Genomic DNA, 71896 nt, shown 5'->3' on the forward strand with positions numbered 1-71896 from the left:
GAGATGGGGGAGATTATCCTGGATTAGTCAGTGGGCCCTAAATGGGACCACACATTTCCTTCTAAGAGGGAGGCAGAGGGAAATTTGACTACACAACAGGAAGTAGAAGGTGGGATGATGGAAGCAAGAGATTGGAGTGATGTGAGGAAGAGGCCACAAGCCAAGGAACTGGGGTGGCCTCCAAAAGCTGGAGGAGGCAGAGAAACAGGTTTTCACCTGGAGCCTGCAGAAGAAACCAGTCCTGTCCACACCTTGGCTTTAGCCCAGGGAGACCAACTTCAGACTTCTGGCCTCCAGAACTTGAAGACAATGAATCTGTACTGTTTTAAGCCAACAACCAAATTTGTGGTAATTTGGAACAGCAGCAACAAGAAGCTAATACACAAGTTAATTAAATACATTACACAGCATTACATATTATCTTGGTCACATTCGTTTCTCATGGTTCTGTTCTGTCATTTATTTATTTATTTATTTATTTATTTATTTATTTATTTTGACAGAGTCTTATTCTCTCGCCAGGCTGGAATACAGTGGCATGATCTTGGCTCACTGCAATCTCTGCCTCCTGGGTTTAAGCAATTCTCCTGCTTCAACCTCTCATGTAGCTGGGACTACAGGGGCACACCACCATGCCCAGCTAATTTTTGTATTTTTAGTAGAGATGGGGTTTCATCATGTTGGCCAGGATGGTCTCAATCTCTTGACTTCGTGATCCACCCGCCTCGGTCTCCCAAAGTGCTGGTGTGAGCCACTGCACCCAGCCAACTTTTTTACTGCTTAAAAATTTTCATGGGCCAGGCTTGGTGGCTCATGCCTGTAATCCCAGCTCTTTGAGAGGTCAAGGCGGGCAGATCACTTGAGGTCAGGAATTCAAGACCAGCCTGGCTAACATGGTGAAACCCCGCCTCTATTAAAAATACAAAAGTTAGCTGGGTATGGTGGTGAGCACCCATAATCCTAGCTACTCAGGAGGCTGAGGCATGAGAATCATTTGAACCCAGGAGGTGGAGGCTGCAGTGAGCAAAGATTGCACCACTGCACTCCAGCCTGGGCCAGTGAGACTCTGTCTCAAAAAAAAAAAAATTCAAAATAGAAAGTTAGAGATTAAAAAAAGAAAGATTGGGAGGCAGGTCGAGTGTGAGTTTAGGTCACCCTTTCAAAGGAAGGAGCTGAACAAGATAGAGGGGAACCATAGCTCGAGTGAAGAGAAAAATTCTGACAGTTTTTTAATTGTGGTAAAATACTCATAGCTTAAAATTTACCATCCTCATCATTTTTAAGTGCACAGTTCAGTGGCATTAAGTACATTCACAATATTGTGCAACCATCACCACCATCCATCTCCAGAACTTTCTCATCTTCCCAAACTGAAAGTCTGTCCCCATTAAACACCAACTACCCATCCCCTCCCCGAGTCCTGGGCACCCACCATTCAACTTTCTGTCTCTATGAATTTGACTACTCTGGGTACATCATATAAGTGGAATCATACAGTTTTTTTAACTGACTTTCAGGTTTCTCTCAAATGAGATAAATAATGTATATTTTAAAAAGAGGCTGGGGGTACAGTGGCTTATGCTTGTAATCCCAGCACTTTGGGAGGCTGAGGTGGGAAAATCACTTGAGTCCAGGAAGCCGAGGCTGCAGTGAGCCATGATCATGCCACTGCTCTTCAGCCTGGGTGACAGAGCAAGACCCTGTCTCAAAACAAAACAAAACAAAATAAAATAAAATCCAATTAAGATGGACAAATAGAGGATTCTAGAGAGAGGGGAGCACTAGTGGATTTGTGATCCTGGGTAGGAGGCAGGCTAGTATTTGACATCAAGTGCAGAGACCAGAGCCTGACGTCTGTGCAGAGTAACCAAGAAAGGGATGCATGTGGGGACAGGTGTAGGAGCTTGGGGATCAGAGTGGTGGTGGTGGCTTGTGATCGTTCTTTCTGATGGCACCTGCAATTCTCAGTGAAGCAGAGGACAAGGTGATCAGCTGAGGATGAGGACAGCAGAGGACGCAGCAGAGATTCATGCAGAGGAGAGAACCCAGTTATCCATTAGAAGACTGAGGAAAGAACAGAATCCAAGAATTAGGGTGAACCTGGTAGTGGCTAAGCATAGCCTCTCCTGTTTTCCAAGCATTGTTAATCTTTTGTCTCCTGTTTTCCAAGCTCCCTGGGAGCTGTATCCTCCAAAGTCCTCATAAGAATAGAAATTCAAAGGAGAGCCATCCTCAGGGCATATGGTGGTCTTCAGATCAACTTTTGCTGAATCTTCAGCACAGTTGGGGCACTGTACCTTTGCGGCTGAGTGTAAGCAGCACACGTCATTTGAGGCTGACTTGCAGCAGGTTCTCCAACTCTTGGCAGGTTCCTCACCAGCCTGCTCTCCCTCCTGAAAGCCTTAGTCTCCAAGGGGGTCTAAGCAGACAACAACCACCTTGGTCAGAAAAGAGACGGTCCTAATGCTAGTGGATGGTTCTAGAAACTAGAAATCCCCTCCTTGGCAGGTCACAGGAGTGCCTGAAGGGAGCCAGAGGCTGGAGAGACTCCAAACTGCTTCCTGCTCTCCACCCTCCATGCCCCATGGAGTCCTCCAGACGTCCAGCCAGGTGGACATCTGGGGTTTGTGGTTCTACAACAGCTCTAATCCTTGCTACTTTGTGCACCTCTAAGAGACATGGCATCAAAGCCTGCACTGGTCATGCTGCCTGTTAAAAGGGGAACCTCCCTTTTGCACACTAACTAAAGTCAAAACTTACCTTTTTGTCTTCTGTTGGAGTCAAAGAGGCAATGAGGCTGAGGCTGTATTCCATTTCCTGCCTCCAGGCTTTTGGGCATCCGGCCCCTCCACCTGGGACCCCCGCCTTCCTTTCTGCCTGGAGGACTCCTTCTCAACCTTCAGGATCTGGCTCCCTTGCCTCTGTGAAGGGTCAGGGGGTCCCCAAGATCACCCTCAGTTTCAATAATTCACTAGAAGGGCTCACAGAACTAAAACAAAAGGTGTTACATTTGTGGCTTATTACTGTGAAGGGCTACACACTGAAATCAACAAAAGTAAGAGGGACATGGGGCAGCATCCTGGAAGGAGCAGGCATCAGCTCCTGGTTGGTCTCTTGCTGTGAAGTCACATGAACAGTATTTAATCCTGCTGGCAACAATGTGTGGCAACACAGATGGAGAACTGCCAACCAGGAAGTTCTCCAGAGCCACAGAGTGCAGGGCTTCATGGGGGTCCATCTCACAGACATGCAGAGTCCACATGACTGATCTTAGCCATTCATCCTCCAGCCTCTCCAGAGCTCAAACAGATCCAAGAGGCTGAAGGTCTCAGGTAAACAAAGACGTTGTCACCAGGCAGTATATTTCAAGAACTCAGAGTTCCTTCTAGCCCAGGACCAGCCCTTTCTTTGGAACATGCAGGGTTTTGGCAATCCCAAACATTTCCATTTTATGTGCCTTTCCTTGCTTCATTGCAATGGCTTATATCTTCAATGTGATTTGAACAGAACCAGTGAGGGCAGGCATCCATGCCTTGTGCCTAATCTTAAAAGAAGTGCTCAGTTTTTCACTATTAAGTATGCTGTTATCTGTGGGGTTTTTGTAGAAGCCCTTTATTATATATGAATACTGAATTTTGTTAAATTTTTCTACTGCATCTAATGAGATGATCACATGATTTTTCTCATTTATTTTTATTAATATAGTAAGTTACTTTAATTGGTTTTCAAATATTAAGCCAACCTTGCATTCCTAGAATAAATTCCATTAGGTCATGATGTATCATCATTTTGTCTATATTGCTAGGCTTGATGTGTTATTATTTTCTTCAGGATTATTGCATTTATGTTCATAAGGGACAGTGTTTTGTACTATCCTTTTCCTGTAATGCACTTCCAGAGTTATGCTTGCCACATAAAATGAATTGAGAATTGTTTCTCCTCCTTTATTTTCTGAGAGTGTTTACGTAGGATTAATATTAATTCTTCCTTCAATTTTTGATAGACTGCACCAGTACAAATATATTGTGGAGGAGACTTTAATAACAAATGCATTTCTTTAATAGATACAAGGCTATTTTGTATTTTCTATTTCTCTTCTTGAGTCTATTTTAGTAATTTATGTCCTTCAAAGAATGTGTATGTTTATGTTGTCACGTTTATTGGCCTAAAGTTGTCTACAATGTGCCCTTATTATTCTTTTAATATTTGTAGGATCTATATGATGCCCCTTCTTTCATTCTTTGTAATCTGTATTATTTCTCTTTCTTGATAAATCTAGATAGGAGATTGTAATTTTAAAAAACTCTTTACAGAACCTATTTTTCTTCTGTCGTTATCCTCTATTTTTTAAATTTTATTCCAATCTTCATGATTTCTTTTTTTTAAACTTATTTTAAGCTTAATTATTCATCTTTTTCTAGTTTCTTATGGTAGAAGTATAAATAATTAAATTTATATATTTGCTTTTTTCTAATGTAAGTATTTAAAACTATAGCTCCTTCCAGAAGTTTTTGTGTTTTCATTATCATTCAACTAAAAATATTTTATAATTTCCTTTGCAATTTCTTCTTTGATCTACGTATTAGTTAAAAGTTTTTTTGCTTAATTTAGCAATCAAAAAAGCCACCAAACAACCCAATTCAAAAATGGGTGAAACACTTGAATAGGCATTTTTCCAAAGAAGATACACAAATTGTCAGAAAGTGCATGGGAATCTGTTCAACATCTTTCATCAATAGGGAGATGAAAATCAAAGCCACCGTGAGATACTCCTTCATGCCCTCAGGATGGCTGTTATTTTTAGAAAAGAAACAGAAAAGGCGTGTTGACAAGGATGTGGAGAAGTTGGAACCCTGGTACATTCCTGGTAGAAACTGGAACCCTTGTATGTTGCTGGTAGAAATGTAAAATGATGCAGCCACTGAAGAAAACAATTTGATGGTTCCTTAGAAAGTTAAACACAGAATAGCCATATGATCCAGAAATTTTATTCCTAGGTATATGCCCAAAAGAATTGAGGCCAGGTGTGGTGGCTCACCCCTGTAATCCCAGCAGTCTGGGAGGCTGAAGGGGGAGGATCACTTGAGCCCAGGAGTTTGAGACCAGCCTGGCAACATAGTGAGACCCCATCTCTTTAAAAAGTAAAAAAAAAAAAAAAAAATTGCCACAGCTCACTGCAGCCTTAACCTTCTGGGCTCTGGTGATCCTCCCACCTCAGCCTCCCAGGTAGCCGGGACTACAGGCATGCACCATCATGCCTGGCTAATTTTTGTATTTTTTGTAGAGATGAGTTTTCACCATGTTGCCTAGGCTGGTCTTGAGCTCCTGGGCTCATGAAATCTGCCTGCCTCAGCCTCTCAAAGTGTTGGGATTACAGCACTCAGGTGGCTGAGGTGGGAGGATCACTTGAGCCTGGAAGTCAAGTCTACAGTGAGCTATGGCTGTGCCACTGCACTCCAAGCTGGGCAACAGAGCAAGACCCTGTCTCAAAAAAAAAAAAAATTAGAAGCAGGGACTCAAACAGATATTTGCATGCCAGTGTTCATAACAAAATTATTCACAGTAGCCAAAAGGTGGAAACAACTCAAGTATCCATCAGCAGCTGAACAGATAAACAAAATGTACTACAGTAGTCCTCCCTTATCCATGGTTTTGCTTTCCATGGTTTCAGCTCCCTGTGTTCAACTCAGGTACAAAAATATTAAATGGAGAACTCCAGAAACAAACCTTTCATAAGTTTTAAATTGCACGCCATTCTGAGTAGTCTGATAAAATCTCACACCATTCTGCTCCATCCCACCCAGGACATGAGTCATCTCTTTGTCCATCATATCCTCATTGCCTGCCCCTTAGTCACTTAGTATCTGACTCTGTTATGAGATGGAAAAATGTAATATATATAGGGTATGATAGTATCTGTGGTTTCAGGCATCCCACTGGGGATCTTGAAATGTATCCCCCATAGATAAAATGGGACTACTGTATCTACCTACAATGGAATATTATTCAGCCTTAAAAAGGAATGAAACTCTGATACATGCTACCATATGGATGAAACTTAAAAATATGATGCTGGCCGGGTGCAGTGGCTCACACCTGTAATCCCAGCACTTTGGGAGGCCGAGGTGGGCGGATCACGAGGTCAAGAGATCGAGACCATCCTGCCCAACATGGTGAAACTCCGTCTCTACTAAAACTATAAAAATTAGCTGGACGTGTTGGCACATGCCTGTGGTCCCAGCTACTCCGGAGGCTGAGGCAGGAGAATCGCTTGAACCCAGGAGATGGAGGCTGCAGTGAGCCGAGATTGCGCCACTGCACTCCAGCCTGGTGAGAGAGTGAGACTCCGTCTAAAAAAAAATTTTTTTTAAACCCATATATTTGTATATATATATATGATGCTAAGTCCAATACGCCAAACACAAAAGGACAAATTGTATGATTTCATTTATGTGAGGTACCTAGAATATGCAAATTTATTCAGACAGAAAGTGAAATACACACTATTAGGTTACTAAGGGCTTGAGGGAGGAGGAGGGAATGGAAATCATTGACTAGTGGTTTACAGAGTTACTCTTTGGGATGATGAAAAAGTTCTGGAAATGGGCAGTGGTGATGGTTGTACAACACTGCGAATGTACTGAAAGCCACTAAGTTGTACACTTAAAAATAATTAGTTGACTAATAACTAGTTAACTAATATTTAGTTAATTAAAAATAATTAAATAATTAATAAAATAAATAGTTGATAATTTTTTGATATCTTTTTATTACCAATTTTAAATTTCATTCCACTGTGGGGAGAAAACATACTCTATATGATTTCAGTCCTTTGATATACATTAAGACTTGTTTTATTGCCCAGAATATGAGCTATGAGCTATGTTAGTGAATGTCCCCTGTGCCCCTGAAAGAAATGTGTGTTCTCGTCAATTTCAATAGCGTGTCCTATAAATGCCACTTAGGTGAAGTTGGTTGATAGCATTGTTTAAATCTTGTACACTATTTTTTTCCTAGTTTTTATTGATTTTTGTTAATGATTTAGTGAAGTTTCAGTTTCTCAACTACAGTGTAAATTTATATGTTTCTCTCTTTGGTTTTCTCAGATCTTGCTTTATGTATTTTGAAGCTGTGTTGTTCGATGTATACAATTTTAGGATTGTTATGGTTTCCTCATGACAATCCTTATAACAATTTCTGAAGAAATAACCCCCTATGCCTCTGATAATACTCCTTGCCTTGATGTCTACTATATCAATATAGTAATACTAGTTTTCCTGTGTTTATCATTTGCTTATGTCTTTTTCCATTATTTCATTTTTGACCTGTCTTTATATTTAAAGTACATCTCTTATAAAGAACACATAATTGATTCTCATTCTTATATCCAGGCTGACAACCTTTCCCCATTAATATGAGTAGTTAGACCAACTGAATTTAATGTAGTTATTAATATGGTTGATTTTAAGTCTACCATCTTTCTAGTTGTTTCCATTTACCCTATCTGTTCTTTTTACTTTTTTCTCCTTTCCTTTATTTTAAATTAATTGAATTTTATTAGTATTCTATTTTGTCTTTGTGCATTTTTTTTAGCTATAAAACTTTGTTTTAGTTTCTCTGGTTGCTGTAGGTATTATAGTGTGTATTGTTAACTTTTCACGATACACCTTGAATTAATATTATACCACTTCACATGTATTGTAAGACCTTTACAACAATCATGCTTTTTTTTTTTTTTTTTTTTTTCTGACAGAGTCTCACTCTGTTACCCAGGCTGGAGTACAGTGGCACGATCTCAGCTCACTTGCAACCTCTGCTTCCCAGGTTCAAGCAATTCTGGTGCCTCAGCCTCCCAAGTGGTTGGGATTACAGGAGTGTGCCACCACGCCTGGCTATTAACAATATACTTCTATTTATTCCTTCACCTTGCCCTTTGTGCCATTATATAATACATTTTATTTCTGTGTATGTTATAAACCCATAATATACTGTGATTATTTTTGCTTCATATCAGAGATACCATCAATTATCTCTGTTCTTGTTTGGGTAATTTCCGTTGAGCTGATTTCAAGTTCATGACATTTTCTTCTACGCTGTTAAATCTGTTTTTAGGACCATCCAGTGAATTTTTGATCTTGTCATTTCAGACATTGTACTTTTCAGATCTGGGAATTTCCATTTACTTCTTTTTTAGTTTTCATATATCTGCTGTGATTCTTCATCTCTCTATTCATTACGTGCATTTTCTTCTTTAAGGCCTGGAGCATATTTATAATATAGTTGACCCTTGAACAACTCAGGTTTTACCTGTGCAGGTCCATTTATAAGTGGATTTTTAAAAATAAAAGTTACAGCAAGTGCACCTGCCTCTCCTGCTCCCCCTTCTACCTCATCCACTACTTCTACTTCTGTCACCCTTGAAAGAGCAAGACCAACTCTTCCTCTTCCTCCTTCTCCTCAGCTTACTCAACATAAAGACAATGACGATGAAGACCTCTATGATGATCAACTTCCACTTAATGAATAATCAACATATTTTTTCTTCCTCATGCTTGCCTGCCTGCTTTCCTCCCTCCCTCCCTCCCTCCCTCCTTCTCTCTCTCTCTTTCTCTCTCTTTCTTTCTTTTGAGATGGAGTCTCACTCTGTCCCCCAGGCTGGAGTGCAGTGGCACTATCATAGTTCACTGCAGCCTCAAACTCCTGCATTCAAGCTATCCTCCCATCTCAGCTTCCTGACTACATGTGTGTGCCACCACACCCGACTAATTTCTAAATTTTTTATAGAGATAGGGTCTTGTTATGTTGACCAGGCTGCCTTATGGTTTTCTTAATAACATTTTCTTTTCTCTAGCTTACTTTATTGTAAGAATACACTGTATAACACATAAAACTTACAAAATATGTGTTAATCAACTATTTGTTATTGGTAAGCTTCTGGTCAACAACAGGCAGTTAAGTTTTGAGGGATTCAAAAGTTAAGCATGGATTTTTGACTGTATGGGGTGTTGGCACCTCTAACACTCACGTTGTTTTAAAGTCTTTGCTAAATCATCTGTGTCATCTCTGCATTTGTTTCTATTAATTACTTTTTCTCTTCTGAGTATGGGTCACATTTTTTCTGCCTCTTTGAATGTCTAGTAATTTTTCTACTGTACGCTAGACATTGCAAATGCTATGTTGTTTTAGTCTGGATTTTATTGTCTTCCTTTAAAGAATCTTGAGAATTTTTCTCCCCTTAACAGGCTGTTAATTTATTGGTGAAACAGTTTGATTGAAGATTATTTTCATTCCTTGTTATTGTGGGCCTAGAAGAGCCCTTGCTCTAGGGCTGCAATGGCAAGAATGCTGCTTTAGGTTGGGTTTTGCTGCCTTGTGCCTCAGTTTAGAAATTTCCCTCAAGTATAAAGCCAGGATGAAGGCGGGGCTTATTCCCATATGTCTTTCCCCATGAAGGAAAATAGCCCTGTATTTTCTGTTGTCTGATGCCTTCAAAAGTTATTTTAAATATTGCACCCAGTTGAATAGTTGTTTATGATGAAAGGGTGATCTTAATACTCAGTACAACATGGTTGGAACCAAAATTACTTTGCTTCACATAGTTTTTTAGCTTTTTATTTTGAAATAATTTTCAACTGAAAGAAAAGTTGCAATAAATAGTCCCAAGACTTCCTTACCCAGCTTCCTTTAATGTTAGTATCTCAAGCAGCCAAATATAATTGTCGAAACTAAGAAATTAACATGGGTTCAACACTATCAACTAAACTACAGACCTGATTCAGATTTCATAAATTTCATCGCTATGCCCTTTTCCGGTTCCAGGATCCAGTCCAGGACATCATATTGTATTTACTTGTCATATCCTCCTAGCCTCCTCAGTCTGAGACACTTCCTCAGCCTTGTCTTATCTTTCGTGACTTTGACGCTTTTGAAGAGTGATGGTAAGTTATTTAGCAGAATTTTCCTCAATTTGGGTTTATCTGATGTTATCTCATGATAAGGTGGAGGTTATGCATTTTTGCAAGAATACCCTAGAAGCAATGCCCATGTCACTGTATCTTATTAGTGGCAAAGTTAACCTAGATCACTTGGTTAAGGTGGTGTCTTCCTTACTATTTTCCTGTTGTAATTAATAACTTTAGGAGCAATACTTTCAGACTATGCAAATATCCTCTTTCTCCTCAAACTTGTACCCACTAATTTTAGCCTCAACCAGCAGATATTACCTGTAACAATTATTGAGAAGTGAGGCCAGCTGGACTTTCTGGGTCGAGTGGGGACTTAGGGAACTTTCCTGTCTTACAAGAGGATTGTAAAATGCACCAATTAGCCCTCTGTAAAACGCACCAGTCAGCGCTCTGTAAAACACACCAATCAGTGCTCTGCAAAATGCACCAATCAGCAGGATTCTAAAAGTAGCCAATCACAGGGAGGACTGAAAAAAGGGCATTCTGATAGGACAGAAACAGAACATGGGCGGGGCCAGTAGGGGAATAAAAGCTGGCCACCTCAGCCAGCAGGGGCAACTCACTCGGGTCCCCTTGGGCGTGGTGGAAGCTTTGTCCTTTTGCTCTTCACAATAAACCTTGCTGCTATTTACTCTTTGGGTCCAGGACATCTTTAAGAGCTATAACACCCACCCCGAAGGTCTGCTGCTTCATTCTTGAAGTCAGCGAGACCACGAACCCACCAGCGGGAACCAACTCTGGACACATTATGACTGTGATGACTTTGTTGTTCTAATGGTGATTTTCTATTTTCCAAATTCTTTCTACATTTATTAATTGGATTCTTTGGTAAGGAAGAGCTGTCGCTTCTTCTCATTTATCCCTTTACTCCCCAGTTCTAAGGTACCAGATCCATTTCTTCCCATGCAGCAGGGGAGGCTTTTGTATTATACGAACTTGCAGTTCTTGTCTTTTCTACAGACTGGCCCATGTGTCACCCACAGCAACACACCTTCAGGCTTCCTACACAAATGCTCCGATGTTCTCACGGTATAAAAGCTGAGACTGTGATCACAAGTACAATTTTGTTTAATCTGAGAGAATATTTTCTTCTTTAAAAAATATACACACAAGGGGATGGGGTAATTCCAGGAAGAAAAAATAGCCACGTGTAGTTTTGGAGGAAAATGTGAGCTCCACCTCTGAGCTGGACTCCATGTTGCCCTCTGGAGAGGATCCTGTTTACAGTGCGTCTCTCCTGCTTCTGGCCCCACCCCGCTTCAAGTCTTGTTTGTTGGTCCTCGTGGTTAAATGACTGCAGAAATGCCCCTAATTATTTTCCTCCCCAACTCAACACTCCTGGTTGCAGCAATTCCTAGCAAAAGGCAAAGTCTGTTTCCCTGTCCCTTGAATCTGGGTTGGTTTTGTAACTTGCTTTGGCCAAAAAAATGTGACTGCAGTGGCTGGGTGCAGTGGCTTATGCCTGTAATCACAGCACTTTGAGAGGCGGAGGAGGGAAGATTGCTTGAGTCCAAGAGTTCGAGACCAGCCTGGACAACACAGTGAAACCCTGTCTCTACAAAAAAATACAAAAAAATTAGTTTGTGTTGCCATGGTAGCATGCACCTTCAGTCCCACCTACTCAGAAGGCTAAGGTGAGAGGATTGCTTGAGCTGGGAAGGCGAAGGTTGCAGTGAGCCATGATTACACCACTGCACTCCAGCCTGAGCAACAGAGAGAGACTCTGTCTCAAAAAAGAAAAAAAAAAAGAATTGCAGCAGCAGAGACCAGCCACCAATTCTGAGCCTAGGCCCTAAGAGGACCCAGGACTCTTACCAGGGGCTGGCCTGCTGGAGGAAGAGAGACAGTGGCCCAGTGGTCCACCGTGACTCCAGCTGAGAGCTGCCCAATCTTCAGGCATGGAAGTGAGGGCATCCTAAACCAGCCAGCCCACCTGCTGTCTGCAGACATATGATGATCCCCCGAGCTTCATCCAGATAAGCAGGACTGCCCGGCTGACCCCTGGGCTTGTGAATAGAAGAAGCACTCCTCATGTGAAGTCACCGAGTTTGGAGTGGTTTGCTGTGCAGTGATAACTACCTGGTACTGTCCTTCCTGAGCCACTCTCACTCTAAACCCAGATCCCACAACACCTCCAGCAGATCCCCAGGACTCTTGGGATGCAGTGCACGGAGCATTCGCTTGGTCCAGCCCATTACAGGAGGGATGACACCAAGAGGGATCAGGTGACCTGCCCAAAGGGAGGCAGCAAGGTACAGGCATATTGTGGGGCTAGAACCCTGGACTCCAGCTTCCTAGTCGAGTGCTTTTTCCAGGACACTTTCTGCTTTTACTTTGACAACTTCTTCCCCAGAGCTCAGCTCTCACTCCTCAGACCAAGTAGCTCCAAATCCTTGGGCTCACCTGCACAGACCCAAGGCTGACCTTGGCAATCCAGAACTCCTGCCCACCTGGGACAGGTGTCAAAAACGAGGGCTCCTCTTGCTTCACCTGGATAGTGGCCACCTCTACCTCTCTCTCATCTTTCTCCTGCAGGAAACGGCTGTGGTCCTGCCAGCCCCCACTTTTGGAGGGGCCTCTGACACTCTGGGCAAACCTAGTTTCTGAGGACTCATTGCCCCAGAAGCATTGGCTAAGTGAAAGATTAACGAACAGAGGTTTATAGGATCTGGAAAGGCTTCTAACTGGAATGATCTGAAACTAAAAATTAATGACAATGGCAGCCGCAATGTAATAGCTGTGTGGTTTATTGAGGTCTTACTGCATCCCTGATGGAGCTGAGCGTGTCTCATGCTGTGTCTCATTTCATGCATGCAACAACTGTATGATACAACTACTATTATCCCTGTTTTACAGGGGAAGAAACTCAGAGAAATGCAGAAATTGTCCATCATCACACTGGATCACCCCCTTGGAGAAGCTTCCCTGACCACCCTAGCAAGGACACAAGCCCCGCCACTGCCTGCCCCTGAGCACTGGTCACATTGGACATCTCACCCACGCATTGGTTTACCGTCCGGCTTTCCCCTGTGGGACACACAGCCACATGAGCCCAGTCTGTCCCGCTCACGGCGGTATCCAAGGCCTGGAGCGTGGCAACAGGCAAACAGAGACCCGTGGAGGGAATGGTCGGGGAATATTGGGGCTGTAAGAACGGCCTTCGTGGAGGGGAGCAAGGTGTCAATCAGCTGATGACATAGTGCATATTTGATGACCCCTTGGTGGGTGCAGGTTGCTGGGGACCTGGTGCTATCGAAGATTACAGATGGGCTGGCAGGGGCCCTTTCTCTCTTGTGGAATCAAGCACGGCCCACAAAGGTTGCTACTGAGCTGGCCTGCAGTGGACCCGACCAAGCAGTGGCCCCGGCTGCAGCCAGGGCCTTTGGAAACCTCATCAAAATAAAGAGTGGCCTCGTGCGTGCTGACCGGGGGGCTGGTGGCCCACGGAGACGGCATTCCCAGAGACTACAAGGAGCCGGTGGCCCTTTCTTCAACCGCCAAACAACAGCCAATCTCAGCCCCACAAAGACGGGCGCATGAATCACTTCTGCAGAGACTGCATTTCCTTTGAGGGGCTGTCACTGGCACCGGGCGGTAAGAAAACATTTTGTCATGCACATCAGCTGCCTTTCTCTGGGCCTCGGGTGGCCCAGGGCCACTCCCCCACCCAAGGGGATGGCTGTCCCGGTCGGTGCTCATCCATCAAGCTCATAATGAGGTGGCAAATTGCTGTCTTGGAGAGACACTCAAAAGCCAACTACTTCAGCCTGTCCATGGAGGTGTCAACGGCCGGGCCCCAGGAGACAGCTCCCTCCAGGAGGCCTTCTATAGGGGCAGAGGTCGGAGGTTTTACTGATCACTAAAGAAGTTGTAGCACCCACCAGCAACTCCCTGGTCCCCTGGGGGTCAGGCTGCCCTGGCCCCACTTACTGCCCATTGCAGCCAGAGGCTGACATCTGTCCCCACCCCTGGGATCCCCATAACCCTGAATCCTTGTTGGCTTCAGAGTCAGCTGAGAAGACCTCCTCTTCCTCCTCCCCCAAGTTCCAGGCCTCAGGGACAGCCAAGGAGAGCAGCAGCAGCGCCTTCCCTGGCCTTTGACCTGAAGACATCTATGATGATGATGGTGGTGGTGGTGGTGGTGGTGGTGGTGGCTACAGGGTGGGCAGCAGCTTCCTTCACTCATAACTGAGGCTTCCACACTCTATTAGCCCTCATGACCACCCAGGAGGGATGTAGTCCTGTCCCCCCATTTCACAGATAAGAAAGGGAGAGGTCATGTGAGCTCCCCACATCACCACACCAGTGGGAGAGCCAGCCCACTCCAGAGCCCAGGCAGCCGCACACTCGCTCTCAGACAACACCCACCCAGGCCACGAAGAGACCAGTGTCCCGCCAGACCACTCGCTCCCCAGCCCTGACCCTCGGGGACTCACTTCCCTGCTCGTCTGTGTGGTGTGACCGCCCACCTGTGTCCCCCAGCAGGTTCATTTGGGCTCTTTGCAGCTCTCTGTACGTGGGATCCCGCTGGATGTGCTCCTCTGTGGCCGCTCTGTGGCTTCTCTCCATCCAGGCCATTTGGGAAGGTCTATCTGAGCTGCCGCGTGGTTTCACACTTTACTAGGCCCACTGCTGTGTCATATGTCCCAGCATGGATGCTTCCAAGTCCACGGCCCTGCCATTTCTCAAGGCCGGGAAGGGCTCCCAGCTCTGAGGCCCAGGCACTGGTGCGCACCTGCTGCAGTTGGGCCTTCTGAGCCCCCAAGAGCCCCCTGAGGCTTCCTCCTTCCCCAGTGAGGTTTGGTGGGGTGGGGTGGGGCACAGAGAGGTGCAGCCACGGCAGGACAGCCTCTGGGACCCACCCAATGCAGCGCCCTGCCTTTGCACACGCGGAAACCCTTTGGCCCTCAAAGAAGCAGCCTCCATCCTGGCTCCCTCTGGCTTCCAGGCCCTCACTGCGGCTTTGGACCTGGGTTCACAGGGCAGGTGGGTGCAGAGGGCCTCCTGCCACCTGCAGAGCCACAAGTAGCCGCACACGGCCGGGGCCTCAAGTGTCCACCTTGATTTAGGTCAATGCTACCTTCTTTCCCCCACCCCTCCTTTCATCCCACCGCCCCCTTAAATGGCGGGCCAGGCTATGGTGCCCTGGAGGCCACTGTTCCTTTTGCTCCAAGTTTTCAGCTCTGTGGGCTGTGGGGCAGGTGACTCAGGCCAAGCAGATGCGTTGCATCCTGCTGGGAAAACTCGATTTTGTAGACATTTGCCAGGATTGCCACTGAGCATTCGGGGGGTGGGGTGGGTGCGGTGGGGGACAGAAATGGCAGGAGTAGGGGCCGTGCAGTGGCCAGGCTGTGGGGGAGGAAAGGCAGGGAGCACGGTGGCCTCTGCCACCTCTAGGAATGGGCAGAGAGCCCCAGGGAGGCCCCTTTGACCTGCAGTGTGACCTCGGGAAGGCCCCTCCGCATCTCTGGGCTTGGGTGAAATCATTGAAAATACAAGGAAATAGAGAGAAGGCCATGCTAGGTGCGTTCTGAGGGCTGGAGGTGCCGTGGGACCCATCCACGTGGTCTCTCCTTCCCTGAGCTCACACCGCAGGGAGGGAGGGAACCAGTGCCCAGGCTGGTTTCTGGGGAGGGGAGAAGCGAGAGGAAGAAAGTAAAGCAGAGGTGAGCAGGAGGCAGCTGGAGCAGCATGGGAGGGGGACGTGGAAGCAGCGTTAGGGCGGGAGGGTGACCTCTGAGCAGAGGGTGGAGAAGAGCCCAGCCATGCCCGGGAGTGGGGACACAGGAGAGACTGTAGGCAGAGGCAGCTGCTGGAGGTGAAGCCCAGGGCTGGCTGGGCACCTTCCCATGGTGGGGACCGAGCTCATGCCCAGCACAGAATGGTGGATGGGGTGATGGGGGGAGGCTCAGCCAGGAGGGTCCCTGGGACTATAGAGGCAGCCGCTGGGGCATGGATGAGTGGGTGGCAGGTGCACAGGGACTGAAAAGAGCCTGGCCTTTGGGGGTCAGAGCCCCGGGTTGGCATCCGTTTCCTCTCTCACTAGGGTGGAGATACTGGCAAGGACAGGGTGATGGCCTGAGCTCTGGACATCAGGAGCAAGGTGCTGTCAGCCCAGAGAGGGGCGGCTTCCTACTCATGGTCACACAGCCGGTGAGTCACAAAGCTGGGTTCTCAGCCCCTCTCTTTGGCTTGGGCCCAGTCATAAGACAGCTGTGGGAGCCCCGCATACAACAGGCTCCCTTGGAGGGAGAACCCAAGGCACCCGACAAGGTGGGCGTATTGAAGAGAAGAAACCAGGGGCCAGAACCGACTCAAGCCTCCGTCCTGAGAGCGGCACCCTGGAGTGGAATCCCACGGGCCTGCAAGAGACAAGCCGGGCCGTGCTTCCTGCCAGCACCTGTCCTGCTGCAGCCCACCTTTCTGTCCACCTACGGAGCTCAACTCCACCACAGCCACCTCCTCCAGGAAGTCTGCCCAGATCCCCCCTCCCCTGCTGGTGTCCCAGTAAGCTCCTGCTGTTTACCTGCCCATCTCCCCTGCTGGCCCACAACTCCCGGTGTTTTATCTCCATTTCCCTTTGGCTGCACCCAGGAGATGTGACTTCGAACTAAGTAAGTGGATGTGTGGAAGGCGGGGGTGTCACAAAAGGGCTCACCCCAGGATCCCTGAGGTCAACCCTGACCCCCTGATTCTTATGTTTACCATGAGAACTGACCCCTGAAAACTCTATTTCCTAGACATTTGCCAGGACTGCCACTGAGCATGCAGTGGCGGGTGGGGGCGGAGGTGCAGCAGGAGAAATGGCAGGAGTAGGGGCTTGCAGTGGCCAGGCTGTCGGGGAGGAAAAGCATGGAGCACGGTGGCCTCTGGCACCTCTGGGAACAGGCAATGCCCCAGGGAGGCCCCTCACCCCATGCTCACAATTCCCTCTGTCATCTGCAGCTCAAAGGCTCAACACATCATGTGATCACAAGCTTGACCTCCTCCTCTTTGTGCCTCAGTTTCTCCATCTGGAAAAACGGGTAGCTTTTGCCAGTCTTTCCCAGCTTCAGAATTCCAAGGGCAGAATTTCAGAAAGATGGCCACCAGAGGCTCCTTGGGGCCTACATATGTCCTTGTGCTTCTTTAGCTTAACATTCTGACAGTTCTCAAACTCCTCTGCTCACTTAAAGGGACTTTCTGGAGTGTGTCATGGTCTATCAGCCTTTTTCCACCCTTAGTGGAGTATAAAATAATGTTGTATCTTACAACAATTGGTGATACCTTATATTCTATGAAATATGGTGATGCCAACAGTTTCCCATTTCTAATAGTGCCTTATCTTCATTTAATCCTAGCAACAACCCCAGGAGGTAGTTACTATTATTATCCCATTTTACAGAGAAGGATAAGAGAAGTTAACACCTCACCTAAGGCCACACAGCAATTTACCCACGGAGACTGGACAGTGTCAGACAGCCTGGGCAAGGTGCTGGGGCAGCCTCCTGGGATGTCGAGGTTTTCACAGGGCCTTAATGAATGGTGCAGTTTCTGGTGGAAAGACATTTGCTCCCTGTGACATTCTGGACAGAAGCGTGGCTTAGCAACAGTGCAGAGGCAGGACAAGGGAGACATTTAGGAGCCAGGGAGGCTCTTGGTGGGCTGAAGCTTAAACGGAATGTCTGGAGTTTTGATCATCACGGGTGTTAGGCCCAGATTGTACAGGGCCTTGAATCCCTGTGCAAGAAAGAGGTCCTTTGGGAGGCAATAGGGAGCCATTGAAGGCTTTAGAGTAGGAGCATTGCAAGGCTGGAGCAATGTCTGCATAGCCTCTATGCATTCAGCCTAAAACCAAGCTCCTTTGGCCAGCATGCAAGGCCTGCTACAACCAGGCCTTTGTCAGTCACCCCGCCAGTGCCCTCCACCCCATGCCTTCCCCCACACACTGCTTTAGCCACACTGACACTTTCTCTGTTCCTGAGCTGACAAATGTGTTCTTCCCACAGGTCTCCCCAGGCTCAACGTCCCTCGCCTTTGCCTCCCACCATCGCCCAGCTTCACTGTCTTTAACACACCGACCACAATCCGAAACCATCCTGTTGTCTGTGTCATCATTGCCCGCCTCTCACCAAGCACAGATTCACTCAGGATGGGGCTGTCCTGTTCACCAGTCTATGCACAGCGCATGCCACACAGAGGGCTTTGAAATGAGTCAATCAATCAATGGATGGGCTTATTCCTCCCACAGGGCATGTGTGTGTCTATTTTATGATCACGTGGGTAGCAGCTGGCTGCGAAGGGGATGAGCTTGGACATCCCACCACCGTTTTCTTCCCTCTGCTTGTTCCTGCTGCCACAGCCCATGGGGTCAGATGATCAAGTGTGGTCCTAGCCAGGTCCCGAGCGTGTCTGAGTAACAGGGAGCGAGGAATAGATCAACACAGGCTTAGCCACAGGCGGCTGTACCAGGCATTCACATTCGGCCCCCTTCCCCATTCTGATGCTCCATCAGCATTTCCACGGCAGGGAAGCGGAGGCTGAGAGGAGATGTTTCCTGAGCTTTTCTAAGCACCGAGCACGGGCTGAGGCCTTGCCCTGTGTAACACTTTGGCCTTTTCCGTTGTTCCTCGCAACAGCCTTGTGCTGCAGCAGTGGCTGGTGGTTTCATGAGTTCCATTTATCGGATGAGACTCAGCGAGACCTCAAGGCTTGTCCTCAGCCGCCAGGCCAGGGACTCAGCTGGATGGCATCCGGGCCAGTGACTCCCACTGGCTTCTTTCCCCGGGCCCCACTGCTCCAGCTGCCCCATGCGTGACCTGGTCCCGAAACCTTGTCCAGCCTGGTCTGTAAACAGGCTTCCCTCACGGCTGAGGCCAGTTTGATGTGCCTGGCACAGGGCCTGACACCAGCATGCGCTCCGCCAGCAGCAGCGTGGTGACATCATCATCATCATCGTCACCATCCTCAACTGGGGAGTTTGCATCTGACTCAAAGTCGAACTCGCCCTCTGGAAGCGGGAGCTGTTTACGGGTAACAGGAGAGCAAAGCCCAGGTCCTGAGCTGCCACCCCTTGTATGGGGACAGGGACCCAGGCCCTTGTGGGCATCCAGGGAGTCTCTGGCCCACCCCACTCATGGGGGCCGTGCACCTTTGGAATCCCTTGTGCCTTGCCCCTTCTTCCGTCCACCGGCAGAGCTAGGTCCCACATAAAAAAGGGCTCGAGGTGGGCGAGCGCCTGCCTTTGTCATCCAGTGCCATTAAGGCCGGAATTTCTCATGGGAAAAGGAGCATTTTGGCTGCATGAAAGGTTGGGGGGTGCAGCACGGCCTGGGTTCCAGGGACGCCCGACCTGGAGCCGTTTGAAGTCCACCCGTTATCTGCCGCTGGGGCTGTTTGGCTTCTGTGGGGGCATAAACAGGGTGATTGAAGTAGGCGGTTGTGTCTTTCCGGACGACAAAAGTCCCCTTGCTAATTGCCACATCAAATGATCGGGAACCCCCCAGTGGAAGCCCTCAAATTACCGTGAATACTCACTGCTGCCTCAAGGCCGCCGCAGAGCCCCCACCCCGGGCAGCCGCCCCGCGCACCAGCTCGGGTTGCACGCGGGGGAGGCACAGGAAGGCCTCCCAGGATTTGTTCTGCTTGGCTGCCGGCTCGCTATGCCAGCCCCCTGCCCGGCCGCAGCCCCCTTTGTCTCTGGCTGCCAGAGCCAGCACACAGGCCAGCCGCACGAAGTCCCCCGCGGTAGAGGGAGGTCTTCTTTCTGTGGCCACACTTCGGGACAGGGTCCCCGCTCAGCCCCAGCCTCCGCACCTTCAAGGAAACTATCACAGAGCTGAGGTCACCTTGTGCCCATACGCACCAAAAGCATCCAAGCACACAGTTTCTTTGGTCTCTTTGTTGTCCCTGCCTGGTGGGAAGACGTGGACACCCACTGGTCAGCACCCCTCACTGTCCCACGCCTGTAACAGGCACCCAGTGGGCCCGGCCCCTTTATCAATCCGGGGATGCACTTCTCTGCGCGCTCCCCGTGCTGGCCGAACCTTTCACACCTGTTGCCTTGTTCAACTCCATCAGTCATTACCCCATTTAATAGAGGAAAAACTGAGCCTTGGGGAGGTCAAGTGTCTCACCCCAGGACCCCAGGACATGCTCCCCACCTGTGCTCTCTGGTTGCTCTTGGGCAGGCAGGGGAGAGACCCTGGTCACTCAGTGGTGAAAACTAATCCTGCCCTACCACCACCTGGGTGATTTCAGGGTTGTGCAGCCACTGCTCCTGAGAAGCACACGGCCCCCAGTGGCCCTGTCCCAGGCTGGCCACCTCCTGAGGCCTAGCATAGATTACCCACTGGGGTGGCCCTGACTACCCCCAGGCCAGCTTCATACCCGCCTGGCATCCAATGACAGGCAACATCTGCCTCAGTCCTCACTCACCAACTCTCAGCATGATGGGAGATGATAAAACGACAGAAATGGGTGCGATGGGATCCCTGGAGCACAGGACACGAAACAGAGCCACCCGGCCCCTCCGAAGGAGAGAAGGTGTTAGCCAGGTCAGGGGTGGAGGGAGGAAGGCCAGGAAGCCAGGGTGTGCCAAGGTGCCATGGCAGCAGAGTGGGGCCTGCAGCCACAGAGGATGGGGATGAGGCTGTGAATGGGCTACAGCAGCGGTGGCATTTTCTGCCTCCAGCAGACGTTTTCTGAGTAGCGGCTCATGCAGGTGGCCTCTGCCGTGCCCTGGCTGGCCTGGGCTGCCTGGGGAGGAACACGTGGGGGGCCCTCATGCTGCCTGTCAGCAGTGGGAGCAAGGCAGGGACAATCTCTGGGTGCCTCAGTTTTCTCATATGTAGAAATACACATAATAATAGGAGTCACCTCGCAGAATTGTTTTAGAGAATCAGTGACTTCATTGACACACACGGCGCAGCAGGGCCTATCACACAGCAAGTGCTCAATAAATGTTAAATATTATTACTCTATACAATACAAAAACAATCAATGCGCTAGAATCAAAGGAATGCCCACTACAACCACATTTTTTTCCCAAAGGGTACAAAGTTTTAGTTACATAGAATAAATTCTGGAGGTCTTTGTACAGCATGGTGACTGTACAAAGTTAGTTAATAATAACATGTCATATAACTGAAAATCACCACACTCACAAGTGATAACATGTGAGATGATGGGGATGTTAATCAGCTAGATTGTGGCAATCTTTCCATGATGTATACATGTATCAAAACATCACACTGTGCATCATAAATATGGACAATTTGTACTCATCAATTATGTGTCAGTAAAAAAATGCAGAAAAAAAAAGAGCTTTAAACTACTACATTTTGGCTGGGCATGGTGGCTCATGCCTGTAATCCCAGCACTTTGGGAGGCCAAAGCGGGTGGATCATCTGAGGTCAGGAGTTTGAGATCAGCTTGGCCAATGTGGGGAAACCCCGTCTCTACTAAAAATGCAAAAATTATCTGGGTGTGGTGGCTACCGCCTGTAATCCCAGCTACTTAGGAGGCTGAGGCAGGAGAATCACTTGAACCCAGGAGGTGGAGGTTGCAGTGGGCCGAGATTGTGCCATTGCACTCCAGCCTGGGCGACAAGAGCAAAACTCCATCTCAAAAGAAAAAAAAAAAAGAGAGAAAAAGAAAAAAAAAGCCACTACATTTTTTTGCCTCCCTAAATGACAGATATTTTTTGAAAAATCATAATGTCCAGAATTAGCAAAAAATCAGGGAAACAGGCTCTCTCATGTGCTGCTTCTTAGAGGCAGTGAAATAAATGAAACAACATTTTCCTTTTATTTGCAAAGCCTCCTTAATATATAATTGGCTGTTTAAAGCCAAGGTCAGAGTAGAGTGTTCTGGAGTTTGTAAAATCTGTGGAAGGAAATAGATGACAACTATTGCACAAAAGCTGAGAGAGTAAATATGTTACATAATTCTCCCGCCATGTGTGAAACTGCACGGCATTCTGGAATGGTAGATGGTAACACAGAAACCTCAAAGCAAATGCTAAATGAGGGGTGTCTAATCTTTTGACTTCCCTCAGCCACATTGGAAGAAGAATTGTCTTGGGCCACACATAGAATACACTAACACTAACAATAGCTGATAAGCTTAAAAAATGCAAACAAATCTAATAATCTTTTAAGAAAGTTTATGAATTTGTGTTAGGCCACATTCAAAGCTCTCCTGGGCCACATGCAGCCCAAGGGCCATGAATTGGACAACATTGTACTCAACAAATAACCAAAGAAAGAAAGCCAGGAGGTAAAGCCAATCAGCAAATGGAGGAGATGAAATGGAGTCATACTCAACTGATCCAAAAGAATGCAGAGAAAGAGGAAAGACAGGGACCAAGAATGCAAGACAGAGAGAAATGGAGAGCACCATGGGAGATGCTGGCTCAGCCACGGCAGGAACCACATCTAATGGAATGGCCCAGGTACAAGGCAGAAACAGACAGGGGGTGAAAAGGTGAGGCCCAATCACACGTAGCCTGTAGCTAATCCACCTTAAATATGGAGACAGAGAGGTGAAAAGCACAGAGAGGGAAAATTGTATGCCATGCCCCACCTATCTGGGCCCACCACATCCACCTGGACCCGTCTCACCTACCTGAACCAATGCATCACGTCCACCTGAACCAATCATTTCTACCTAGGCCCATCACATCTACCTAAGTCCATCACATTCACCTGAACCCATCACATCCACCTGGCCCATTATGCCTACCTGGTCCCGTCTTATTCACTGAACCCATTATATCCTCCTGGGCCAGTCATATCTACCTAAACCTATCTCACCCACCTAGACCCATCACACCCACCTGGATCCATCACGCCCACCTGGACACATCATGCCCACCTGGACCCATCACACCCACCTGGACCCATCACACCCACCTGGATCCATCATGCCCACCTGGATCCATCACACCCACCTGGATCCATCACGCCCACCTGGACCCATCACACTCACTTGGATCCATCACACTCACCTGGACCCATCACGCCCACCTGGATCCATCACGCCCACCTGGACCCATCACGCCCACCTGGATCCATCACGCCCACCTGGACCCATCACGCCCACCTGGACCCATCACGCCCACCTGGACCCATCACGCCCACCTGGATCCATCACGCCCACCTGGACCCATCACGCCCACCTGGACCCATCACGCCCACCTGGATCCATCACGCCCACCTGGACCCATCACGCCCACCTGGACCCATCACGCCCACCTGGACCCATCACACCCACCTGGATCCATCACGCCCACCTGGATCCATCACACCCACCTGGACCCATCACACTCACTTGGATCCATCACACTCACCTGGACCCATCATGCCCACCTGGATCCATCACACCCACCTGGACCCATCACGCCCACCTGGATCCATCACGCCCACCTGGACCCATCACACCCACCTGGACCCATCACACCCACCTGGACCCATCACACCCACCTGGACCCACCCTACCCCCCTGGACTCACCATACCCTCCTAGACCCATCATTTCCAACTAGGCCCATCACGCCCACCCGGACCAACACACTCACCTGGACCCATGATGCCCACCTGGATCCATCACGCCCATCTGGACCCATCATGCCCACCTGGACCCATCATGCCCACCTGAACCCATCACACCCACCTGGACCCATCATGCCCACCTGAACCCATCACGCCCACCTGGACCCATCATGCCCACCTGGATCAATTACACTCACCTGGACCCATCACACCCACCTGAACCCATCACGCCCACCTGAACCCATCACGCCCACCTGGACCCATCACGCCCACCTGGACCCATCACACCCACCTGGACCCATCACACCCACCTGGATCCATCACGCCCACCTGGATCCATCACGCCCACCTGGACCCATCACACCCACCTGAACCCATCACGCCCACCTGGATCCATCATGCCCACCTGGACCCATCACATCCACCTGGATCAATCACACCCACCTGGACCCATCACACCCACCTGAACCCATCATGCCCACCTGAACCCATCACGCCCACCTGGACCCATCACACCCACCTGGACCCATCACACCCACCTGAACCCATCACGCCCACCTGGACCCATCACGCCCACCTGGACCCATCACGCCCACCTGGATCCATCAAACCCACCTGGACCCATCACACCCACCTGGATCCATCAAACCCACCTGGACCCATCACGCCCACCTGGACCCATCACGCCCACCTGGACCCATCACATCCACCTGGACCTATCACATTCATCTGGGCCCATCATACTCACCTGGACCTATCACACCCACCTGGACTCACCACATCCACCTGGACGCATCACACCCGCGTGGACCCATCATATCCACCTGGACCCATCACACTTACCTGGGGCCATCCTGCCCACCTGTACCCATCACACTCACCTGAACCCCAGTCTTTGTGTATCAGGTTTGTTTGGAACGCGTGTTGAAGTACGCCTACCTGGCTCACGTGTCAACCAGAGCCAGGCTTTTTGCCCATTTTTTAAATGGTGCAGTGCAGGGGATTTCTAGGGTGATGAAACTGTTCTATATGATGCTGGATTTGAAATTACACATTTGGCAAAACGCATGGAACTGTGCAACACCAAGAGTAAACCCTAATGTCAACCGTGGACTTTAGAGAATAACAGTGTGTTGATATTGGATCACCAATTGTAGCAAATGTGCCACACCAAGGCAAGATGTTAACGACAGGAGAAACTGTGGGTGGAACCCTATGTAATAGCTCATCAGTTATTCTGTAAATCAAAAATTGTACTAAAAATAGCCTATTAATTATTAAAAAACCAACTGACCAACCAAAAGGAAGTGGTGCAAGGCGTCCAAGAAGCGGAAGAGGCTGTAGCTTGACCTGGAAGACGAGAGCAGAGGCAGTGTTCTGGTAGGTGACAGGCGCGCGTTCCACCTGCTGGAGCTGCCGGTTTTCTGATTCTTCGCCAAGTTCTCCTTTGGCTGCCCCACGTACTTCAACACTTATCACTTAATAGCATTAATTATCACAACTCCTCCCTATTTACACGTAGCTTATCAACAAACAACTTGGGAGTCCGATAAAGCTTCATGGCTGGAGTGAGCTTCCAGAACCTTCCAGTCCCACAATAGACAGCAGCTCCAGGCCCCATTTCACCAGGCCCTGGGCTACAGTCCCCCAAAGACAGGAGCCAAGAGGTTAAACGCAGGGCTCGGATGCTGTGTGAGGTTGGGCCAGCTACTCAGCTTGCCTGTGCTCATGTTGATTTTGAAAGTTACACTTAAAAACAGCCCCCAGATCACAGGAGAAAGTGTGGCCAGCACACTGGGAAAACTTCATGATGGGTTTCCTTTTTCTTGGCAGCTCCTGTGCCCTGGCTGAGGGAGGGAAGGTAGAGGGTGGAGAACCTTCTCAGAGAGATCAGAAGGGGCCAGCATATTCCCAGCTGTATTCATCAGCTTGGGCCACTGGAACAGAGTGCAGCTTCCACAACACAAATGGATTCCCCAACAGTCCTGGAGGCTGCAGGCCCAGCTCAAGGTGTGGCAGGACTGGCTCCTCCTGAGACCTCTCTCTCTTTGGCTTACAGGCCCCCTGTGTGTGTCTGTGTCCTCATCTCCTCCTCTTACAAGGACATCAGTCCTACAGCATTAGGACCCACCCCAAAGGCCTCATTTTAGCTTAATTACCTCTTTATAAACCCATCTCCAAATACAATCACATTCAGAGGCACTGTGGGTCAGAACCCCGACAAACTTTTGGGGGGACACGATTCAGCTCATAACTTCAGCAAATTTCTAAAACACCCACAGACCTGGTCCCACCATGAGGATGGCCAGGCGCAGCTGAGACGTGAACTCGGGAGCTGGTAAAGGCGGGTGGAGGAGGGTCTCCTGTGAGGCTTCGTCCTGGGGTGGAGTGGGGGCTGCTGCAGAGAAGAAAGGATGATGCAGCTGTATCCTAGGTCCAGCCCTGGGCTGCCCCAGCTTCCACACAGCCCTGATGGCTTTCTGGACCTGCGTCTGCATCTGTAGAATGGGTGAACGCTCCTCCAGACCCCATTGGTTTCTTAAGGGTACATGAGGCCGAGGACATAGGCAGCTCCTGGAACCCTGAGAGGAGGTGGGATCCTTTATATAACTGGCATCTGAGAAACCCCACAACAGAGAGGCAGGAGACCTGAGTTCCCGTCGCAGACAAGCCTACCTGCTTCCAAACCTCCCTCCTGCCGAGGCAGTTCTGAGAACCAAGGCTGGTATCAGGACAGCAGCCACGGGATGCTTCCCACACTCCCGCCTTTGAACCCCACAACCCTGTGGGAGAGACCCCCCCAAGCACCCACTTTTATGGAGGAGAAGTGAGGCTCGGAGGTTAAATGTCCCTCCCGGGCTCACCCTGCGCTGGGATCAGAACCCAGATGTCGGGCTCCACTGTTATTTGCCAGGAAGATCTTGGATGGGAGGGAGGACTCCCCGGAGTGGCCCATGGGGACCGCTCATGAGTCTCCCTGGCTCCCTGGGGATAGTTTCAGGTCCACAGCCCGGCAGGCTGAGGTGCAAATGGCTTCTTTGCGGTGCCTGAGGAGTTCCCGGCATTTGGAGTCTCCGTGCGTGTGTCTGGTTTTGTTTGCCTTGGAACTACAAAGGACTCACCAGTTATTTTGAGTTAACTCGGTTATTTTGCTTCAACTGCAGGGAACTTTTACATCCACCACAACCGTGTCCCAGCAGCCAGGAGGGCCCTTCGTCCTGCAGAGGGCTCCGGCAGCTTCACCACCAGGCAATGGAAAGAACTTATTTTTAGGAAAACGAGAAGCTACCTACCACTTAGCGAGGAATCCGGGTTAATTGTGAAGCTGTTCTCAGTTTCTTTATTTAGCTATTTATTAAACTGGCTGAAACTAGAATTAATGGCTGTGCCAGCCTCGCGGCTCCTCATGTGCCTGTTCAGGGCAGCCACAGCAATTTTGGCCTGATTAAAGGCTCCGCCAACCCCCCTCCCTACTCACACACACAGCTCGAAGCCCCCGGCTCAGGAATGCGCGGCCCACAGCTCGCAGGCCCGGCTGCAGGGAAGAGTTGTTTTTGCCTCAAATCCACACCCTGGGCTTCCACCCGCACAAGCATGTTGCTGAGCCTGTCCAGGGGCACCAGCCTTGGCCATCCACCCCAGAGGCGGCCCCAGCCCCTTGCACCCCGCCCTGGGTCCCCTGGCCCCAGATCCCTCCTGACGTCACCCCACTGGTGCCTTTAGGCAGTTTCTGCAATTTGAATAATCTCATGTATCTATTTGCCTGCTCCACCAGAATATAAGGTCCAGGAGGCTAGGTCCCTCACCCCTCCATTCACCCCGAAGCTCCAGCTTCTAGAACATGGCCAGATGCACGGCAGGTCCTCACCCCTCCATTCACCCCGAAGCTCCAGCTTCTAGAACATGGCCAGATGCACGGCAGGTCCTCACCCCTCCATTCACCCTGAAGCTCCAGCTTCTAGAACATGGCCAGATGCACGGCAGGTCCTCACCCCTCCATTCACCCTGAAGCTCCAGCTTCTAGAACATGGCCAGATGCACGGCAGGTCCTCACCCCTCCATTCACCCTGAAGCTCCAGCTTCTAGAACATGGCCAGATATACGGCAGGTGCTCCATCAGGAGATGCTGAGTTTCTCATTCCTGTTTGAAAACAGAAGGCTTCAGAGGCCAGCCCCGGGGGAGCCTCAGCCCTGAAGAGCAACGCACAGTGGAAATTAGCACACTGCCTGGTGGTTCCCCTGCTTGATGGCTCCGGATCCAGCCTGGGGGCTGCAGGGGTCACTACTGAGGCTTGACATTAGGGATGACCCCAGATCCCAGAGCCTCCCAAGCTGAAGAGAAACGGGAAGAGGCATGGGCACTCCTGTCCCCCAAGGAAGCCTGTTGGGCAGTGTTGTCACCTGCACATCCAGGCAAGAATGACAGCCTCGCCACTGCACGGCCCCGGGATGGTGATGGCCAGAAAGTCAGATAATGTCAAGTGTTCGTGCCAATGTGGAGAAATCGGAGCCCTCCTATCTGGCCGGTGGGAAGGCTGCATGGTGTGGCTGCTTTAGAAAACGGTCTCTCTGTTCCTCAAAAGGTTAAACCTGGACCTACCATAGGACCCAGCAATTCTGCTCCCAACCGTATACCCAAGAGAAACAAAAACACGTGTCCACACAAAAATGTGTAAAGGAATGCTCATGGCAGCATTATTCGTAATAGCCAAGAAGCAGAAATGAGCCAAATGTTCATCAACTGACAGAGGGATAAATAAAATGTCCAGAATAGGCAAATATATAGAGACAGAAGGTAGATTAATGGTTACTTAGAGCCAGGAGAGATGGAAGAAAGGGGGGAGGTTCATAGCTAAAGGGCTTCTTTTTGAAGTGACAAAAATGTTCTCTGGGTGCGGTGGCTCAAACCTGCAATCCCAGCACTCTGAGAGGCCGAGGCAGGTGGATCACCTGAGGTTGGGAGTTTGAGACCAGCCTGACCATGACCAACATGGAGAAACCCCATCTCTACTAAAAATACAAAAATTTAGCCGGGTGTGGTGGCGCCTGCCTGTAATCCCAGCTACTCAGGAGGCTGAGGTAGGAGAATGGCTTGAACTTGGGAGGCAGAGGTTGCGGTGAGCCAAGATTGCGCTATTGCACTCCAGCCTGGGCAACAAGAGCAAAACTCTATCTCAAAAATAAATAAATACATAAAAAACATAAAAAAAGAAACCTTCTCAAATTGGCTGTGATGATGGTTGCACAACTCTTTTAAATGGACCAAAACCAGTACGTTGTGTACTTTAAATGGGCGAACTGTATGGTGTGTGGATTATATCTCAATAAAACTGTTACCAGAAGAGAATGAGCCTCTCCCAGCCCTTCTGCTCCCAATAGGTATCCAGCAGAGGTGTTTAGCCTCCCACATCAAAGGGCTGTGCTGAGATGGTCACTGTAGCTTCAATCAGGGCTCTGAGCTGGACTCTACACAAATGCCCTTGGATGGTTTGAACAAGTGAGGAGACTGTGGGGTCTTCACATAGTGGAGTGTCGAACAGCAACGAGAGCATGCAGCCCACACCCACCCCGGAGAACAGGGCTGCATCCGACACACCTGGGTGAACAAGCCACACATGACACACAGGCAAGCAATTCCTGTCTACGAAGCGCAGAACCAGGCAAGATCCAGAGGGTGTTAGAAGCAGGATCGTGGCTAGCCCCGGAAGAAGGTGCTGGGTGGTGATGACATCTCTTGGGTGTTGATGGCGTTTGTGTCTTTTTTTTTTTTTGAGACAGAGTTTCACCCTTGTCACCCAGGCTGGAGTGCAGTGGTGTGATCTCGGCTTACTGCAACCTCCGCCTCCTGGGTTTAAGTGATTCTCTTGCCTCAGCCTTCCAAGTAGCTGGGATTACAGGTGACTGGATCACACCCAACTAATTTTTGTATTTTCAGTAGAGACAGGGTTTCACCATGTTGGCCAGGCTGGTCTCAAACTCCTGACCTCAGGTGATCCAACCACCTCGGCTTCCCAAAGTGCTAGAATTACAGGCATGAGCCACCGTGCTCAGCCTGTGTTTGTGTCTTGATCCCTAACAATGACCTATGAGTAGCTTGGTGAGTCCTATTGATCAGAATGCTGGCTATGTGGGTGGGCTTATTCGAGAAAAAGCTGCACACTTTCCTGTATGTACATCATATGCCAATAATTTTTTTTTAGTTAAGGCTAAAAAAAAAAAGGCACAGAGGGCTGCAGGGTTGGGGCACAGTGGTATGTGGGTTGTGGGGTCAAATGTTCCCCACTCCCTCGGCCAGATTGAAGCCCTGGCTCTCCTGGCTGACTTTGGTTTGGTTACAATTCTCACCTGTGCAACAGGGATGATATTGACACCTGCCTGAGAGGGCTATTCTGGGGACCGAGGGAAGTCCTGCCGGTAAGAGGGAAGCCAGGGCCCGACACAGCAGGAAGAGGACCCAGTCCTGCCGACACGCTGATTTTAGCCCCGTGAGCCCATTTCAAACTTCTGATCTCCACATCATGAGAAGGCACTTGTGCTGTCTTCGGCCAGTCCATTTGGGGTCATTTATTATAGCAGCCACAGTAAACACATACGATGGGTCTCTCATCCTGCCAGTGCAGGCCTCAGACATAGCCTAGAGCTGTGTCCTCTACCTCTGGCCCCCTCTCCCAAGCCCCAATCTCCTCGTGGACCTTTGAGGTGCTGGGCAAAGTGCAAAGCCCCCACTTTTGTCTCTGGCTGGGCAGGTGCCCACCAGTGGAGGGAGGGCTGGAGGAGGTTTCAAGCTGGAAGCCCCGGGGCTCTGCCCAAGGAGTCACCTGAGGCCTCAGCTGCCCCAGCCCTGGGCACATCCCTCCCACAGAGGGAGGAAAGGCTGGGTCCTGTCTGGAAAGGTCCCCATTGGGCCCCCTCAGCCTGTCTGAACACAGAAGGGCACAGCCTCAGCCCTATAGGCAGAGTTGACCAGGACACTTGCAAACACCCTACCCCATCCTCACTCCAGCCAACACACCTGCCATGCCCAGCCTGTGCTATGGGGTTGGGGGAACAGAGGTGAGCAAACTTTAACAGGGTCTCTCCCCCAGAGAGCCCAGAGCTCAGCGGGAAAGACAGATGTTCATCCAATCATCACATCTGTAAAGCAATGTCAGTTTGAGGAGAGGCACCTGGGGGCCAAAGGGGGTCAGGAAGATCTGGAAAGACCTACCCGAGGAGATGCTAATTGCACTGATATTGGCAGTGGGGATGTGCAGGCATGATGTTGGAGGAGGTTGAGCAGGGCCTTGAGACCCGTGGGAGGGGGCCTGGGGGAAGAGGCCACAGTGGCAGGGCAGCCAGGACTCTGAACCCAGTGGAAGGCTCTGGAAGGCTGTAAGCAGAGGGACTGGGGATCCCATCCACTTTTGTAAAGACCACTCTGGCTGCCCTGTGGAGACTGGCTGGGCCAGTGGCAGTGGCGGCCCCAGGGCGGGTGGCTGCCATGCATCCCCAGCGGCTGCCGCTTCTTGCAGGAAGCAGGACCTGGCACACCCACCTGTGGTCACATCCCAGGCCTGTGACCCTAGCTGCATTCTGGGAGCTGGCTCTGAGGGACCACCCTCCTGCTGGCCCGGGAGGAGGTGGGGGTGGGACGTGCAGGGGGAGAAAGAGCCCACCAGCAGCTCCAAAAGGTGCCAGCTCTGTAGGCTCCAGCTTCCCGGGGCCAGGACCCCAGGCTGTGCCGCCACCCCTGCCCCCATCATAAACGCATCTCAGCTCCTCTTGGCCTGTTCACTGACCTGCAACCAGGTGTGAATTGGGCCTGGCCAGGGACAAAATGGCTTTGATGAGCCAAATGGTGGGACCCTTTTTGGTGGGGGGAGGGGCTTTGGAATCTCCACAGTTCACCCAGGCATGGTGTCCTGCAGAGACCCAGGCCCAGGAAGGGGCCAGGAAGGCACGGTGTCCTGCAGAGACCCAAGAAGGGGCCGGGAAGGTTTCTTTTACAAGCCTCCCTCCTCCCAGGGCCTGCTGCACCGAGCCCTTCCCCGGGCATCTGCCCCCACTGCTGGCCAGGCCTCTTTGGAGAGCAAGGAGGCTGGGCTGCCCCAGGCCTGGCCCCTTCCTGGGCACAGAGATGAGCATCTGCCATGCCAGCCCATGTCACTTTCCTGGAGGGCAGGCCTTTGAGAAAAAAGGGACAGACGCTTTCAAAGGGACTAAAATGGTTGTTTTTTTAAAAAATAACAAAGGAACCCTATGCATCTCAAGGCCTTTTTGGAAGCCTTAAGAGAAGCGGGGAGTGGAGAATGCTGGGCCCCTTGCCAGGGGCAGGGATGGCCCTGCCCAGGGTCAGCTGCCCATGCTCAGGGGGGCAGTGGCTGCCCGTCAGCCCCCAGTCCCTTGTTCACGCACACAGACTCATGGGCAGCTAGTGGGGAGGGTCAGGTCCCAGTACCTGGTTCCCGCTCCCAACAGACACTTTATTCAGTGGCAGCCGGGATGGCCAAGTCCTTTCCCAGGCATCCCCCAACCACGGATTCTGTGAGTGGGGGGCAGGACCAGCTCTTCCTCACTTCACAGCTGGGGAAGCTGAGTCTCCAGCCACTGGGGACAGAAGCTGGGAAACCCTGGGTCTTTCCCTGCCCCCTTATCAGACTTGCTCCTTCCCTTTCTTGAGGAATTCCCATCTACCTCATGGCTCCTACAGAGAGCAGGGTGGGCTACACTGGGTGGTTCCACCTGAAATGACAGCCCCACCAGCCTCCAGGCTGCCTGTCTGGCTGGGCTCCTGCCTCCTCCCCAGTTGTCCTCAGGGACTGACAAGCTCCTGCTCTGTGCAGGCGCTGCCCTGGGCCTGTAGACCTGACAGAGCTCAGCAGGGCTCAGGCCGGAGAGCCCCCAGGCCTTCTCTGAACCCCCAGTCCAAAAGACCCCCAGTCACTGTCTAGGTGCCCCCGCTTTGCGACCCTCCCTGCCTTGGTCACCCTCTCTTGCTCGGGCGTGCACGTATTTACTTATGATTCTATTAATGGCGAGCTCTGTGAGGCACATAGTAGGTGCTCAGTAAATATCCCTCTAAGGATTGGATGAGGGAACCCTGGGCAGAGCCCAGCAGCAAGGTAAAGTGAGAGACAGGATGTACTGAGCTTCAGTTCCCAGCTGCACTGCACGTCAGGAGAACCTGCCAGGAGGCTCTGCCCGGGAGGTGGCCTGGCTGGCCCCACCACCTGCCCCTGTGGGGTCTCGCACCCAGCACTGCCCTTCCCTGCTCTGTCCAGTGGGGTGATGCCATATACCTGCTCACCTCACCAGATTGAGATGGACTCTGGATTTGAAAGTGCTCAGACGCTCTCATGGGCTGTAGGACAACGCCGGGGTCCCAGGGTGATGACAGAGGACTGCCATTTAGGGTTTTCAAGGAAGGCTACCCTAACACCAGCTCCTTGCAGGCTGCCCTTGGCCTGGTGGCCTGACCACACTCTGTTCCCACCAGGCCCCCTGCCTGAGTACCATCAGGAGCCAATGCCCCACCCCATCTGGGTGCCGCTGGCCATGGCCCTCTTGGCTGTGGGGTGCACCAGTGCAGTTCCTGAGCCCCACAGCCCACTCAAACCCACACCAACACCCAGAAGCTGAGCGGCTCAGACAAGTGATACGGCCATCCTGGGACCAGTGCTGGTTCCTAGGCCAGGAGGGATTGACAGGGAAGATCACCATGGGTGACCACCGGTCACGTGTGTGGGAAACGCTGGGCTCTGTCCACCCTGATGAGATGGGAAGACACTGACACGTGAAGGTGTTCTTTATTCCAATTAGAATTTCCCTGGACCCAGCCGTCTGGGACAGAGCCCTGGGTGCCCCAGGAGAAGAGGCCCCAGGCCCCACACCACCTCTAGGCCAGAGCTGCCCCCGCTTGGCTGAGTAGGTTAGCAGCACAGGGCTCTGGAAAGTGCTCTGGTCTCACTCTGCCACTGGATCCAGGCAATGTGGCCTGGGACACAGGACCAAGCCTGCTCAGCGCTCAGCCTCTGTGTGGCCAGGCGAGGCCTCCCAGCTCCTCTCCAAGGCCGTTTCCTGGGCTCAGCCCTGCTCACCAGCATTCACCCCACAGCCCCACTGGGGGACTGGCGGCGGGAAGTTCTTCTCAGGTGCTTGTGGTCATGGCTGTCAGTGCCAGCCGGGCCCGTGCTTGGCGCCCACCCTTCCAAGCCCATCAGAGCCGCCCCTGGCCAGGCTGCTGCTGGGGACGGGACAGGAGAAGACGGCCAAGCTGGCTTTCTCTAGTGCCTGCCAGCTGCCTGTCCACCTTCCCACACGAAGACCTCTGTACCTCACAGGCCTCTGCTCAGGAATCCCCTAAACCATCACCCACCTACAGCCCCCTCTGCTGGACACCTTGGACCCTCACGTTAACCTCAGGCCCCCGTGTGGGACGGGCTTCCAGGGTCTCACTTCCCCTCCCTGACTTGTGTGTGTCTTCAAAGACATTCCACCCCTGCCGCAAGCATGACGGGGCTAGAGACCCCCATCCCTGCTTCCATCCACTGAACCAAGGCACTGAGCACCGACTATGTGCCAGCCCCAGTCAGAAGTGCCAGAGATGCAGGCGGTCACTGGACAAAGCTCCTGTGCTCCTGGATCAGGCAGTTCCTGAACTCCATGCAGAGCTGTTTAGCTTAACCAGTGTCACCTTTAGTGACAACACTACAGGTCCTTCAGGGGGCCATCCGTATGTGCCCATTTTCAGGGTGCCACAAAGACCTCATGAGCATGGGCCTTGCCTGCTGACAGACCTGGGTTGAAAGATGAGCTCCCCACTACAAGCTGAGCTCCCCACTACAAGCTGAGGGACTGGGCAAGTTATAAAGTTGCACGACAGTGTCAGTGAAAATGGATGCCACATCAACCAGGTGTACGTGCTGCTCCAGCCCCCTGAGTGATAAGACTGTTTAGTCATCCCCAAACCCTACAGGGTAGGTCCTGTTGCCTCCTGAGTGGTAGGGAAAAGGAAATGGAGGCGTGGGGAGAAGTGTGTTGGTCACGGCCATGCCTCCACTCTCTGAGCCCCAGCTCCAGCCCCGACAGCCTGCGGGCAAGGTGCCCTCAGTGCCCCGCAGCTGCTGCACTGAAATCCCACAGACCAGGCAGTATGAACAACAGGCATTTATCTCTCGCAGTTCTGCCAGCCTCAAGTCCAAGATCGAGGGGTTGGCAGTGCCACATGCCCTCTGAAGTCGCTAGGGGAGGACCCACTCTACCTCTTCCAGCTTCTGGGGCTCCAGCTGCTCCTTCGCTGTGGCCGCCTCCCACTAGCCCCTGCCTCCGTGGTCACACGGTCACCTCCCCTCTATGTCTTCTCTTTTTTTTTTTTTTTGCCTCTTATAAGGATCCCATCATTGGATTTAGGGCCCACCTGGGTAACCCAGGATGATCTCGTCTCAAGATCCTTACCTTAATTACATCTGCACAGACCCTTATTTCCAATAAAGCCATCTTCTGAGGTAGCTGTGGCTTAGGGGCCGCCAATCAACCCTCTACCAGGCCACTGAGGCATGGGGCCAGGGCAGGGGCGTCTCTAGCTCAGGTCTGGGGGTTGTCTATGGGTGATCCTGGCAGACACAGATTTTCATCATGCCGAGAGGTGTCCACACAGCCCTGTGAGCTGCACTCCCCTGGCTGGCACCCCAGGCTGACTGTCTCAGGGAAGACTTGCCTATGGACCCAGTGTGGAATTCCAGCCACCACGGGATGCTGGGTGTGGTCTCTGCGGGATGCTTGGTGGCCCAAAGAAATCATCTGTTCCCATGAGCTGTGGCCGCCAGGGCTGTCCCGCCACCACGGAGCCAGCTCAGAGGCACACGGCCCCAAGACAGATTGGCATTCTGGCTACATCTTGGGGAGCAGCCTTGGCATCGGAGGGGCTCTGAGGCAGGAACCTGGTGCACCCACGGTGGGGGACAATAGCTGCCTCTGGCCAGGGGAGCCCAAGGAAGGAAGCTCAGGCAGCCCAGCTCCTTTCCAGTGATGCTGCGTGCCTAGCTCAGGCCAGACACAGGAGCAGGGAGCTGGTGGGGATGCTGCCACCCACAGGGCCCTGGGAGTTGGTCAAGGGACTGGGTGGCAAAGGCCAGAACGTCGTGGCCCCTCTGGAGGAGAAGGAGCCTGGAGACAGAGAAGCACATCACCACCCCCATTCCAGGTGCAGAGACAAAGGGAACAGAATGAACGAGACCAGGGTCCGTCCGTCAGAGAGCCAGGGGCCAGGGCCTGAGCCCTGCTTGGCCAGCACTTGCTAAGTGGCCGGAGGCCAGTGGCTTCCTCTCTCTCTGACTCTGCGTCCAGTCATATCTGAAGCTGGAGCTGGTGGTCTGATAGAATGCAGGGCACTGCACGTAGGCTGCACACGCCACACGGGCTGTCACCAGCACTGCCTGCACCAGCGTGGGGCCGTGACTGGAACAGCGCTGGGCAGAGTCTGTGTTCAGTAACCATCCTTGGCTGCTGTTATCAAGGAGGCACTAAAAGAATTCCTGGGCTCCCCAGAGAAGGAGTAAATGCCTGCATTTGTTGGGGAGGGAATAAGGAGGGTGGAGAAGAAATCAGGGACAGCTGAAGGGTGAGTGACATGCCAGGGTATCGGGCGGTGCCAGTGAACAGAGAGAGCAGAGGCCCAACTGCAAATTCCTTAGGAGACCAGCTTGCCTGGGGGCGGCTCCACTGGGGCTTTGACGTTCACAGAGGAGTTCGGACCTTCATACTGCAGGAAGAAATGTTTAGGGTGGGAAGCAAGATTCGACTGGCACTTGGAAATGCTACAGGCGATTCTGTGAAAGAGCGAGTCTGATTAAGATAAAATAGGAGAATTACAGGGACCCCTGAGTCTGGGTGTAAGGTCGCCTCCAAATTCTCCCTCAAGGTCCCTGCACGGACCCAGGCAGCATCCCTGGTCTTTTCATGTTGGTCTTCTCACCAGCCTTTGCTGCTTCTGCTCCAAATCCTCCTGGCTTGACAGTCCCCACCTTGGTCTCCTGGACCCCTCTAACCAGGGCCCCTGCTCGTTGGTATTGCAGTTACTCTCACCTCCAGGCTTGGCTGTGCAGGAGCGCAGAGGTGAGAGGTCCTTGCAGTGCATTGGCTTGGGCAGAGTCGGAACTTTTCGTTCAGGGCTGCAGGGACCAGCTGCCCCCTCCCCGGGCACCTACAGCCCCACAATTGGGGACCTCGCCAGCCACCGAGGTCTTTCTTCTCGGCACTGCCCCCACCCCCACCCTGGCTGTCCAGTCTTCAAGCAAATGTTTTTGATTTTACAGGAAGTAGAGCAAGGACCTAATCTGAGTTTAATTTTTGAAGCAAGGCCTTTGATTTAATACTTATTCATTTAAGTAATTAATGCCTCCGAGTCCAGAGTCAGAAGCCATCTCAGTTTAGCCCGTCTCTTTCCTTACATGCAAAAGCAGACCTCACAGCACTTGGTACCTCCAAACCATTAATTTATACCAACGGGGACATTCCAAGGCCCGGAGCAGTTACTGAACACGACTGTGCAGCCTTCTCTGCCATATTAATGTACTCCTGTCCCCAAAGACCTGGGACAGGAGTGGCTGCCTACTTAGCAAGGACTCTGCTCACAAGCCCGGTCCTCTTGTGGGTATAGAATATTCTGGGTTATGAGACATGTTTTCGAACCCAGACTTGATGCATTCAGTCAATAAACATATATGAAGTGCTGTCTCCCATGCACTAGGTGCACCCTAGAGAAGCAACTCTTATCCCCAAAGAGAAAACACACAGGCAGCAAAACTGTAGGAATGAGGGCAGAGTGGGGAGGGCAGAGTGGGGAAGGCAGAATGGGGAGGGCAGAGTGGGGAGGGGTGAGGGGGGATGGCAGAGGGGGGAGGGCAGAATGGGGAGGGCAGAGTGGGGAGGCCACTCCGGGACAGGGATGGTCACTGCCACATAGTGGGAAGATGTTCTGTGGGGACCTTGAAGAGTGGGGAGATGGAGAGTGATCGGGAGGGAAGGGTGATACAGACGTGTGGGCAGAAGGCAACAGCCAGGAAGAAAGAGGGGTGTTGAGGTGGACGGTGGGATTCCAGAGAGCTTTTCTTATTGAGTTCCTGGGGGAAGTTTGCTTTTCTTTTTTTCTTTTTCTTTTTCAAAACACAGGATGGATGTGCCTGTCTCCTCTGGCAAGCTCTCCTCTCCTTCATCGTGTTATACTCGTGTTCACTCTACTCTCATCCTGTGTAGGGCAGGCAAACAGGGCCATGACTCTGGCCCCTCAGAGCCCCTGGTTTTATAGTCTGTGTACAGCATGGGGTATGTGATAGCAATTGCACCTCTTATTTTATAAATGGGTAAACTTAGTCCTGGAGACGGGGCTATCCCTAGATGGATGTGGGTTCCCTGAGTTTAGCCCGTCTCTTTCCTTACACGCAAAAGCAGACCTCACATCACTTGGTATCTCCAAACCATTAATTTATACCAACGGGGACATTCCAAGGCCTGGAGCAGTTACTGAACACGACTGTGCAGCCTGCTCTGCCATATTAATATACTCAGAAATTAATTAATTAATATACTTAATTAATATATTAATTAATTAATATAATTAATGTACTCAAAAATTAAACTCAGATTAGGTCCTTGCTCTACTTCCTGTAAAATCAAAAACATTTGCTTGAAGACTGGACAGCCGGGGTGGGGGTGGGGGCAGTGCCGAGAAGAAAGACCTCAGTGGCTGGCGACGTCCCCAATTGTGGGGCTGTAGGTGCCCGGGAAGGGGGCAGCTGGTCCCTGCGGCCCTGAACGAAAAGTCCTGACTCTTCCCAAGCCAGTGCGCTGCCCCCCCACTTGCAGGAGGCTCCACTGTCGGCCCTTTGCCTGGGGATTTGGGGATACTATTCAGAGTCTGAATTCAAAATTCAATCAAATTCGGCTGGAGTGGTGGCTCACTCCTGTAATCCCAGCACTTTGGGAGGCCGAGGCAGGTAAATCATTTCGGCTCAGGAGTTGGAGACCAGCCTGGGAAACATGGCGAAACCCCATCTCTACAAATAAATAAATAAATAATAATACAAAAAATTAGCTGGGTGTGGTGGCCTGTGCCTGTAGTCCCAGCTACTCGGGAGGCTGAGGTGGGAGGATTGCTTGAGCCCAGGAGGTCAAGGCTACAGTGAGCCATGATCACACCACTGCACTCAGCCTGGGTGACAAAATGAGATGCTGTCTCAAAAATAATAATAATAATAAATTTAATCAAATTGGACTTAAATACTGTACTGAAAAGAAAGGCGAGGCAGACAGAGCCTGAGACCTGGGATGGCATACCCCATCACCCCACAAAAAGAGGGTCCTGCCTGGGGTCCACACCTGGAATTTAGCCAAGGTCAGCTTTTCTAGGGGGAACAGAACAACTACTTGATCACATGTCACATGGGTCCATTAATCTACGGATAAACCCATTAAGAAGAGCAGAGAACAAACATTTGGCAGAGCTGAGGATGTCGCAGTCTTTTCTGGCCACTCCAGATGTTTGAGGGCGTGCATAGCTGTCTGCAGGCACCGCAGGGAGGAGAGCAATCGGGAGAGCACTGCATTGTCAGTGAACCCTCTCAAACTAGGCATGATTTTTGTGCACACCTACATGATCCCAGCAGCTGGAGCTTTTATCAGGTTTCTTCAGATACTCAGTGGTTCCCCAAACCCCTGGCTTCTTGCTCACAGGCTTGCATGAGGGCCAGAGAGAGAGTGCAGGGTACAGAGTGGCCTGAGGGTCCTCCCAGGAGATGCACAGACAGCCGGGTCACCCCACCTGGCTTAGGACACGCACAAGGAATGGCATGGGCCTAGGAAGGCCTGGGCAGCTGCTCTCCCTCTCCAAGGGATGTGGCTTCCAGGAGCCCAGCAAGCCACTCCCTGGGACCCAGGCTAACCCCAGGACAAGGATTTCTGCCTCATTTGCTCACTGCTGCACAAAGTTTGGCTTGCGATGGGCACACAAGAATATTTGTGAAATGGCTGAAGAAGAAGTGTCTAGTGCCACGCTCCCCTCTCGGAAACAGGGGCTCCACTGGCCATCGCCAGCTGCGTCTCAAGTTAGGCAGGTGTCTCTATCATTTCAGGGCTCTAACCGAGGCCCAACATTGAGCTGCATTGTCAGTGAACCCTCTCAAACTGGGGATGATTTCTGTGCACACCTACATGATCCCAGCATCTGGAGCTTTTATCAGATTTCTTCAGATCCTCAGTGGCTCCCCAAAACCCTGGCTTCTTGCTCACAGGGTTGGAAAGAATTTATGCATCTTAGGACCTCCAAGTGGAAACCTGAAGTCTGCAGGAACACAGAGAAGCAGAAATTTTCTCTGAGAGAGGTCAGGTAGGCTTCCTGGAGGAAGAGGCATTTGAGCAGGACTGCCTATGGCCTCCTGCTCTGGGCACAGAGGGTTTATGATCCCTGTAACAAAATGCAGATAAAGCACCTCCTGCTAAAAATATATATTCAGGCCAATGGAATAATTTATTCATCTCAACCCACAAACATCGATTCAAACCTGGGCTGGATGCTGGTTCTGCCTGTTCATAGCTGGTGGTTTTGGGTGAGTCACTTAACTTCTCTGTGCCTTTGTTTCTTCATCACAAGATGGAATAATTATGCAGCCTGCCTCAGAGGACTGTCAAGCGAATTAAATGAACTCTCAGATATTTCTGACAACTGGACCCTCGGTATTCGGCCTAGAAACCTGATTGGTCTCTAGCGAACTTCTTACTCTAGGCCAGGTCCTGTGCCCAAACCTGGGGAGCCCTGGTTGAGCACCACCCAGACCTGGCCTCCAGGAGCTCAGAGTACAGTAAGGGAGACAAATAGCAGACAGTGCTCCTGCATCCAGGTGCAAGTGGCCATAGGGCGGCATAGAGCAGCGCCCGGAGGTGCCCCCAGCCAGGCCCAGCTTTCGCCTGCCGATGCAGGCTCTGAGCCACATTAGCCAAGAAAGAGAGGAGGGGAGGGACCACTGAGGACAGGAGATGGACCTTGCTCCTTCTTGCTGTCCAGCAGACACACACACAGACATACGTGCACACCATGCACGCAAAAAGGCATACACATGTGCCTCTGCACACATCCCCACACAGCCCAAAATATACACATGTGCACACACTGGCACACACATGTACCTTGCAGGCAAACACACATGTACATATACATACACACGCATACAATACCTACTGACACAAAGGCACACATATGTCCATGAGCACAGGCTCACACATGAGCATACACCGTGCTACAAATATACACACTCCTGCACACATAGGAGCATATAACACACATACTCACATGTATGCACACATGCATACATACGCACACATGCACACACAAGGCAAAGACATACACAAACACACAAGAGCATATGCCATGCATACCAAGATTCACACAGGTACATATGCACACACATGCACCTGCACGCATGATCACACACGTGGACACATGATCACACATGTGCATGCACCCTACAAGAAGGCGTCTTCTGCCCTCTGCACCAGGACGACAGAATTACCTTCAGTGCCATAAACCCAAGAACATCAAAGGTGGCAAAGACCAGGTCAGTGTGCTCAGGTTGTAAACAGAAACAAAAACCCCGCAAAACAGCGCCATCTTGTGGTGGCAGTGGGACCAGGCTGGAGGCAGCTGGCATCCTTCTTCCTTAGGGAGGGGTTTTTCCTAGAACCTGGCTTCCAAGGTGGGCTGAGTCAACTGTAACTCTCAGGCAGTACCAAAGCCACCCCTTTTATTCGGGGGAGGTCGGGATGCTCTGGACCAGCGGCTTTCCCAACCTCCACGGCCCCTGTGCTGGGTCCTGGCCAGCCAAGGGTGACCAGGGCCCTGAGTCTGGCTCTGCTGGGGACTCTGGGAGCCTCCTTCTGTCCTGGGCTTTACTCACCTCATTCAAGAAATGAGGTTATTACACTGATGCTCGAGAGCCCAGACCCACGTGTGTCTAGAGCCACGCCCCTTAGCCTGGGGCATCCATGAATAGACTGGGCTGCCCCCATATCAAACTGGAAAGCAAAGCCTCCTGGGTATCTCTGGCTTAGAGACCCGCTGGGAAATTGCCACCAGGGTCTCCCTTGCTGGAAGCTTCGGAGTGACATGAGATCTCAGGCCCTGCTTGGACCTTCTGACCCCTCAACTTTATCTTAAGAGCCCAGGGGATCTGGGCAGTGCCCCCAGAGCTCCCATCAGCACCCAGCACCCCTCACCTCCCCGAGAACCCCCTTCCCCTATGAAAGCCTCAGCTCTGAGACATAGACTGTTCCCCACCTGGTCCTCAGCCTTCCTCCCTGGCCCCCAGCCTGCAGGGACAAGGGCTCGTAACCATTCAGTGAACAGAAAACCAAGACACTTTCCTAGTGGAAATCGAGGCATGGGATTTCTCCCCACCTGCCCATTCAGATCACTCGCCTGGCAGGGCACAGGTAAGGACCCAGCTCTGAGACAGGCCACTGGGGCCAGATCCTGGTTCTGCACTCCCTGAATGGGTCCCCCGAGGCAAGTCACATCCCCTCTCAGTGTCCTTCTCTGTAAAATGGGAATTACAATAGAATTTATCTCCGAGTTGTTTTAGGGAACAAAGGAAATATAATCCATGCAAAGTGCCTGGTCCACAGGAAGCGCTTACGCACTGTCAGTGTTGGAGGTGATGTTTGCTTTGCAGGGCTGTTCAATCCCCTGCCCACTTCTAAACACATTTAACTTTGGGAAGGGGCCTCTTGGGGAGGACAAAAGAAGGAGGCTGGGGCTTCCGCTGCCCTCTGCAGACCTGGTGTGCGATGGCGCTGCAGCGGGGGACCGCGGTTTTAAAGGCATCATTGGTAGAAACGGTCTCACGCGCATTTCCATAATTCACTCTGCATCAATTAATCTTTCACTGTTGATAGGAACCTGCGGCTGAATTCCCTCCCCGGGAGTACTCGCCATTCTCAAGCTCTGAGGGGTTTTCTTCTCGGCTGGCATCATGCTAATTTCCCTCGAGTACCCCTGGAAAGAGGTTTTAGAACAAGACGTGGCGCTTGGCAGGAATTTGACATCTGAAACAACTGTCGCTCAGGGAGGAGGGGGTTGTGACATTTGCTAATTGCCAATCGAGCACTAATGTGAGCATTGAGATGCTTGGAAAAATGCTTCTTCCTGCTGAGGCTGGATGGAGCTGGCTCACGGGCCACTGATATACCTGCAGGGCGTCATCCTTTGCCATTGATAAATACCCTTCATGGATCTAAGGAGGGAAATAATAGGGAAATTTCCTTTTGGAAAACCAGAGAGCATTGGCTGGGGAGCCCAGGTTCTGAAGCCATCACTGCCAAAAACCAGCTGAGCCACCAAGGGTGAGACCCTGCTCTTCCTCAGTGTCTGTGCGATGAGGGCCATGGCCCTTGCCGTCCTCTGCCTTTCCCTGACCGCAGACCCTGGCTTCTGCTGGAGCTCTCCCTTGTGTAAGGATGCATGGAGCAAATTTTAGGGGCCTTAGAGCCCTACGTCCAAACCTCCTCCGGCAGAGTCCCAAAGGGCCCCTGCCTACCTTCGCCTGCCTGCCAAGGGGTGCTGGCAGAAAGCAGGCAGGTGGTGCAGCCTCACCCTCTCCCACAATGGGCATGGGCCATGCCTGCTTCCTGCATGGCAAACCCCTGCTTCCAAGAGAAGCCTGAGGCCTGTCCTGAGAGGGCCCAGCCCCTCCTAGCATCTCTGGGTCATTTCCCTCTCCTCAGGCCTGGCAACCTCTAAGTTCAGCTCCTGGGAGCTGGGGTCCCCCAGAAAGGAGCTCTCCCCATTGCCAGCGAGAAGCAGCTCTAGCTCATTCTGTAGGCTAATAAGAGGGACAGCTCGAGAAATGAATGTGAGAATGGGACTGTGTGGGAACCCCCTGGAGAATCCACGGGGCAAATATCTTTATGTTCCAACCCGATTTCCTCTTGTGGAATCTCGACTATAAAATCAGCAACACAGCTGTACTAATAACAAACAAAAGCATCAATGTTCAACCACCTATGCTGTGCCAGGCTCAGTGCTAAGCACTTCATTCTATGAAATCTTCTGGAATCTTCTCAGTAGCCCCACAAAGGGGGCTCTGACACAGCCCCTATTTTATGCAAACCAAGGCTCCGAAAGGCTCAAGTCTTCCCAAGGTGATTTAGGGCACGCTTGCTGAAATAATAACCAAGACATTTATTTGGGGTTAAAAGCCTGATATTCCAGACTGAAATAGCTGCCCCTCACATCCTCCTCCAGCCCTGCACTCATGGCCCCGAGCCCCACTGTGGGTGAAAGAGCAGGAGGGCCCTCCCTGTGAAACAGCGTCGGCCGCTTGGCAGGGGTATTGCTCTGCCCTGAGTTCACGCTGATAACGCGCCCAAGGGCAATCACATCGTAACAGCCCGGAATTGTTCTCAGTCTAGAACGGACAATAAACCGCCCGGGCAGAATGTCTCCTCATCATTCTGCCGCCAGCCAACGGGCTCCAAGAGTTGTCATCTTGAATTTGTGCCCAACTCAAGGTGCCGGCCCAGGCTGGGTCACGGGGCCACAGGGCGCTTTCCAGGAAGGCACGCAGAAGGCATTCCAGCACGAGAAGGTGAAGCAGTGCGGAGGTTATTGACTTGACATGGGTCATTTTGCCCCGGCGTACCCCACGGGATACTGCTATCCTATATCTCCGGCAGGGCATTCTCTGGGCAAACAAGCCCACAGCCATAAATGGTGGCCTTTGCACACCCGGAATCGCTGCCTCATGGTGTTTGGATCACTGACCCGGTTTGTTTATTTATTGAGAGTATTTTTAGCTCGCCCGCGGTTACCCCCGGGGTCACCAATTTTCCTTTTTAATCTTCTCTTTGAATAGAAAGGAAATGGACAGTAAGGTGCCTGTCACTCGAACGCTGGGGTAAGTCTGGGGCAGTGCATACGCCACCGAGGTCACACTCACGTCAGGGACGACACTGCCACAGCCAGCAAATCTCACTCAGCCAGCCCTCGAGGGCACCAGTGTGTGAGCCGACCCCGGGCCTGGCCAGAGAAGAGGGTCGCCGTGTCCGTGCAGGGATTCACCGAGAGTCCAGACCCCAGAGGGGCAAGCGGTCAGCACCACAGTCTCGCCCCGCAGCGCTGACCACAGGGTCTGTGGAACCCATTGACCCCCCTGCAAGAGCTCCAGAGGTGATCCCCCACATCCTGTGAGAGATCAAGTGTATTCCAGAGAAGATTCCCAGGTTGCTCCGGTTTCCTCCCAGTTCTGGTGTCCTTGACTACTGGCTCTGCCATCTACCACCCTCATGCCTCAGTTTCCCCATCTCTAAAGTGGGGGCTAACAAGAGCGTCTACTCCATAAGTTTGTCCAGAGAGGTGAGTGGGGCGAAGTGCGCCTGTGCGCGGTGAAGCGCGCCTGTCCGCGGTGGAGCGCGCCTGTCCGCGGTGGAGCGCTCCTGTGTCCTGTCCGCGGTGGAGCGCTCCTGTATGCGGTGGAGCGCGCCTGTGAGTGGTAAGTGGTGGTGATTATTGCTACCATCGCTGTTCCCATCAGTTCCCGCCACATGCATCTGTCAAGGGCCCCCAGGAAGCAGATGACCCACCCCCAGGGGTGGGCGAGATCAGGAAGCCAGGAAAGGATGGTTGGTGAAGCCCCTTGTTATTGTCTGAGGCCAGAAGGAGGCAGTTACAGAACCCAGCAAGAGAGGGAGCTGTCCATGGAGCCGGATGGGAGCTGTCGTGGCTGTGCGTAGGGGAGGCACACACTGCCCCCTGCGGCTGGGCAGGAAGGAAGCCAGCCCCTCTCTCCTTCCCAGCTCTGATCTGTTGCTGGCAACCCCTACTGGCCGCTTCAAGTGGGGAATCCAAAGCCAGGAAGCTGGGGAACCAGCTGGTCTCCTGCGGCAGAGAAACAGGATGAGGAGTCGGGGCTGGACCTGGAGGGGCAGGCGGAGAGTGACTAGCAGAGTGAGTGTCCAGTCCCTCCATGTCCGGGTGCCTTTCTGTCAGCCACACTCCAGGTTCTGCAGGGAAGAAAGGCTCTGAGTTGGGGTCTGGAGAGGCCCGAGCCTGGCACCTGTGGCCAGGCTGGGTCATTATACCCTGAAGGGAAGCAGGGCTGGGCTGAAGGTGGGGAGCCTCCCTAACCTGCCTAAGCAAGGCTTTGTGCACCTTGTGTCAATAAATCCAAGAGCAGGAACGTATGTCATCAAGCGGCTGGCGGTGCCATCTGGCCAAAGCAGGAGGCAGCCTCTGGGACAGTCACATGGACGATGAGGCCAGACAGGGCTGCACCCCTCCCTCGGAAACCAGAAGCACTGACTGCCTTTCAGCCAGACATCCCTCAGTGATGCTGAACAACAATTAGGAATCAAATCCCCAAATGTCCTCCTGGCCTCTTTCCAACAGGAAGAGCCGCCCGGCCTCCCCTTTTTGCAGGACTGGGGCTGTGTCCTTGCTTTTGTGCTAATAATCCAGGAGTGCTTTAGGCTGTCAGAGCTGGGTACAAATTGCATTTTTGCAAATCAAAGAATGATTCCCCACCCATACTTCATTTCAGGGACACACAGATCGGTCTTGGAGCTAGACACTCTGACAGGAATCCAGGCCAGGGGCTCCTTCCCTGGGGGCCGTGGTCCTCACTCTCTCAGCCTTGGGGGTCTCTTTGGGAATCCGTCGAAAGCTACAAAATCTCTACTCCAAACAGGGAAATGAGGTTGTGTGCAGACACGCTGCATTTGCTATCATTTCAAGGGTCTGCCGACCTCAGGTTCTGAGCCCAGGCCTGGGTGGGGCCGGAGGAAGGCCCTCTGGGCTCTGCGAGAGTGAGACATCAGGGTGCCTTCCTCTGTCTTCACCGCCCACCACCAAAAATTGCCACGTCCTATAGATCCAAGCTCCTGAATATCAGGTGGCTCTGCACTCCTGTCCCCACTCGCCGTCTCACTTGGGTTATTAAACCAGCCTCTAACTAGTCCCTCCACCTGCCGTGACCACCCCCAGGGCCCCCACCCCAAATCTATCATCTTCATGGCAGTAAGAGGGACTCTTCCTGAGCACCAGACTCAGCTTGTCCCTTCGTGCTGCAAACCCTGCAGCCCTTTACCACGTGGGGGCCCCTGGTTACCCGCAGAGGCCATCTCACTGTCTGGGAAAGTTCAGACCTACGGATGCAGCGTGATAGCTGGCATGCTCCCTGCCCCTGCCGGCTCAAGCAGACACTGTGGCTCTGCCTACCACCTCCAATCCCTCGCCCGGCCAAGCCATCCCTCGGGGCTCAGCTAAAGTGTCACTTGAATTGTGCATTCTTGCAGCAAGCACTGGGCATTTATGTGTGGCTTTACAGCTCTGGGTGCCAGTGTGGACTGCCTCGGAGCTGCCATCAGCAGAGTTGTCAAAAATTGCACTGCCCCCGAAGATCCGGCCGGGCCCCGTGGAGCCGGTCAGGTGGAACTTGTTCCTGGACAGTTGACAGCTGCAGTTTCAGGATTTGGATGTGGTTCACTTTTTAACATTCCGTGTCAGCTTGGCCAGGCTGTAGTGCCTGGAGTTTGGTCAAACACTAGTCTAGGTGCTGCTGGGAGGGTATTTGGTCGACGTGGCTGACATCTGCAGTCCATTCACTTTAAGTCAAAGAGATTATTCTCTATCATGTAGGTGGGCCTCGTCCCACCAGTTGAAGGCCTTACAAGCAAACAAACAGGTTTTCTGGAGAAGAAGGAATTGTGCCTCAGGTCAGTAACGTAGAAACTCTGCTGGGTTTCCACCCTGCTGGCCGGCCTTACAGATTAGGAATTTGACAGTCCCCGTGGCGGTGAGTCAATCCCTTAAAATCAGTCTCTCTCTCTTTCTCTGTCTCTCATCCCCTATGGGTCTATTGCTTCTGTTTATTGATTCTTTCCTCTGGGGAATCTGGACTGATATGCTTACCTAAAGCAAATGCCACCGGAAACAGAGGCCTTTGGGTGTGAAAATCTTTGGGTTGCTTTAAACCTTGTAAGAAAGAACCTTCTGTTACGTGGTGCCTTCCTAAGCTGGCTTGTCCTCAACTGCCAGGCTTCACTTGACTCCAGGGCTCTGTCTGTGCCAGCCAGGGAGCCCTGTTGGTGAATAACACAGACCTGGTCCCTGTCCCCAGGAACACACCATCTGTGGGGTCTTCCTGCCATCAGCACCCAGACACCCACCCAGCCAGGGTCTGGGCACCCTTTTCCTCCCACACCTCCCTTCCATCACTGCCTGGCACTGAGGCATGTAGTCAATATCAATATCTGTTGAATGACAAATCCATTAGCATAGGGTACTCAGACATCTAAAAAATACACATTCTAAATATCCGTTCATTTCTTTGGTTATCCCAAGCAAGTGTTTTCTGACCAATGATGTAGCCAGCCAACAGTCACCTGGCTGTGGGTAACCTCATGCCTCCAAACAGGGGGCTCAGGGTTCTAATAGACCCTTAAGGAGTCTAGGGACTTGAATGGGTGAGTCTCACACAGACTGGCAGAGAAGCTGGCTTGGGTCAGTAACACTCCCTTCTCAGCCTTTGTCTTGCTTGTTTTACTTATTTAATCCCTACACCCTAATCCAGTTCCTTCCCTCCCATAACAGCCCTTCTAATGGGAATTGTATGCCTTTTAGTGGGCATGCGATCTTGCTAAATGAACATTATTGGCCGGGCGCAGTGGCTCACACCTGTAATCCCAGCACTTTGGGAGGCCAAGGCAGGTGGATCACCTGAGGTCGGGGGTTTGAGACCAGCCTGACCAACATGGAGAAATCCCATTTCCACTAAAAATACAACAATTAGCCAGGTGTGGCGGTGCATACCTGTAATCCCAGCTACTCGGGAGGCTGAGGCAGGAGAATCGCTTGAACCCGGGAGACGGAGGTTGCGGTGAGCTGAGATCGCGCCATTGCACTCCAGCCTGGGCAACAAGAGCGAAACTCTGTCTCAAAAAAAAAAAAAAAAAAATTGAACATTGTTGTTTGGGAGGCATGGATTTTTTGTGGGTAGATTTAGTGTGGTGCAACTGATATGCAATCAACTGCACGTTCTTAAAGTGCTCAATTCCATCAGTTGTTACATGAATATACCTACAAAGCCACCACCACGCTCAAAATAATGAACATATCCATCACCCCAAAAAGCCTCCTCATGCCCCTTTGTAGTTCCTCCCTCCCACCCCTCCCCACCCCACCAGTCAACCACTGGTCTGCTTTCTACCACTGTAAGTTTGCATTTTCTAGATTTTTATATAATTGACTCATACCACATGTGCTCTTTTTTGTCCAGCTTTTGCATTCAGCTTATTATCCTGAGACTCTTCTATGTGGTTGCTTGTAGCAGTCATTCATTCCTTTTTGTTGCTAAGTAGTATTTCATGATGTGGATGTGAAACCACCATTTGTTTATGCATTTTCCTGCCATTTGAGTTGCTTCCAGTTTTTAGCTATTATCAGCAAAGCTGTTATAAACATTTTTTTGACATATGGTTTTATTTCTCTTGAGTAAATGCCCAGGAGTGGAATGGCTAGATTGTATGGTAGATGTGTGCTTAACTTTCCAAGAAACTGCCCAACTAGGTTGCAAAGTGGTTGAACCATTTTGCATTTCCATAAGCAGTAAATGGAGTTTCAGTTTCTCCTCAACATGCTTGCTTCTGAATTCTAGTCATTCTACTGGCTAAAATTCTACTAGTGTAATATCTCGTTGTGGTCTTAGCATGTATTTCCCTAATGCCTAATGACATTGAGCATCTTTTCATGGGCTTATTTGCCATACATATCTTCTTTGTTGAATTTGTCTCAAATCCTTCGCCCATTTAAAAAATTAGATTGTTTGTTTCCCTGTTTTTGAGAATTGAGAGTTCTTGATGCATTCCGGATACAAGCTCTTCATCAGATATATGACTTGTAAATATTTTCTCCCCGTCTGAGGTTTATCTTTATATTCTCTTAACAGAACAACGTCTTTGAACAAGCAGGCATTTACAGTTTTGCCTAAGTTCAGTTCAGTAATTATTTTCTTGTATGGGTCATGCTTTTGATGTCTGTCATAGTCTGTTTTGTGCTGCTGTACCAGAATACCACAGACTGGGTAATTTATAAAGAAAAGACATTTATTTCTCATGGTTCTGAAGGCTGGGAAGTCCAAGACTGAGGGGCTGCATCTGGCGAGTGTCTTCTTGCTGCATTATAACATAAAGGAAGAACAAGGGGAAGGAGAGAGAGAGAGCTCAAGAGGGGTCTAAACTCATTCTTTATAAGGAACACACGCTGCTGATAACAAACCCACTGCCATGATACTGGCATTAATCTATTAATGAGGGTGGTGACCCCATGACCCCAACACCTCCCATTAAGCCCCACTTCCCAATACTGCTGCACTGGAATCTAGTTTCCAGCACATGAACTTCAGGGGACACATTCAAGTCACGGCAGTGCCATAGCGCAGTCATATTTGCCTAACCCAAAGTCATAAAAATGTTCTCTTATTTTCTTCTTGAAGTTTTATGTTGTAGGTTTTATATTTAGGTCTATGATCCATTTGAGTTAATCTCTGTATGTGATGCAAAGTATGCATTTAGCTTATTTTTGTTTTTTTGCTTTGCTTCATTTTAGCACATGGATATCCAATGGTTCTAGCACCGTTTGTTGAAAAGACTGTTCTTTCTCCACCAAACTGCGGTAGCACCAATTGTTTAAAATAAGTTCTCCAAGTGTTTCAGTCTGGTTCTGGACTCTCCATTCTGCTCATTGATGTATTTGTCTGTATTTATGTCCATACACACCTCGACTATGGATTTAATTTGCTTTTCTTTTTTCTAGTTTCTCAAAGTAGAAACTTGGGTCATTGATTGGAGACCTTTCTTCTTTTCTAATATAGACCATTAGTGTTATCTAGATTTCCCCCTAAATACTGCTTAAATGGCATCCCACAATTTTTGGCATGCTGTTCTTTTTTTCATTTTTGTTCAGTTTCAACTACTTTCTAATTTTCTTTATGATTTCTTCTCTGACCCATGCATTAGCTAAAAGTGTATCTGTGTCCTAAATCCGGTAGGGATTTTTCAGTTGTTTTTCTCTTATTAATTTCTTTTAATTTCCTTTGCTCAAAAGGCATGCTTTGTATGACTTGCAGGGTCTGAGGGAGTGGGATCCTGGCAGTCCCTGTGGCCTTTCTTCTTGGAAAGCGCAGGGCCAGAGCTCAGCAAAGGAGTAGATTCTGTGGCAGAAACCTCTGGAGAGGAGCACGACACTGCAGACATGCTGTGGACCAGGTGGCAGCTGCCAAGCAGATGGAACCTGCACCTGCCCAATTTGGCCAAAGAAGCCCCCATACTCTCCGTGAAAAAGTCTTCCAGAAGCTATTGTGTCCATGACCAAGTCTCTCTCTCACACACACACACACACACACACACACACACACAAAAGATCATTCTTGAGTCTGATTTGAAAACTAAGGTCAAATTCTGCAGAGGCATTTGAGTGGTAAGATAACACCCATATATATATATATATATATATATATATATATATATATATATATTTTCTTTTTCTTGGTGGGAGGTGGGGACAGAGTCTCACTCTGTCACCCAGGCTGGAGTGCAATGACACACTCTCAGCTCACTGCAACCTCTGCCTCCCGGGTTCAAGTGATTCTCCTGCCTCAGCCTCCCAAGTATCTGGGATTACAGGCACGTGCCATCATGCCTGGCTAATTTTTCTATTTTTTGCAGAGAAGGGGTTTCACCATGTTGGCCAGGCTGGTCTTGAACTCCTGACCTCAGGTGATCCGCCACCTCAGCCTCTCAAGGTGCTGGGACTACAGACGTGAGCCACTGTGCCCGGTCTCTATATTTTTAATTGAAGTGAATAGGACTTTGTTATAGATTTCAATCCATTCTTCACTTTCAATCGAGTGTTGTTTTTACATAAACTTATACCTTTGGAATGACTGTAGAATTATTAAAAAGTTGCTAGGATAGTGCTAACAGTCCCCACGTGCTCTTTGCCTCCATATTAACCTCTTACATAGCCATATAAACATTTAGAAAATGAAGAGACCAACATCAGTACAATGCTGTAGCTGAATTCCAGACTTTATTCCCGAGGGCTGCATTCTAAAGATGCATCCATGTTACAGGCATGGGGCCCCTGACTGTGCACCTGCTATGCAGTGCCTGCCCACTCTGCTGGGGGTGGACACTGGCTGAGGCCCCCTCCCCATTCTGGTTACAGAGCTGACACATTAGAGCTTCGCCTGCCTTCCAGCCGAGGAGAGAGCAGGGGAAGTGGCCTAGATATCTTTTTGCTATATTGATTTCCCACTGCTCTTTTCTGAAAGGTGTTAATGACCTCTAAGGCCATGATAGCCTAGACTGGCCGGTGGATGCAGTTCCACCAGGACAGCCCCAGGCCATCTGTGGCCACGTGGCTTGAACTGTGGCAAGTCCAGTTGAAGACATGCTGTGAGTGTAACATGCACATGGGATCTTGAAGACTTTGTATGAAAATAAGGCCGGGCACGGCGGCTCATGCCTGTAGTCCCAACACTGTGGGAGGCTGAGGTGGGTGGATCACTTGAGGCCAGGAGTTCAAGACCAGCTTGACCAACATGGCGAAACCCTGTCTCTACTTAAAATACAAAAAATTAGCCTGGCGTGGTGGCACATGCCTGTAGTCCCAGCTACTTAGGAAGCTGAGGCAGGAGAATCACTGGAACCCGGGAGGTAGAGGTTGCAATGAGCCAAGATCACAGCACTGCACTCCAGCCTGGGTGACAGAGTGAGACTCTGTTGAAAGAATGAGAAAGAAAGAAAGAGAGAGAGAGAGAGAGAAAGAAAGAAAGAGAAGGAGAGAATGAGAAAGAGAGAGAAAGAGGAAGAAAGAGAAAGGGAGGGAGGAAAAGAAAGAAAGGAAAGAAGAAAGAAAAGAAAGAGAAAGAAAAAAGAGAAAGGAAGAAAGAGAAAGGGAGGGAGGGAGAGAAAGAAAGAAAAAGAAAGAAAGAAAGAGAAAGGAAGAAAGAAAGAGAAAGGGAGGGAGGGAGAGAAAGAAAGAAGAAAAGAAAAGAAGGAAGAAAGAAGAAAGAAAGAGAGACAAATAGAAAAGGAAAGAAAGAAAATAATAAACATGGACAATATCTCACAAATACTACTTAAATATCGATTTCATGTTGACATGTTAATATATTGGGTTTATTGGGTTAAACAAAATATAGGGTTAAAATTAAGTTCACCTGTTTCCTTTTACTTTTTTATTGTGGCTAGTAGAAATTTTTTAATTACCTGTGTGACCAGCCCCAGGAAGGGGAAGGTTTGAAAGGCCCCCTTGCCCTGGTCTAACCCCAACCAACCTTTGCTATCCTGCCTGAGTCGCGGCCACCAGCACACCCCTACCGTCCTGCACCCAGACGGCAAACACAAATGCTGGAGTGACCACCGAGGGCTGGGATTAGACTACAGGCCAGCTCCCCAGGGCTGCGGAAGCAGAATGAGTACCCAACTGGCCAGCCGGGGTCAGTGACCCGCAGTGTATGGCCCCGGCCACCACTGGAGTGCCTGCTAGCTGCTGCTGAGTCATAGGAACAAGAAATTTCTTGGCCAAACTACAAGGAAACTACTTCCCCACGGCTGGTGTCCCTATTTTGACAGTGGTCAATAGGTCACCTGCCGGTCACGTCCCCAGGAAACCCAGACTTGGGAGTTGTCACAGATGCCTGGATTACCTCCACTGCCAGAAAAGGGTGTGTGTTGGAGGGGGTGTCTTTCACAATATATTTTTAATTTTGACTACTTCAGAAAAGAACAAAGCAGGCCAGTTGTGGTGGCTCATGCCTGTAATCCCAACAATTTGAGAGGCTGAGGCAGGCAGATCACTTGAGGCCAGGAGTTCAAGACCAGCCTGGCCAACACAGTGAAACTCCATCTGTACTAAAAATACCAAAAGTTAGCTGGGTATGGTGGTGTGCACCTGTCGTCCCAGCTCCTCAGGAGTCTGAGGCACGAGAATCACTTGAACCTGGGAGGCAGAGTTTGCAGTGAGCTGAGATCGTGTCACTGCACTCCAGCCTGGGCAACAGAGCAAGAGTCTGTCAGAAAGAAGGAAGGAAAAAAGGAAGGGAGGGAGGGAGGGAGGGGCAAAAAGTAGGAATCATCTATATTCCTCACCCAGAATTAATCATTTTTAAGCTAATATTTTAATAGCTTACTTACTTCCTTAGTCTTTTAAAATATGTATTTATTATCTTGAAACCATAGAATGAATAGATAAGAATATGTTGCCCTGAAAAAAAAAAAAGAAGAGAAAATGGTATTACTAATCACGCTAAAGCTCCTTCTGCCTTCCCCCAACTCTCATCCACTCCCCCTTCCCAGGGAAATCCCCTCTGTGTATTCCAGGCAATGCGCTTCATTCCTTTAAACCTAGCTATTGGCACCTGACTTGTTTGGGGGTCAGGTTCTTTCTTTCTTTCTTTCTTTCTTTCTTTCTTTCTTTCTTTCTTTCTTTCTTTTCTTTTCTTTCTTTCTTCCCTTCTTTCTTTCTCTTTCTTTGTTTCTTTCTTTCTCTTTTTCCTTCTTGCTTTCTTTCTTTTTTTTTTTTTTTTTTTTTATTTGAGACCAGGTCTTGCCATAACATCCAGGCTGGAGTGCAGTGGCATGACCTCAGCTCACTGCAACCTCCGTCTCCTGGGTTCAAGCGATTCTCCTGCCTCAGCCTCCCAAGTAGCTGGGATTACAGGCATGTGCCACCACACCTGGCTAATTTTTTGTATTTTTAGTAGAGACGGCCATGCTTTGCCATGAGGGCCAAGCTGGTCTTGAATGCCTGACCTCAGGTGGTCGCCCGGCTCAGCCTCCTAAAGTGCTGGGATTCCAGGCATGAGCCACCGCGCCCGGCCTTTTCTTTTCATTTATAAGACGGCATCACATCGTGTGTGTTGTTTTCAGCTTGTTCTTGAGGCAATGGGCCTGGTGTACCCTGAGGTCACACTCCTCCCACCCCCACCCCATCGCTGCTCCGGACAGTCCTCTGGGACAAGCTTTTCAGAGGGCAACGAGGCTGTGTCTACCAGTGTTTAAATGAGCACACCCTCTGAGCTGGCCTTCATGGTCTTGGAGTTAACCCCACTAATACCTTCCCACCTCTGCGCAGAGGCAGAGGCTCAAGGGTGCTGCTGCCACGTTGTTGATAGAAAAACAATAGCAACAAATGTGACAAATTATGACAACTGATGGAACAGACTTTCACGAAACCATGAAAAAGAACAAGCAAAATCTATCTGAGCAGAGCCAGAGATCTCTCGATAAGTCAGGCAAGACAGAGAGAGGGCACAGCTGGGCGCGCCAGGCCTGGCTGTGTGCTCCCCGGGATGGCTGTGCCTGGAGCGTGTTTGAGGACCCGTGAGAGCGCTGAACACGGACCCTTGAGGAAGTGGTGTGCAGGGAAACTACTTCCCCATGGCTTGTGTCCCTATTTTGACAGTGGTCAATAGGTCACCGGCTGGTCACGTCCCCAGGAAACCCAGACTTGGGAGCTGTCACAGATGCCTGGATTACCTCCACTGCCAGAAAAGGGTGTGTGTTGGGGGGGGTGTCTTTCATAGTATATTTTTAATTTTGACTACTTCAGAAAAGAACAAAGCAGGCCAAGTGTGGTGGCTCACGCCTGTAATCCTAACAACTTGAGAGGCTGAGGCGGGCAGATCACTTGAGGCCAGGAGTTGAAGACCAGCCTGGCCAACATAGTGAAACTCCGTCTCTACTAAAAATACCAAAAATTACCTGTGTATGCTGGTGTGCACCTGTCGTCCCTGCTACTCGGGAGTCTGAGGCACGAGAATCACTTGAACCTGGGAGGCAGAGGTTGCAGTGAGCTGAGATCATGCCACTGCACTCCAGCCTGGGCAACAGAGCGAGTCTGTCAGAAAGAAGGAAGGAAAAAAGGAAGGGAGGGAGGACCTTGTCTCTGGAAATGTGGTCCGGGGGTTCAGGTGCGAGGAAGGGAGAATTTCACACTTCCCGAAGCATGTGATTTTCTTCCGTCTAACCACACAGGAATGGTTTGCTTTTACTTAAGGACAACTAAGCACATCTCTGAGGAATGCCGCCAGCCCCAGGGCTGGGCACGGGAGGCTGGATGGGGTGGCCTTCATGGTCTCTGGCTTCACCCTAGGAACAGAACTGGCAGCCCAGAGGCCCCGCGAGGCCCTGCTCACTGCCAGGGCGGTTGGCCATGACAATTTGAATGTGGACATGTGGAGGCCACATGCCAGCTCCAGGCTCAGTCCAGCTGCTCCAGAAAGCCCAGCCTCCAGACATGCTATATCCTCAGGTCTCCTCCAGGGAAGCCCAGGAGGTCAGGCCCAGGTGACCCGTGGGCAGCCCCCGGAAGGGGCTTCTTTTTCTCTTTTCCTCTGATGGACAAGGAAGTAGAATGTGCAAGAGTTAATGCTCGGCCAGGCGCAGAGGCTCACGCCTGTAATCCCAGCACTTTGGGAGGCTGAGGCAGGCGGATCAGGAGGTCAGGAGATCGAGACCATCCTGGCTAACACCGTGAAACCCCGTCTCTACTTAAAAAATACAAAAAAAATTAGCTGGGCATGGTGGTGGGTGCCTGTAGTCCCAGTTACACGGGAGGCTGAGGCAGGAGAATGGCGTGAACCCAGGAGGCGGAGCTTGCAGTGAGTGGAGATGCACCACTGCACTCCAGCCTGGGAGACAGAGCGAGACACTGTCTCAGAAAACAACAACAACAACAAAACAACAACAACAACAACAACAACAAAATAACAAAGAGTTAATGCTGAAGCAGATCTCTGAATTCCGAGGAGCTTGGGGAGCAGCCCAGCTCCACCCTGTATTAATGAGGGGCCTGGGGCAAGTCTCTAGCCTCAATTTCCTCCTCTGCAAAATGGGGACAGTGACCACCTCACAGGACACAAGAAGGACCTAGGACTCGCCACTGGTGGTCATTGCCAGGCTTGTCCTTTGGGGGACTTCACCTCCCCAATCACCTCACTCCCTCTCACCTTGTCCCCCTACCCTTGAAAAAAAAATATAAAGACAAGAGCCAGGCAAAGAGTCTCACAGGGGCTGTGAGCTCAGGACCGCACGTCATCCCACTCATCTGAATCTCTAGGGCTGGGAGCCGGCAATCTTCCTAGGCATATTGATTTGAGAAGCTTCCTCCCAGGATGTATGGTCAAACCACAAAGCACACACGGGACATGGTGGGTGATAACCCACACCAGGCAGAGCCACGACCCTTGCCCCATGCTGCCCGGCAAGAACTGACCCAGCACCCTCTAGAACCCTCTAGAACCCAGGGCTTGGGGTCCCAGTGGAGCAGCAACATCAGCCCCGCTCCCCACACCAAGCTGCTCCCACAGCCTCTGGCTTCCATGGGGATCTCTCACCTTTGTAGCTTTGGCTGGAGTCTGCTCTCAGCATCCAAGGGTGCTGCCCACAACCTCGTCCCAATTTTTCATGGAGACCACTGTCCCTCCCCAGGTGCTGGTGGGCAGTATGGGCCCCCCCATCCACACAGTGTCCCCAGGTGCCAGTAGACGGTGTGATCTCCCCAATTCCCACAGTGTCCCCAGGTCCCAGTGGACAGTGTGGCCTCCCCCATCCCCACAGTGTCCCCAGTTCCTGGTGGATGGTGTGGCCTCCCCATTTCCAGTGTCCCCAGGTCCCAGTGGATAGTGTGGCCTCCCCATTTCCACAGTGTCCCCAGGTCCCGGTGGACGGTGTGGCCTCCCCATTTCCACAGTGTCCCCAGGTCCCGGTGGATGGTGTGGCCTCCCCATTTCCACAGTGTCCCCAGGTCCCAGTGGACAGTGTGGCCTCCCCCATCCCCACAGTGTCCCCAGTTCCTGGTGGATGATGTGGCCTCCCCATTTCCACAGTGTCCCCAGATCCCGGTGGATGGTGTGGCCTCCCCATTTCCACAGTCCCCAGGTCCCAGTGGATGGTGTGGCCTCCCCCATCCCCACAGTGTCCTCTGGGCAGGCCTGGGTCAGGCTGCATTCCTGACCCTGAGGTGTGGAACTCTCTCTCCCTGAGCTTTTGCAGAAACGTGGGGGCAACTTGCTCTCCTTCTGCAGGGCTCAAAGGTGGGAGATGCCGGCCTAGAGCAGCCAGAGGCTTCCTACCGGGTGACGGGGAGAGGTTGCCTGCCCCAGAGTGAGGCCAGCAGAGACCAGACTCACAGAACAACAGAGACCAGCCACTCACTCAGCTGTGAGCCAGATGCACATAGTCTGTTTGAGGTGATTTCTTCACTGGCTACCAAGAAAAAACAAATAAAAATACATACAAAGCCCACTGGGCTGAGTCCTCCACCTGGAGAAAGCACTGCAAATGTCACCAGTGTTCAAGGGTCCTCCTCCCCCATCCAGCCCCCATCCCACCACCTTCTGCTGTGCGTCCCACAACCCTGTTCCCTAGGGGAGTGGTGGGCACAGAAAGCCCTCGGCTCTGTCCTCTTATCTTTTGCAAGCCCAGCTGGCCTCTGCTCCACCCCAGGCCTGGTTCTGGAGCGCGCGTGTAGAAATGGGGCTGGCTGCTACGGCGGGCTTATCTGGGCCTGCAGGGCTGCCTTATCTCCCACAGCTTCTCATTGCCAGTCACTGGTTTATGCTTTTATGAGTGCAGTTTGCTCCTTCTAGGGAAGCACTGAGTGATCTCTGAAGGTGCCTGGCCGTGGGGGCACAGGGTTCCTTCCTCCTAAAGCGCTGGTCCCATGCCAGCCCTGGCTCTGCAGCTGCTGTGGGTATCTTGCATGGGTGGGTGCCTGAGTGGAGGCTGTGGTGGTCTCAAGGGGCTTTTGCCAGAAGTGATCAGAAGAGGAGCCTTCAGGAGGGACACCCCAGGTGGCCCCCACACCTTCTTTTGTTTGCCCATTTGATCTGCCCCACACCGGACACACCTTGATCTCACCAGCCCAGTCTCTAAGGTCCTGCCTGAGAGGGTGGGCCAAGTCCTGCACTGGAAGCCAGGAGGCTGGAATCAGATCCTCACACTGTGCCTCCACTGTCCTCTGAGCCTCAGTTTCCTCACCTGTAACATGAGCAGAAAGTTTGCAGCCACCTCGCCTGGCAGGATGGCCATGGGGAACCACAGGAGGGGAGGGGGCAGCGTCGAGGGTCCCATGGCCAGCCAGCATGGGCCAACCCATGTGTCACAGTTCACAGAAGGTCTTAGGAGCCTGGTCCCTCCCCCTCCCCCTCCCCCCAGGATGTTTGTAGGGTGAGGCAACCGGCAGGTGCCTGGTTAAGCCCTGGGGTCTGGAGAGCGGTTTCTAACTCCAGGCCCCTGTGAGCTGCCAAGACCTCCACCTCCTCCCTAGGGTCCCCGGGGGTCTGTTTGCTCTGTCTGCTTTTGAGAATCAGATTATAATGGGAGCCTGGGTCAGTTTCTGGATTTGTGGCCTCAGGACCTCCCAGAAGGAGCAGAGCTGAAGGCCAAGAGCCTGGCTCCTGTCCTGTCCTGTCACTTACTGCCCTGTGACCACAGGCAGGTCACTGCACCTCTCTGAGTCACAGCTTTCTCATCTTCCAAGCGGGGAGAGTCCTTGAAACAGGCTGCAACCATTAGATTCATTCATTCAACAAATATTTGCTGAGCATCTACTATGTGCCAGGCATGTGTGCTGGGGACACAATAGAGATCTAAACAGACAACAAACAAGATATTACTTTTAATGACAAAACTGTTTTGCCATTCATTTTAATGGCAAAAACTTTTAACAGCCATTACTTTTAATGGCAGAAACTGCAATTATTTTCGCACCAACCTAACACATAAGTAAAATGTATGGTGATGACACAAAGCAGGAAGGTTCAGTAGGGAATGGAGACAGGCACGTCTGGGGTGGAGGTGGAAACTCAATTTTCAATCGTGTGGCTAGGAAAGGCCTCTCCAAGGCAGGCGACAACTGAGTCAAGACCCAAAAGAGATGGGAGAGTGAGATGTGGAGATTCTGGGGTCCAGACACAATCACGGCATGAGCTAAGGCCCTGGGACAGGAGCTGGTGTGTGCAGAGAATGGCAAGGAGGCCAGAGGGACAGAAGGTGAGGGATCAGTACCAGGTCCAGAGAGGAGGTGGAAGGGGCAGGTAACTGGTCATGGTATGTCTTTGGGTGTGAAGCCAGTGGGATGGAGCCTGGGGGATTCTGAGCCCAAGAAAAACAGGATGTGTTTATGGGCTCGGCATCTTGCTTTTTTTTTTTCACACAGGTGACAACATTCTGTCACCCAAGTTGGAGTGCAGTGGAGCAATCCCGGCCCACTGCAACCTCCACCTCCCCGGCTAAGCCATCCTCCCACCTCAGCCTCCTGAGTGGCTGAGACCACAGGTGCACACCACCATGCCCAGCTAATTTTTTTGTACTTTTTGTAAAGAGGGGTTTTTGCCATGTTGCCCAGGTTGGTTTCAAACTCCTGAGCTCAGATGATTCACCCACCTCGGCCTCCCAAACTGCTGGGATTACAGGTGTGAGCCACCACGCCGTGCCTAGCATCTTGCTTGAGAGATGAATTCACCGCTGGGTAGAGTAGACTGAAGGGGCGGGCCAGAAGCAGAGGAAGCAGGCAGGAGGCCCTTGCAGCCACTCGGGCCACAGTTGGAGCTCAGAGACTAGAGGCAGCAAAGAAGGAGGTGGGGCCCAGCGGCTGCACACTGGGCCTCCATGGAGGCCAGAGCAGGTTGGCGGATGGACGTCCATGCTGGGGCTGCAACCCAGAGGGGACACAGTATCGAGCCTGCATGGGGGACCAGGCACCTTTCTATGCATTTCACATGTCCTAGACTCAGAATCCTTTCTACCAAGAAGGTACTCTTACCCCACTTTCAGGGTGGGGAAACTGAGGCAGGGAGCGGCCACAGAGCTTCAACTTTAGGTTGGGCCCAGCATTCATGCCCCTCAGGGCTCCTGTCCCTGACAAGGAGCTCCTGGGAGGTAGTTTTCCTTTAAAACACTGCTGAGCACATACCGTATGTGGGGCACTGGGGTGTGTCTCATACGGACCTTTTCTCGTTTCACCATCCCCACTCTGTGATCTGCAGGGCCGCTCAGTAAGCCCAGAGGGGGACACCAAAACATGAGAAGTATTAAAAAATGTTGTTTTTTAAAAAATTCATAAAACACACAAACACCAATGTAGCCGGAACTGACATTATCATGTAACAATATTTTTATCATGAATTTTGTATGGGAGGTATAGTGGGTTCAACTACATCCCCCAAAAGATACATCCACCTCTTAACCCCTGGAACCTCAGAAGCTGGCTTTGTTTGGAATCAGGATCTTGCAGATGTAATGAAGGTGAGGATCCCGAGCTGAGATTCGTCTGGATTAGGGTGGCCCTAAATGCAATGACGTGTGTCCTTATAGGCGAACAGGAGAAGAGACACAGAGACAGGGCACAGGAGAAGGCAGAGGCTGGAGCATCTCAGCCACGGCCAAGAAACATCTGTAGCCCCAGGAGCTGGAAGAGACAGGAATGTCCCTCCCCTAGAACCCTTGGATGGAGCGTGGCCCTGCCGACACCGTGATCTCAGACTTCTGGCTCCCAGGCTACAAGGGAATGGATTTCTGTTCTAAGCCACCAAGCACGTGGTCATTCGTTACACATCACGGGAAACTCACACGGGGGGTGTGCACCCAGCAATTTGAGTCTGTGAAGTCTTAACCCAGCTCTGGGTGAGGTGAATATGTTTTACAGGTGCAGGAAACCGAGGTCTATAGAAAACCAGCACCTTGCAAGCGCCACCATGCTGGTCAGCTCTGATGTGGCCAAGGCTGGTGCCAGGGTGAGGCGAGGGTGACCTGGACTTTGGAATCCCTCAGCCCTGGGCAGGTCTCTTCATCTCCCCAGGTGGCCACTTATTCATCTGAAAAATAGGGCTAGCCCCGGAGACGGTGGGGAAGTTGCAAAGAAGGAATCATGGCTGCGCCCCCGCTGGGGGCTGGCCCAAAATTAGTGCTCTAGAGCACTCATAGTCCACCCTGAATAATGGTGCAGGGCCAAGCCCCTGACCTGCAGTGGCACAGGTAATCGTCACAAAAAGTGGACACGCGTGCTGTTGGACGCCAGCTCCTCTCTGGGTCACCATGAGAGATTCCTGAACCTCAGCTCCCTTGTCAGCGCCCTTCCAGGAGGGAGGGAGGTAGCAGCACTACCCCCATCTAACAGAGGAGGAAACTGAGGCATGAGAGATGAAGACACTGCCCACGTCACGCTGCTGGTCGGTGACAGAGTGGGACCAGGTGCAGTTGTCCAGCAGTGCACCTAGATGGGGGAGAGGAGCTTGGTGAATATTAAAAGAGGTTTTGTCTGGGAACAGAGAGGCGGCTGCTGGGTGACCCCAGCCTCCCATCCAAAGGCGGGCTGTGGGGTGACTGGCTGGACCTCCTCCAGACCCTCCCATCACACGTGTGCTCAGCCGGCTCAGCCAGCAGCAGGCGCCCACCCACCACGGGCCCCTTCTCTGAGCCAGCGTGCACAGCTTCCTGGAAGGGACACGGGGCGCACAGATGTGCACAGCAGGTGGCCTGTTCTGCTCTCCCTCCAGCCAGACAGGGCCGGGACCCAGGACTGGCAGGAGGGCCTGGCCAGCCATGGCTGTGAACACTGAGGAAACACTTCCCGGAGCAGCCAGGGCCCTGGGAGCTGGAGTCGATCCCCACATCTGGGCTCCTCCTGGAGCCAACCAGGGCTGTCTGGAAGCCTGTAGGGAGATCCAGCGAGGTTTCGGGAGAGTCAGTGCCCGCCCACATCCCCTGACCCCAGGATGAGGCCGTGGCTCCCCACAGTCCCTCCCACAGGAGCCTCTCGCCCTCCCACTCACACAGTGTGGCCAGGCATGGTGGCCCAGCCTGCCCTGAACTAAGAGCTTCTGCTCGGTCCCCAGGGGCCATGGCCCTTCTGTTAGGGGCTGCCGCCCTCCTCTTGCCCACTCCCCACACCCCGGGGTCCCTGCAACAGGCCCCCACCCAAAGGGCCTGAAAGTCTCCACAATGACATGATGGCCAGCAGAGGGCGCATGGCCCTGGGGACCTCGACCCCTCTCCAGGGGACACCCTCTCTGGCTTTAATTTCTATTTTAAGGTGGGCTGTGACTATCATAAGTAGGTGGGGGTGAGACCTCAGCAGCAGTCCCAGCTGAGGGGTCCTGGGGATCCCCAAGTGCTCCTGAGGCCCGGGACAGGCCCCTCAATGTTGCCAGGAAGTCCCACGGGCCCACGTCTTCCCCTCCAGCTCTGTGGAGCGGGTGCTGTGCCCTCGTTTACTGACAAGGAGGCTGAAGCTCAGGACTCTTACGGTGACACAGTGAGGGCTGGGTGTCCACCAGACACGGGCCCACCAGACATCCTCAGTGTGGGTGCTGACGGTCACTGAGAAGCCCTGGCCCAGTGGAGCTTGTGGTGGGACGGAGGGTGGGGGTCAGTGTCTAACCACAGGCCCATCGTAGCAGGACTCCAGCAAAGACACCTTCCATAGGGTTGGGTCCTTCCCCACCCCTGGGAGTCTTGACCAGTCCCAGGAGAGGCCACTTTCTCCCGACCGAGTCCTTTACCTCTCTGCCACTGTCTCCCTCCTGACAGGGTCCTTTACCTCTCTGACCCCTCCTGGTAAGGGAAGTAGAATCATTGTCACTGAGGCAGTCAGGAGAGCAGCTCCCCCAACCTCGGCAGAGAAAGGGACAGTCCCTCACCTGCAATCCTTCTGCCAGCCCTGGCTTGCGTGGTGTCAAGGGACATGAGCTTGGGGAGGCCACTCATTCCTTCTCCCGGACGGAAGATTTGGGTGGGAGGCACCTCCTAAAAATGACGTTTGGGCAGCAGACATGATGAGGACAGGGCCTTATGAGTCCCCTCCCCAGGACACCTCAAGACCACTCGGCCAGGAATGCTGACGTGCCATGCACATTCACTTGGGATCCTGAACCTCCCTCCCAGGTCTGTCCTTCCCCCTGGCCAGCAGAAGCCACCAGGGGCCACTCCTTCCCTTCCCCTGAGAGGTCAGAAGCAGCGTGTGCTGCGTGAGCCGGCCCGCAGGCTCTGGGCAGGTCCGCCTGGGTCTGAGCTCGGCAGTACTGGGTGTCTGCAGCGAGGGCACACGGGGCCATGAGGGGTTTTCCCCAAATCTGAAAACAGCCCCTTCCGCAGATGGTGCCTGGGAGGGGAGCCAGAGGGAGCAGGTCCAGAAGGATGGGACATCGCCACCGGCTGGACAGCACTGAGGAGGCCGACGGGAGAGAAGGTCACACCTGACTGAAGCAGAGCTGGCAGCCTGGAGTTCCCTGATTCTCTCCTCCCTAGTGGGGGACAGGAGGTGGCGGGGGCTGCAGCGGCCCCAGAGAGCAGGGCAGAGCAGAGTGTTGGGCCCAAGCAGGAAGGATGGGTTTCACTCGGGAGCTGCAGGCACCGCACCTCACAGGACTCACTTTGACCACAGTGGGAGGATGCATCGGCCCCAGGGAGGCCAATGGGGAGGCCAGCGTGAGCTCCAGCGGAGGTGCTGGCACCCGGACCTGGGGCTGGGCGCGGGGATGGTGGGAAGCAAGCATTTAGATTCAGGGGGTTGAGTGCCCAGGGTGGGGGTGTTGGGGGATGTGGCCCTGAAATGCCAGCTGGTTTTGGCTCTGGGCCAGGCCAGGGGCCGAGGGGGGTGGACCCAGGACAAGAGTCCCATGCCCCACCTGGCTTTCCTGCAGGGGGAGTCCAGGCAGAGAGGCACAGTTTTCTGGCTCCAGTGAAGCGGGGGCCGGCAGTGTCTTCTGCTGGGATGCGATAGAGATGTAAACAGACAACTAACAAGATAATTAAGTAAAACGTGTGGCGATGACAACAAACAGGATATTCCATAAGGAATGGGGGCCTTGGGTGAAGGTGGCCCAGAAGGCGAAGTGGGTTTGGAGGGAGGGTGCTGGTTCCGCTTTGGGAAGACACAGAACTCAGGTTCCAGAGGACACACAGGCGGGACCTCCCAGTGGGCAGTTAGACCAGCGGACCCCAGCCGGGGGAGCGACCTTCACATCTGCTCTCCCTGCTGTGGCCCTGCTGGGGCCACAGTGTGCACACTGCCATCTGCTGCCCACCTAACAGTGGCCACTGTTAGGTGCCCACTCTGGCCCTTCCCCCTCATCCCCTACTATGTGGAGCCACGTCGTCCCAGCCCCAGCACTGGCCCTGAGTCCCCTGGCCTTGGCCCAGCTGGCCTGGCTAGGACGCCATGTAGGGCAGTGTCTCCTGAGGACGGAACCTGCACTTGGTCACCCTCAGGGATGCCTGGCACACAGTTGGCGCTCAGTACATGTCCGATGAATGAGAGCCGCTCCGTGGACATGCGGCAGAGGCAGCACATACCGAGCCATCCCCTGGCTGGAACAAGGGCCCAGGTGGGGCGTGGATCACTTGCCCTGGTGTCCACCCGACTTGACCCCAGGCCTGGCCCAGAGCCAAAACCAGCTGGCATTCCAGGGCCACAGACCCAAGACCCTAAAGTCCACCCTGGCTGTCTCCATCAAGCATCTCCTGTTTGTCCAGAGCTGTGAGCCCAGGGCAGGTGAAAGAGGCCGAGCCACAGCCCTGCCGTGGGCCCAGGCTGGTGCACGAGTGGGTCACGCAGCAGAGGGAGAACCGGATGTGGTCTCTAAATGGAGTTATGCGTTGAGGGACTCAGATGGCACCAAGGCACACGGGGGAGCCGGTGTGGACTCTAGAGCAGGGCGGTGCTGTGCCGAGGAGGGTGCTGTGCTGGAGAGCAGCTCCCTGCCTCCCATGATGGAAACCGAGGCCGGGGCAATCCCAGAGGAGGCTGCTGCAGCATTAGGGGACCCGCTGTGGCTCTCACCAACCCGGTGGCCCCCGGGAGGACTCTGGCCTCCGGGCAGGGCTTGTGAGGAGTGAGAAGACGGGGTGCACACTGCCATCTGCTGCCCATGCAATGGGGCGCACACTCCCAGGCACCACGTGGTAGGACCTGATTCGGATGCAGCTCCTGGGTTCACAAACTTTGAATTTGGGCCCTGGGAGGAGGTGACTGCTCCCTTCCCTTAGTGATAACAACTTCCAGGGCCCTGCTGGGTGGCCCCTTCGGCTGGTGGGCTCAAGGGACTGCAGGGAGCGGGTGGGCCACCGGCCATCTTGCTGCCAGCTGGGCCCTGCTCCTGCCCCCACAGAAGCTCCAAGTCACACCTTTCGGGGTGAGATCCCAGATCCTGCATCTCGGGGCTAGAAAGGGACCCCTCTAAGAAACCCAGCAGGTCCCTGGGACTCCACCCCAACCTCTTGCTTCCTGCCAGGAGGTAAACCTCAGGCTTTCCTATCCCCAATGTCTGGATAAGGAAACAATCTCAGCTATCTTGTTAGTTGTCTATTTACATCTCTGTTATGTCCCAGAGGTTCTGCACCTGGGGGGCACTTGCCAGGAACCAGGCTGGAACCCAGATCCCGGGCCCTGTTGCAGTGCTTGAATTGTGGGCCAACTGCTGCCCGAGACTCCCACACAGGCACCCCGAGGCCCACTCACTCACCAGGGGACCTCACAGGATTCCTTGGGACTCGAGGACCCCCAAGAGCCCCATCTCTGGGGCAGGAACTCCCCAGGGGCCGTGGGACAGCCAGTAGCATCATCGGTTCACTGGGCAGATGGTGACGGCTCACCGCCCCTGAGTGCCCAGGTACTGGGCTAGGCAGAGAAGGCAGGAGCCTCCCTGAGTCCCTCCTCCTTACGGCCCCACAGTCCTGCCCCACCCCACCCCTGCCAAATGGGACTCTTTGGGGCTGACCCCCAGGGACCCTAGTTTTTATGATCTCCCACCTAAGTGGGAACATGGGCCAACATGATGGGGCAGGTGTGGCTGGGACCCAGGCCTGGGCTCCCCCAGGCTCCTCCTTGGATCTGAAGCCAGATCCACCTATGGGAAATAAGCCCTTTGGAGCATGATGTTGCCGGGGAGGGGGTTGTGGGGACAGGAGATGATAAGGCACCCACACTCCGGGGGTCCACCCTGTAGAAACTCTGAGACCCACCTCTCTGTGACCATCAGGCTCTCCCTGGCCAGAAGCAGGGAGCAGCGTCCAGGCTGGGCCCAGCCCTGCAGCCCCAAGGCTCTCACTGGGAACACAGGGTCTCAGGCTAAAATAGGTGGAGCCCCTCAGCCGAGCTCAGGAGCCCTTGGGCAGCACTGGGAGCTGCTGGAGCCAGCGCCTTGTCTTCCCTCTACCTGTCTAGGCCCCAGAAGGCTGCAGCCAGGGAGGGGGCTGGGCATCTTAAGGAGGGCTGGCTCTCTCTAGCAGAGTCCTGGGAGAAGAGGCCAGGGCCTTCACCGACAACGCAGCACCTCCAGTTTCCGTGGCACCTCCACGGCCCTCCCGCCTAAGCCTCTCCACCCCTGTGTGGGGGGCTTGCTGTGGTTCTGCTTTACAGGGGGAGAAACTGAGGGCCCAGAAGGTCAGGCTGCGGCTGAAGGTGCAAGGACTCAAAGGCTGACTCCGGGGTGGGGACGGGTTTGGAATTTCCTGTTCCTCCTCACCTTTGAGAGGTGTCCTGGCTGGGCTGTGCCAGGCTGGGAAGTGTCTCCGGAGGCTCCACACCCACCCGCACCTGGTATTTTTGTTCCCAGGTGGGTCTGATGCCAGGAGGATGTGGTTAAGCTCGAGGCCCTGCTGTCTCCTTCCATGCCCGGGGTCAATGGATCCTTATCTGGCAAGATCTTATCTGTGTGTCCTTGACAGACTCTGGAGCAGGCTCCTGGAGGTACCGGGAGGCCCAGGTGGGTAATCACGGGTGCCAAGAAGTGGCCTGTGGGGGGGGGGCCCTCCATCTTGGGACCCCACCCGGGACCCCCCTGCCCCCGAGACTGCTTCTCAACCATGCCTTCCCCTTGCCCTGCTCCTTGCTCCCTGCTGGGAGGCACAGGCAGTGTACTAGGAAGCCCAAAAGAGAAGCCCAAAGCAGAACAGGGCATCCTCCAGGGCCCAAGGGGAGAGGCTTTGGACCTCACTTACACAAACTGGGTGGGAGCTTCCTAGCAGCCAAAGCAAAGAGGAAAGAAGTTGAAGGAAGGTGGAGGTGGTGTAAGAGGTTGGTCTGATGCATGGACCCCAGGATGCTCCCCAGAAGTTGTCTGAGTCATCCTTTGGACATAGTAGGACTCAGTACATTCATTGAACAAACAAGGCACTAGACACTCATTGCTATATTTTTAAGGCCCCTGGTTGAAGTGAATCACAGCCTCGTTCCCAGTCTCCTGGGCTTTCACCCTGCCCCACGGACGGGATGCTGGCTCTTCCCTGTCGCCCCGCATTGTGACTGGCTGTGTTCCACATGGTGCAAACTTATTCCCAATTGACCCGTGGGGTCTGCTGGAGCCCTAGGGCTGACCACAGGGGCTGCAGGGCATGGTTGCCCTGGGAGCCCTGCAGCTCAGGTCCACTTAGCACTTTCTGGAAAAGCAACCGCCTCTAGGGGGCAGCACAGTGTCACCGGGAAAAGCCGGACATGGCTTCGGGGACCTGGGCTTGGATCCAGGATCCAGCCCCTGCCGCTTCAGCAGCGGAGTGATGGGGGCCAAGTCACTTCCGCCCCAAGCCTCAGTGTCTCCCTGCACCCCTCCACCCCCTATACAGGGACTAAGAGTGTTCTGAGCCAGGCTTCCAGTGAGGTGGGGGTGGGGAGGGCAGGACAGACGGGTCAGTGTCCTCGCTCCTGGCCCCTTTTCACCTCTGATGTTGAAGTTAAACATTCAACAAATTATGAGAAAATAAAGCAACAGTTTAAAAATAGGAGAAAACGTATCCCAAAAGAATGTTCTATGATTTCCGGCTGGGTCACTCTTGGCAGGCTCCAGCAGGGAGGAGCAGGGCAGGGCCGGGGCATGGCTCAGGGAATGGGGGAGCGCTCTCCCTAAGACCCCAGCCCCAGCCTCCGCCTTGTCCTCAGGCAGCCAGGAGCAGGCACAGCTGCCTCGCTTCCCCTGGGAGAACGCTGGCTCCTTCAACTTCCCCCCGAAAGGCATCCAGAGGCCTCCAGCTGGCTCCCTCCCCTCTTTCCCCCAGCTTTGGGGTCTGGGCAGAGTGAGGCTGGAGTCCACCTTCCGGGCATTGGGAGTACAGGAAACAGTCCCAAGGGACCTCTTTCACTGAGAAGGCACAGAATCCCTTCCTAGAACGGGATATGTGTTTGTTTCCAACGGCTGCTGCAATCAATGCCTGCAAACTTACAGGCTGGAAGCGGCACAAGCGGATTCTCCTGACAGTTCTGGAAGTCAGAAATGCCGCTCATCAGCCGGGCATGGTGGCTCACACCTGTAATCCTTGCACTTTGGGAGGCCGAGGCAGGCAGGTCACTTGAGGTCAGGAGCTCGAGACCAGCCTGGCAAACATGGCAAAACCTCATCTCAGCCGGGTGCAGTGGCTCACGCCTGTAATCCCACCACTTTGGGAGGCCAAGGCAGGTGGATCACGAGGTCAAGAGTTCAAGATCAGCCTGGCCAACATGGTGAAACCCGTCTCTACTAAAAATACAAAAAATTGGCTGGGCATGGTGGCAGGCACCTGTAATCCCAGCTGCTCAGGAGGCTGAGGCAGGAGAATCACTTGAACCTGGTAGGCAGAGATTGCAGTGAGCTGAGATTGCACCACAGCACCCCAGCCCTGGTGACAGAGCAAGACTCTGTCTCAAAAAAAGAAAAAGAAAAAAAAGAAGAAAAAAGGAATGCCACTAGTCTAGAATCAAGGTGTCTGCAGGCCTACATTTCTCCTGGAGAGTCTAGGAGAACCCAAGCCTTGTCTTTTCCGGCTTCCAGAGGCAGCTTGTGCTCCTTGGCTTGTGGCCCCTTCCTCCATCTTCAAAGTCAGCAGCACTGCCCCTCCTGGGAAGATTTTCCTCTCTCTCCCTCTCCCTCTCTCCCTCTCTTCTCTCTCTCCCTCTCTCCCCTCCCTCTCTCTCTCTCTCCTTCTCTCCTCTCTCTCTCCCCTCTCCCTCTCTCTCCTGAGCCATGCCCTGGCCCTGCCCTGCTCCTCCCTGCCTCTCTCCCTCTCTCTTCTCTCTCTCCCTCTCTCTTTTTCTCTCTCCCTCTCTTCTCTCTCTCTCCTCTCCCTCTCTCCTCTCTCTCTCCTCTCCCTCTCCTCTTTCTCCTCTCCCTCTCTCTCTCCCTCTCTTCTCTCTCTCCCTCTCCCCTCCCTCTCTCTCTCTCCCTCTCTTCTCTTCCCTACTCTCTTCTCCCCCACTTCTCTCTCTCTCCCCCTCTCCCCTCCTCTCTTTCTCTCTCTTCTCTTCTCTCTCCCACTCTCTTCTCCCTCCTCTCTCTCCCTCTCTCCTCTCTCTTTCCCTCTCTCTCCCTCTCTCCTCTCCCTCTCTCTCCCTCTCTCCTCTCTCTTTCCCTCTCTGGCCCCCTCCCCTTCTCTCTTCTCTTCTCTCTCCCACTCTCTTCTCCCTCTCTCTCCCTCTCTCCTCTCTCTCTCCGTTTCCCTCTCTCTCTCCCCGTCTCTTCCTCTCTTCTCTCTCTCCCTCTCTCCTCTCCCTCTCTCCTTCTCTCACTCTCTCCCTCTCTCTCCTCTCTCCCTCTCTCTCTTCTCTGCCTCTCTTCTCTATCTCCCTCTCTCCGTTTTCTCTTTCTCCCTCGCTCCTCTTTCTGTCTCTCCCTCTCTCTCTCTCCCTCTCTCCTCTCTCTCCCTCTCTCTCTTCCCCCTCTCTTCTCTCTCTCCCTCTCTCCTCTATCCCTCTCTCTCCCTCTCTCCTCTATCCCTCTCTCTCCCTCTCTCCTCTATCCCTCTCTCTCCCTCTCTCCCCCTTCTCTTTTCTCTCTCTCCCTCTCTCCTCTATCCCTCTCTTTCTTCTCCCCCCCCCCCGCTTCTTCTTGTCACATCTTTTCTGTGACTCCCTCCTGCCTCCCTCTTACAGGAAGCTGGAGGTTACCCACGACCGTCTGGGATCATCTCCACCTCAGAATCCTTGCTCCGTGACATCGGTAGAATGTCTTTGGCCACGGAAGGGAACATGTTCATAGGTCCTGGGCACTAAGATGTGGGGGATTCCATTATTGGTGGGGGGTTCCATTATTTGGTTGACCACCGACCTGGTACACAGTGGGTGCCCCTGGGATTTGTTGTAGCAGGGAGCACTGGCTGCAGCAGGAGCCTGACCCTCGCGGGAGCATCTAGCCAGCCTTGGTGCCAGGTAGGCTGTGGCATTTAGCTCTCCGGCCCAGAGCCTCAGCAAGGCCACGGCGCTTGGCCAGAGGAACACAGCCACCCAGCGGAGAGCCAAGACTCAGCCCAGACGTCCCAGACGCCAGGCCCTTTCCTGGGTGCCCTCAGCACGCCCCACCCCCACCCCGTGAGGACGTCTGCCCGGGCTCCGGATGCCCCAAGGCCTTGGATCACCAGGGACTGTGCCTTAGGGGCAGGGTGACCCTGCGGTGCTGGGCGTTTGACACGGCCTTTCCCCCTGGAAGCCTCACTCGCCCTCGATACAATGTGAAGAGTTGGGCTGTAGGGTCAGGCGGAGAGATTGGGGTTCACATCTGGATTCTGGCATCCACGGGCAGAGCGACCAGGACCAGTCTGAGAAACGGGGTCCTCACTCTAAACGTCCGGACGGCCCCTGCCTTAGAGGGAGTGGGGGATGAAATGTAGCAATGTCCCCAGCACATGGAGAAGCCTCCTCAGGCGAGGCCGGGGGATCAGGCAGCTCGCGCCCGGAAGGCTTCGCATATAATGCACCGTCTATTTCAGCACGCCGGGGTCTTGCTGCAAAGTTGCGCAACAGAAAATGTGAGAGACGCGGCAGTCACTCCACTAAGCGGGACAGGGCCCGGCCCGCCGCCAGGGGGCAGCATCGCCTCTCCCGGCCGAGCCTTCCTGGGAGCCCCGCGGGGGCTGCTCCCCAAAGGACAGAGCTCCGGGTTCATGGGGAACGGGGTGCCGAGAAAGCCTGCCTGGCCCTCCCAGGCCCCACTTCCTTGTTCTTACAAACCTAAGGAAGAGTGGGCTCCTGGGATTAACTGGGCGTCATGAAACCCTGGCCCTGAGGGACGGACCTCTCAGCCTGGGTCAGGCCAAGGACATCTGAGTGGCCCCACCGCGAACTCCGGTGAGCCCCTGGAGCGAGCAGTGGCCTCGAGTCTGTGCCCACCTCCTTTCACGCCCCTCTTCCCTGGCTGGCCATCTTGGCGTCCCTCCTCCCCTGCCACTCTATCTTGGCCTCCTGGGCCGGCTCCCACCCCCCGGTTCCCATGCTTCCTCCCCTCAGAGAGGGACCCAGAGGTGCCACCACCTTGGGGTGACCAAGTCCCAGTGCTATGTTCGGCCCCAGGGCTCCTTCACTTCACTCACAGGCACCTTTCCCTGCAGCTCATACAGGCACAAAGTAACACAC

The sequence above is a fragment of the Pan paniscus genome, chromosome 9 (assembly GCF_029289425.2).
Source record: "Pan paniscus chromosome 9, NHGRI_mPanPan1-v2.0_pri, whole genome shotgun sequence".
Classification (NCBI taxonomy): Eukaryota; Metazoa; Chordata; class Mammalia; order Primates; family Hominidae; genus Pan; species Pan paniscus.